Source organism: Salvia miltiorrhiza, chromosome 4 (assembly GCF_028751815.1).
Source record: "Salvia miltiorrhiza cultivar Shanhuang (shh) chromosome 4, IMPLAD_Smil_shh, whole genome shotgun sequence".
Taxonomy (NCBI): domain Eukaryota; kingdom Viridiplantae; phylum Streptophyta; class Magnoliopsida; order Lamiales; family Lamiaceae; genus Salvia; species Salvia miltiorrhiza.
Genome location: NC_080390.1, coordinates 1319800 through 1390252, shown reverse-complemented (window position 1 = coordinate 1390252; position 70453 = coordinate 1319800). Strand labels below are relative to the sequence as shown.

Sequence of the window (70453 nt, the reverse complement as noted above, 5' to 3'; positions counted from 1 at the left end):
AAGGGGGAAAAGAAGAAATTGGTGAAGGGAGGGAGGAAGATTGGGGCTGCGGTGGTGGAAGATTGGGGCTGCGGTGGTGGAAGATTGGGGCTGCGGTGGTAGCTGCCGCCTCTGGAGTGGCTCGCCGGATTCTGGAATGGCTTGTGGTGGTGGAATGGCTCGCCGGTGGTGGAATGGCTCGCCGGAAAAGTAAAGATTTTTTTTTATTTTTTTTTAATTCTTCAAATTATCAAAACGACGTCGTTTTGCTCACGTGGCTTGCCAGCGTGTAAAAAAAGCCACGCGGTTGTCCATGTCATCGTCGGTCAAACTTAAGAGTTGCCGGAATTTTCGCCGTGTGCAATTTGCAACAAAATTAAAAGGTGATGTATTCTGGAGCTAATTTTAAAGGTGATGTGCAATATGCAAATTTGAAAATAGTTCGTGTATTTTCCGGCTATTAACCCTTTTAATAATTAAAGCACTTGAAATATATAGTTCAATAAAACATAAATTTGAAAAGAAAGTGCAAATGTAATTTTGTTTGAAAACATAAATATATAGTTTTAATAATTCTAAGCATCATCATCATCATCATCGGCATCAGGCCCTGGAGGTGGCTGAGCATTATACATCCTCATAAACGCCTCCAATTGAGCCATGCGGTCCTCCATCTGTTGGCGTTGTGCTTGCTCTGCCGCCATGCGGTCCTCCATCTGTTGGCGTTGTGCTTGCTCTGCCGCCAATCGCTCCTCCAGCGTGGAGATCCGTGTCTCATAAAGCTGCTGAGACACCGCAGAACTGCCCGTGCTGCGGATAGACCCCCTACTAGCCTGACTCTGCCCGGCACTCCCGACGCCGTAGATCCGTGACCTATCAATTTGCACCACCTCCAAATACACCTCGTCTAGCCGCTCCTGTCGTCCTGTGGCAGCGGCCAGTCGATGAACCTCGGCCTAATACATACATAACAATGCATAATTGTTAGAAAATAAATACATTCACTAAATATTTGAATAAACTTAAACACTTACGTCAATTCTAGCATCTCTCTCCGACGTATAACTTCCGTCGGCGTACGTGTGGAGGCGGAGGAAGGTGGCATAGTTCGGTGCATCCTGGGGAGTACCAGGATCCAAGCTCTGTAGATGCATTTATATAAGATAAATAAGTTATATTAGTCAATATATTAATTTAATTTATATACGTAATTATTTGTTAATTACATACCATATACTGCTGCAGGATACGAGTCGACTGGGACCCGCCCACGTGCCTACTGATCCCTGTACCCTCCCCATCGGGCTCGGACATCCGGTTGGCACGTGCTCGATTTGAAACAGCCTCAACCTCGGGCTGATGCCAGTAATCCCGGAGTCCAGTCCAAAAATCGGGAGTCATCCAGACGGGCCTAGACATCTCTCTCCCTTGGCGGATACACTGCTTGAGATCTGTCTTGTAGTCGCTCATCATGTCGGAGTACCTTTTGCGGGCTTTTGTCTCCCACATTTTCCTCACGTCACGCTCATCATCGGGCTGCCACATAAACTCTTTCTGTTGAAAGAAAGAGAATTAATTTAATATAAAACATTTTAACAATTTAATATGATATATTTATATGTATTATAAATTTAATTGTACCTGTAATTCATCAAAAAATTTATCCTTCATCGCCGGGGGCGTCAACTTCCATGTGTACCCGCCTGGGTTTTCAAACATCTTAAATGTGCTCGTGCAAGCTTTGGACAGGCCAGTGGGCTCCAACAAAACACTGTGTACAAGTAATTTTGTCACTTAATCATGGTGTACGAGAAACAGTAATTTTAACTAAATACTTACCCAGTCGTAGGATGCCTCTGAAATACCGTCCTCCCATCAGGTGCCTTAACCTCTCTCTCTCTGATAGCGGCAGCTGTAGGGCCCCTAGGCCTTCTAGCCCGTGAACTACTAGAAGCCTGGGGAGTCTCGGGAGTCCCAGAAATATGCGTCCCAGACCCATCAGATGTATCTGCTGTAGCTTCTGGCGCATTAACGCCAGATCGCCCCTCAAATCCCAAGAAACCTCGAGAGGTAGACATGATGCCTGTTGCATACAATTAAATTAACAAATATATAGCGAAACATAACATTAACAGTAACTAACAAACATAACAAATTTGCAATCAAATTCAACGTCATCTGTGCATTTACATTTATTCATAAGCATCACTACTATCATCATCACTATCGTTAGATGTCAACGGGGAATCATCGTCTTCTGCTTCATCGTCATCTTCAATCTCAACGACTCCACCGAGGGGATGAAGGAGAAGTGGTTGTTCAATGCCTACACTTGTGTGAGTAGGCATAATAGTAACCACTTCTTCTTGAAATGGTTGATCTAATGTTGATGTAGATGCTGCAGTAGACACTTCAACCTTTGATCTTGCGTTGACTTTGCATGCTGACCACCAATTTTTCTTTGATTGGTTCGTACTGGGATAGGGACAGTAAAACACTTGAACTACTTGACTCGCCAAAACAAATGGATCATACTTCTTATATCTTCGTGTGTGGTTCAGTGAAACTAACTTGAAGTCTGTATCAATAGAAGTTCCCTGAGCCGACAAGTCAAACCATTCACAGTTGAACAAGACTGTCTGCTTAATTGGATACCCCGGATACTCCAGCACGCAAACCTCTTGCAGACGCCCATAAAAGTCTAGCACATCTCTATCACTACCATAGACCGAGCCTTTTATGCAAACGCCACTGTTCACAGTCGCACTCTCTCTATCATGATCAGTTGTGTGAAACCTGTAGCCATTCACGAAATAGCCGGAGTATGTTTCAATCTCCCTTAATGGTCCAGCTGCAAGCGACCTAATATAAGGGTTCAACTCGTCGTTACAAGGACGACAAACCTGTTTCACACAAATATCATTTAAGTTTGCTAGCCAATTTTAGAGTAAGTAAATGTATATTTAACATAAATTTATCGTCTCTTACGTAATGGTTAAACCACACAATAAACTCGTTGTGAAACGCGACTTCAAACTCTGCATCAGTCATGTAAGGATTTGCATATCGTTTTTCCTCCTTGAAGATCCTTGGATACAAAGAATCAAATAAATATGTTAACACCTATATATGATGAACACTTCTTATACGTAAATTGAACGAGAATACTCACTTGCTATATGTCTCTGCAACCTCTGCACAATTGCTCAAAATATACATGTGTGCAGCAAGCCATTCGCGCTCATCCATGTATCTCTTCGTCCCTCGGCCAAGTGAACGCCCAATAGGTTTGAATATGGCGAGACAAAGAGGATCATCATTTTCAGCAACGGGCATCTCAATATTGCGAGGCAAAGTTGTCCACTTTGTAGATATTTGATCTTCAAAGTAAAACGAAGAGAAGGTTGACATTTCTGCAAGTAAGTATGCATTGGCGATGGACGCCTCAACCTTGGCTTTGTTTTTTATATGATTTTTTAATGTCCTCAAATATCTTTCAAAAGGATACATCCACCGATATTGCACTGGACCAGCCAATCGTGCCTCATCTGCCAAATGAACTGGTAGGTGCTCCATTGAATCAAATAAACTAGGAGGGAAGATACGCTCAAGTTTGCAAAGAGTAACAGCTATCTTCTCACTCAGTATTCTCATGTCATATATGGCCACGTTGCGGGATGTTAATTCTCTGAAGAAGAAACTTAACTCTGTAATTGCCTCCCAAACATTCTTAGGAAGAAGTTCTTTAAATGCAACAGGCAGAAGGATTTGCATGAACACGTGACAGTCGTGACTTTTCATGTTGTGCATCTTCAGGGCGTTCATGTCAACGCATCTACTAATATTTGACACGTACCCATCGGGAAACTTAAGACTCTTGATCCATTGAAGTAAGATCTTCTTCTCTTCCCTGTCAAGCGTATAACATGCTTTCGGATACCCTCGAGTTCCATCCACTTTCTTCAACTCTTTCCGCTTGCAGAAGGTGTTCAATTCTTCTCTAGATTTTTCTGTATCTTTTGTCTTCCCCTTCACATTCAGGACAGTATTAAACACGTTATCAAACACATTTTTCTCAATGTGCATGACATCCAGATTATGTCGAATCAAAAGATGTCTCCAATAGGGTAGATCCCAAAATATGCTTTTCTTTTTCCACCCTACATCTTGATATTTGGCGAGTTGAGCATTCCTGCCATCGAAGTCTTCGGTAACCTTCACGAAGCCTAACCCCTCGATTTGATTCAAGATTTGTATTCCTGATCTTTGTTCTGGTGGACCAACATTGCATGTCTTATTCCTCAAGAATGAAGTTTTGTTTCTCCTAAACACATGGTTAGGAGGTAAGAACTTCCGATGATTATCAAACCACGATTGTTTTCCACTCATCGGCAAAGTGAATGCTTCTGTATTCTCCATGCAATGTGGACATGCCAATTTCCCAGCTGTACCCCACCCAGACAACATAGCGTACGCTGGAAAATCACTGATAGTCCATATCAGAGCTGCTCGCATCTGGAAATTTTGCTTCAACGATATGTCGTAAGTGTTCACACCAACCTCCCACAGAGATTTTAACTCGTGTATCAATGGCTGTAAGAATACGTCCAACTTCATCTTTGGGTTTGATGGGCCAGGCACGAGGACTGTGAGGAACATGAATTGTTCTTTCATGCACAACCACGGAGGCAGGTTATACGGCGTGACAATAACTGGCCAAGAAGAATATTGACGCCCTGATTGTGCAAATGGGGCAAAACCATCTGTAGAGAGGCCCAATCTCACATTTCTGATCTCATCGGCGAATCCAGGAAAGACTGAATTCAAATGTTTCCATGCCGGAGAGTCAGCCGGGTGGCGCATTATCCCATCGTCTGTGGAGGTCGCATGCCACTGCATATGTTCAGCAGTTGCAGGAGATGCAAACAATCTCTGCAATCGGGGCGTCAAGGGAAAATAGTGCATCTGTTTGGCGGGCACTTGTTTCTTTCTGCGACTCCCAGATGCACGCAAGCTGTCCTTATATCGTGATTGGTCACAGAACATACAACTATGTAGCTCACTAGTTTCCCCCCAATACAACATGCAGTTATTAACACAGCAATCGATCTTCTCTACTGGCAAACCCAAACCACGTAGATTTCTTTTCGTACTATAGAAGTCTTCTGGACAGTTGTTACCCTCTGGTAAAGCAACTTTCATCATCGAAGACATCTGATTGTAAGTCCTCTCTGACATGTGGCTTTCAGTCTTTATGCTCATGAATTGAGTCATCCAACTTAATTGTGTGTACGTGTCACATCCTGCGTACAATGGAGTATCCGATGCATCCAACATGTTATAAATTTGTTGAGCGTCATTATTGGGCGGCTGCTCCAGATTTGGAGGATCTTGATAATTACTAGGTCCAGCATGGTCATGCACCATCCTTTCATAGTTATTGTATAATCCATCATCCTCATTCATTATAGCATGTTCTCTCGGCATAGACAGCGGTGCTTCCCCGTGACAAACCCAAACTTTGTAATTCAGGACAAATCCACGCCTACTAACATGTTTTCTGACCGTAGGTACATCTAAATACGCTTGATTCTTGCACTTCTTACACGGGCACCTAATGTTACCTTGTCCATCTGTGTACGCCGTTTGATTGAACGCCCACTCAAGGAAAAACTCAAGCCCCGTTTCAAATGCGGTACGATCATTGTATCTCGCGTACATCCACGTACGATTATCACTCATTCTTGCAAATTCTAATTGAAAAAAACAAATAAAATATAATAAATTACTTGAAATCTAACAAAATTTCGACAGCATAACCCCACTATCCTAACTACCAAGTGCTCGACTCTACCAGCAACTATAGTGACCATAGTGGTCCTAATTTACTAAGCCTATACTAGGTCTACCCGGCCCCCCAATGTCGAAGCAATAATACAATACAAATAAAAGCAATAAAAATCATGGTAATTAAATTAAAAACAATCATTTGTAGGGAGAAGATCCTTAAGAAATAATCAATTTCTATCCCAAATGGAGAAGATCCTTAAGAAATTGATTAAATCTATCCCACAATATATATATATATATATATATATATATATATATATATATATAATATAACATTTCATAAACACATAGCACATAACATTTAATTTAACAAAATTATCCAACATATATAAATTATTCTAACAAACAATTCTTAAACTAATTGATTAAAATTAATATAATTTAAAATTAATCATGCTTCATAATTTAAAATTAAACTAACAACATATATTAAATAGATTAATATAATTTAAAATTAATCATGCTTCATATAATTTAGTTATAAACAAAATCAATTATAAATTAATTAACTATATATAACAAATAAATCTATTTAATTAATATATAATTAAATACATAAATAAATTCATAATTAAATAAATAAATAAATAAGAGAGCGTTCGGTGGTGGTTTCCGGTGGGTGTCGTGAAGAAGGCGGTGAAACGAGGTCGTCGAACTACAATAAATAATATAAGTGAAAATTATATAATTATATATATATAATTAAAATTAATGATATATATATATATATATATATATATAGATCTAGAGAGAGAGAGATACCTGCTAGGGTGGCGGCGGTCGGCGGCGGTGGCGAAGCAGCAGCAGGCAGGGGAGGGGGGGTGGATTTTCGTGTGTGTGTGCGGCGCAGAAACTGAAAAAAGAAGGAACCCGCTGCCCTATATTTAAACGGTTACCGACGGCAAATGCCGCCGCTAGCTAGCGGCGGCAACTTTGCCGCCGTTAATTCTATAAAATAAATTATTTAATGCGTATTTTAATATTAACGGCGGCGTCGCCGCCGCTAGCTAACGGCGGGGAATTTGCCGTCGGTAGATGGCCGGTAAATTCGAAAGTTCGGGTCGCCTGGACTGCCGCCGCCGTGCCGCCGTTAGCTACCGACGACAAAATAGCCGCCGGTAGTTTTCGCCGGTAAAAACGCGTTTTTTTGTAGTGTCATAAAAATCAACGATTTGACAGCTATCAGTCAAGAGTACATGTGACCGGTGGATGGCTAGATCATGTGTCCGCCTGGGCGGACACATGATTTCACCGGGCGGACACATAATTTGGGTGCTAGACCATGTGTCCGACCGGTGAAATTATGTGTCCGCCCGGGCAAACATATGATCTAGCCACTCACCGGTCATATGTACTCTTGACTGATAGCTATCAAATCGTTGACTTTTATGACTAATAGCTGTCAAATCGGTTTACAAATCGGTCAAATGTGTAAGACTTTCACAAAAAACCAAGCAAACCCATCAACATCAAAGGGTATAAAATAGGTATTTCACATAATTAGGGCATAAAATACTTAAGTTTATAAAGTAAGGCATTTTTCATATACAACATAAGGAATAGGGCATTTTTGCCTATTAACACTATTGATTTTATTTCTAATAGTAAATATATTTGTAACACTTATAATAATAAGTTATAATTATTAAGTTATTTTCAAAATTTGAGTGTCCCTCAAATTCAAGGCTCCTAGACCTTCGCTCAATCATTTTTATAAAAGGATCGACCTTAGGGACAATTCGAATCGTAATGACACTTTCTTTTAAATAAATTAAATTTTTTATAAAATCAAATGGCTTTTTGTTGCTGGTTGAATTGGATAAAATAAATAAATGGAGGCGAATGTTTTTTTTTTTAAAGATAAAATAAATAAAATTAAAGATCAAGAAGGAGTACAATGGGTACTCAAACCCGTACAGACTGTGAACACAACGAACAGACAACAATCGAAAGAGAGCTCAGAGTCACTTCGACAAACAACAATTAAAAGAATCCAACAACCAATCATCGGATGAGTAACAAAAACTATTGGAAAAAAGAAAACTTTCAACCATCTCCACTTACTAATGATGATACCATTCACCGTTTTATCAATATTCAAGACTTTCGTTATGGAAAACTCTTTCGTTCTTTTCTTTTCAAATCTTCTAACAAACATTTTGTCAAACGATATCACGCATCAGATTATCAGACTTGTTTCCGCCTTTCTCGATAGCCTCGTAGAATGGAGTACTAATCTTGTCTAATTTTATTAATCGAACGCCCCTTATATGACAGGTATTAAGCACTACTAGCTACTAAAAATTTAATTTAATCCGATAATTAAGCATAAAGAAAGATGGCCGCCAACAATAAATTCGAATAAATATGAAGAAGCATCTCTAATCCAATTTAGGGCTGTTCATAACCGACAAAATCAGACAACTGTTGAGCAAAAAAAATATTAGACCGTTACGCAAGAATGGTCCCATGATAAAGCTTGTCACTTTTGCAATGACAGCGCCTACTCCCTAATATTTGTTTCACAAAAATTCAAGATTTTCCAGTGTGGCCAATCGATTCTTGCTGCTAAATTATATATAATCATATTTACTCACACAACTTTATTTTTTTAAAATTATATTTTTATTATTGATGGCAAGCTGAAGGATTTCCACTCACTTGGGCTGACAGATCATCAAGCATGTGAAATTGTATATGAGTGGTGTGGTTTTTTTCTACTCTGTGTAGTGTGTTTTGCTTTTAAGCCCCCCTACCCCCCCCCCCCCCACCCCCCCTGCTTTTGTGGTTGTTGCCAACCATCTCATTCCTTTCTTTTTCTGGTTTTTGTACTTGTTTTTCTTCTCTTTGTTTGCTCAGTATCTTTTTTTTTTTGCTATCAGCTTTCTTCATTTCCATCATTAATCCATGGCTAGTGAGACTGTTGCTGTTTCCTCAGATCATCCTGCCCCTTCTGAGTCCGAGGTATGTATGTGTTTATGCTGTTTGTTCCTTCAGTTCTTGAAATTAATACACATGTTTAGGATTTTGTGTGTGTGTGTTAATCTTGATGCTGTTTTGTTAGTTGAAAAGACTGTATTTTTAGTTGGCTTACTTGGATTAGATTATTATTGAACAGAAATGGTTAGAACAGTTCAAATCAGCAGTGGAAACCAGAAATCATGTTTACCCCTTTTGCTGCTAAACCTACAAATACATCACTAAATTTACTTGTTTCTTTTGGTTATTGGTTGTCGAGCTGCCTTTTTTGCTTATTACATCATGTTTGCTATCCTTGAATTTATGTATATCTAGTTAATAATCATGGTTGAAGATTCATCACTCCTTTAGTCTTGGCCATGGTTGACCTAAACTAGGATTGTCAAAGCTGCAAGAATGGAACCTAAACTGCAAGAATTCAGAAACAATCATGATTCAAACACTGCAAGAATGAAACCTAAACTAGCAATCCTCAAAATTGATAGACTTGTTGGTTTTGTGGAGCCGTTTGAGCTTCCCTCCTTTGTTCTTTTTTCCAATTTGAATTTCAGTTGATGATTGTCTCTTGCCATAAAACAGATGCTTAGATTCTCATTCTTTTATGTGCAGGGATTTGAGAAAGAAGTGGTGAAGAAAATTGAAGCAGAAAATGATGCTTCTCACCCAGCAAAGGAAAGTGTGGAGAGTAAAATAACTGAGGAATCAACATGTGAAGCAGAAGCAAAGATAGAGGAGAAACAAATTGAGGGTCATGATGTAGCAGAAGAGCCAAAAACTGTGGCAGAGGAAAAGATTGAAGATAAGGCAGTTTCTGCTGAGGATGAGAAGGCGGCTCCCGAGTCGTCAGCTCAAGAAAAGGTCGATGATGACAAGACCGTTGAAGAGGAATCAACTCAAGAAAAGGCCGAGGACAAGAAGCCTGCTGAAGATAAGGCAGTTTCTGTTGAGGATGAGAAGGCGGCTCCCGAGTCATCAGCTCAAGAAAAGGTCGATGATGACAAGACCGTTGAAGAGGAATCAACTCAAGAAAAGGTCGAGGAAAAGAAGCCTGTTGAAGAGGACAAGAAAGTCGAGGATGTTCCAGTGGTAGAAGCACCTCCGGAGAAAGCAGAACCCGTGCCTGTTCTTGCTGAGAAGCAAGTGGAGGAGAAGTGTGCCGAGCTTAGTGAAGGGAAGTTGGAGGAACCAGCAAAAGTTGCTGATGTGCCGGAGTCCTTAGCTGCTGAGGTGGTTGTTGAGAACAAAGGCGAAGAAACGCCTGCCCAAGTGGTGGAAGAAGCTGCTCCTGCTGTGGAGGAGGCGGTTGAGCAAGTCGAGAAAGGGATTCCGGAATGTTCTGTTGACAAGGCTGAGGATGCCAAGTTGCCAAAGGAGGAAGAAACTAATCTCTCTGAAGCTCCTGCTGCTGCCCAAGTAGAAGAAAAGGAAGCTGTATCTGATCTGATTGATGAAGGGAATGTAAAAACAGAGGAGAAATCCACTGAGGCTGAGAAGATTGAACCAAAAAGTGATGATGTGGCTGAAGAGAAAAGTGTTGTAGCTGAAGAAAAGCCACAAGATGAAAAGGCATGCGAAGACGAGGCTACGCCCAAAGACATCAAATTGGAAGAGAAACCAGTTGATGAGACAGCAAAGGAGGAGGCTAAGTTGGAGGATGTTCCTAAAGAAGGCGTGGCGGTGAAGACTCAGAAGCAATCTCTTGTGAAGATTGTGAAGCAGTCGCTGGTGAAGGCGAGGAAAGCGATCATTGGGAAGTCGAACAACTCAAAGACGCCGGCTGCAGAGCAAAAGGATGGTGCCAAGGCTTGAATGAAGTGAAGATGGTGGTGATGTGGTTTGTTTCTTTGTGTGATAAGTTGCAGTTTGTGAAGGTTTGTGTCTGTGTATGTCTGGTGTTGGATTGCTTGGCTGCATGAGTTGTTGCAGTGTTAGATAATATATTCTACTAGTGTCATGCTAAATATATTATGCAGACACAACAAGGTTTTTTTTTCCCTTTTTCTTTTCTTTTTTTTGTTTTTCTGATATAATGTTTTATTCATTTGTTGGGTTTGTGTATTTATGCGATGCAATATTCAATTTATTGGTCCATGGGTGTAAATACATTTTATTTTAGTATTGACTGTTTTCAGTATTAAAGTTAGTGTTGTTCCATTTTTTTAAGTAAATCCTGCATTATGTTGTCCCAATTTATGACTTATACATTAATACTCCCTCCGTCCTCGTAAAAAATACTACTCCCTAATTTGTTATTTTAGTCCGTACTCATACATGTATTTAATCTATTTTTGATAAGTTTTCGTACTCCATTCACAACATATTCAATCACTTTATTTTCGTACTTTTTATAAGGACGGAGGGAGTAGTAGATTCTGTTGTACAAGAAGTTTTTCACCGGCAAAAAATTAAGAACTAGAAATGACTTTATGATGAATTTTTAAACGACGCGGCATCGGACTTGGATGATGTGGCATATCTAACAGCAGGGACTAGAAATGATGTTGCTTTGTTACATACTCTTTTTAAAATCTTACATTTCAATTCTTTTTTGTTTGGGTAAAATTATTTTTTATTAAGATATTTAGATTTAGATTTTCATGCCATTTATTTTGGGCCCTAAATGTTATGAGTTAATTGACATGTCATATAACTTATCCATGTAACCACAATGCATTGCCACACTATTTAAATTTTTTATCAGAATTTTTCATCGTGGAAAAATTCCAAAAAAACAAAATAAAATTTATTATGTATTTTGAAATAAAAATAAAAATTTATGGAAAAAACCAAAAATTGACAATTTATTATAATTCTAGATCAAATTTCCTCTATTTGAAACCAATGTTCATGTAATAAAAGAAGTGTTGTAATCCTCAAAAGTCTAAAATCATTACTCCCTTCATTTCAATATCATTGTCCCAAAATTTTTTAGCACAAAAATTAAGAAGAAAGTATAAATTGATTAAAAAAAAAAAAAAAGTGCTACGATCAATATTTTTAAAGGATAATGGAATAATAAAAATTGGTAAGTGAGACAATCATAGTTAAACGAAGGTTGTATTTTAATTTTTTTTCTACATAGACATTAACCACCTCCTACACGACTCACTCTTTTACTTTACATAAAGAACTGGCTTTAATATCTTCTTTTTTTTCCCTATTTTCTTTACAAAATAAGTGACATAATACTTTTTTGTTCCTTTAATGGAGAGATAAAGGGTTTTTAGGTCTTCTCTTTTTCTTCTTTTTTTTCTTCTCCTTAATAAATTGCAGTTTCAAAGCCAAAAGATGTAGCAACTGGATAATTAAAAGTAGCAAAATTACACCTTCAATATTTAAGAAAAAGAATTATTCTATAAGTATAAAAAAATACACCTTCAATTTAATGCAGTCTTTCACACTTTTCTCTCTCTCTCACCAAAAGATTTAACGCGGCCTTAATCGAGTATGATACTCCCTTTGTCCACTAAATAAAATCTCATTTGAGAATAAACACGAGTTTTAATAAAGTTGTTATAAATAAAATAAAGGTACAATTTGTAAGGATAATGTTAGTACAAAATAAAAAGAAAAAAAAGTACATTATTAATTAAAAATGTAATAAAATACACTTTAAGAAAAATAATCAAAAAATTTACATCGTTGGGGAATAATGAGAGAAGAACAACAAGAAAAAATCCATAGTTTTTTTTTTTTTTCTTATATTTCTAAAATGAAGCAAACAGTCACATTATCTCCAATACACCACACACGAAGATCAAAACAAACAACATTCGATGGTAAATTCAACAACATAAGTACTAAAAAAAACATATTTCTTCTCGAAGAAGTATATATGTAATTATAATTCGAAAACAGAAACTGTATCAACACAGCTAAAACATGTATCTAATCAGTAATCACCTTATTTACCAAGAGACCTACTCCTGGCACTGCTCAACCCTCACAAAACTCAATTCTGATTAATTAATATACAATACTGTCAGAGGGTTACAGATATACATACATATATATATATATGTGTGTGTGACTTTGTACTGAAAAAAATATTTCCAACCCTGTGCAATTTGTAGGTCATGTAGCTCATTCGACGACCACTACAAAACTCGGGTCATTTACCTAAGTTCATGTCCTACCAGGCGAGCAGAGGAAGACGTCGTCAACAGGGGAATGCCATTCGGCCAACACTTCCACGCCTCCTGCTAATCGCACCCTGAATTTATAACAAACTGTGAGCTACTTGAAAACAACATATAAGCTGTCTAGGGGCTTATAAGCGACTCTTGTAAAGTGTTTGACAAAATAAACTGATAAACAGCTTATAAGATGTAAGAACACGCTACAACAGTGTATAAGCTCCCCAAAAATAAGTTTCGCAAACCCCCAACTTATTTTGTTATAATCTTATTCTTATAAGCAATAATCATGTTACAAGAACAATACTACTATAGTTTGTTATTTCCATTATATATCCTTCCAATTTCATCTCTCTTTAATTTTCTCTCTCGAACTCAGATTTCCTCTCTCTCTCTCTCTAGTTTATAAGCTCAATTATCCAAACACTTTGACAACTTATAAGCTCTTTAGACATTACTTCTTCCGTCCCCCAAATAACTTCCTAGGAGGGAGGGGCACTGGTTTTAAGACGAAAAGGTGAAAAGGTGAAAAGTAAGGGTAAATGTGGTATTATTAGTGGTAGGGTATAGTCCACAAATAGAAAGGATCGTTTTTTTGGAGACGGGCCAAAAAGGAAAGTTAGGAAGTTATTTGGGGAACAGAGGGAGCACATCTTATAAGTTGTTGGAGCTTATAAGCTCTCTAAAATAAGTTTAGACAAACACCTTCTAAAGAGAGAAATTTAGTCGAGATATCTGTTGTGCTGACCTGGTTCTTTGTTAATGTCCGTAGTGGTGGCAGACAAATGAGCTGCAGAAGATCCCGCATCTGTGGCCCGTTCGTTATCTTGCACAGCAGCACATTGATCTACTACTTCTTTTGTAGGCTGCAATAGAAAGAACATTTGAATAAGACAGCAGAAAGACTTATTTACTTTCCTGAGGGGAAGTGAGATATGAATATAATTAGTGATTAGTTTAAGATCAGTTGAAGCAGAGTTCAACAGATGAAGTTCAATCATGTTAATGATTGGCGGAATTTTCAGGGACAAGTTTATCGACATGTGGTTTGTTTGATAACTCGAACGAACTAAAATGTCAAACAACTGTTATTCGCACATCTCATCAAATCACTTGGCTAACAGAAGAGAATTTTGCTCATCTCTAGTCCCTTATCTTCACCTTACAATTTACAGTCAATAAATCTATTCTTTTTTGTTTTTAGGCCACCAAAATAAGCAGACAATCTCCTATATCAATAAATCCGTTTCCACTACAAATTCATCCTTATTTCTCGATTTCCTTCAGGAAAATCGAGATGATAGTCCAGAAACGGCGAATCTTTCTGGTGTAGTAAATGATAACTTTCTCATGGCGAAACATTATTCTTTGCCTCTACAGAAGCCCTTTTGGAGGCATATCCAAAGCTGAATTTTTAGTAAGGTAAGGTTTCTATAAAAAAGCTAAGGAATGAAGATGATAATCAAAACAAGGTGAGACATGATCAAATACGAGAACAACACAGACTATGCTAGGGTCCGTACAAGTAAGCTTTTCAAAGCATGAAGCAGAGAAATTGGACAGAATGATACAAGTCATCCTTTTCCCAAACAAACTCAAAGTCGAGGGCTATGAATAAATTCACCAGCTATATCAAACTCAATGACAACCAAGAAGGATGTAATCTCATGAAACCCCATATACTAGTTGATTTCTGGTTAGGTATAAACTTTGACTCTATAAATTTGACCAAACACAATCGTGGAAAAGCAAAAAATACCAAACCAAAAGTGACATAACCAAAAGAAAGGAAGAGAAGCGTCACGAAGATCTTTCAGGTAGCATAAGCAATTTTAAAGTAATGAATGCAGATAAATGAATGATAGTTCTCTTTCTAAATCTAAATTAGTTTCTCATATCTTCCCAGAAAAATATGGCTGAATCCAAAAACTTCCTGGCTCATAATATAACAGAATGCATGAAAACAAACCTGATTGGATTTGTTGTGGACTGAGCTCCTAGCTTCCGCACTGCACATTGACTGTGAATTCGTGGTCGTCACTGGATCCCCGGACTTCATAATTTGAGATGTACTAAGAATTTCACTGTTACTTCCATTCCTCAAAGCACTTGATCCCATGGCAGAAGTTACAGGAGGGCGCGGAGCTAAAGGAACGAACGGTGGTTTTGTGACTGGATTGGGAAATGCTTGACCAGGATGCCCAAATACTGGATGGTTATGGCCAGGCATTCGCTGGAAATTGGCGAGCCCCAGCATTGGAGAAGAAAAGTGCGGTACTTGTAGGGGAGGAACGGGATACATAGGACAGCCAGAGGATCCACCATTCATGTCTGGCATACCCATCCCAAATGCCATACCCATACCCACTCCAATGCCCATTGGTTGGAAATGTGGAACATGAGCAGGATGCATGTGTTGCATTCCTGTCGGAAACATCATCGGAGGAGGCATACATAACCCTGAACTCATGGACATAATCTGCATAAAGAGCAACAAAATAAGAATTAAAATAAACGAAATTATCTTTTGAAAACATGGATTGGGGTAAAGCATCAAATCCTGTCATCTGAATCGGAATTGACACTCCTCTTAAAATGTCCTCAGGCAGGGGTTACGAGAGAGCGTGTGTTAAGAAGTTTATTCTTCTGAAAAAAGAAATAATGTAATGCTTGAAAGACTTCACCTTACCTGTACTTGTAGTTGGAGGGTCTTTAGATATTCAATGGCTTCGTCGAGCATTGAAGCTTTATCCACCTGACAGTAAAAAACAGAGCAATCAAAACCAAAAAAAGGAAATAACTACATGAAAAGGAAACTTCTTGTTGGAGTTCAAAAGCTCATGAAAACAAGAAGACCAAATGAAAGAAGGTCGTGTTGAGGGGTGGATTCAGTTTCTGTAAAAGCAAGACTTTCTAATAGAATAACCCTCGAAACGTGAACCAATATTATACTGAACGCCAGGAACTCAATCTAAACCGACTAAGTTGACCTTAAGAACTTAATGAATTATGGTTGGATTCATCACGAGCTAGAAATCTCAGATCTCGTTACCTTATTGCAATTTGGTATGAGTTCTTGTAAAGCACGCATCTTCTCATTGATCCTATCTCTCCGTCTCTGTTTACACATTATAAACGGAGATCAATCTATGCAAATAGAGAGATTGAATCCACAAAGACAGAAATTGTTGGCCAATGATTCTTGCTCACCCTTTCAGAAAGATTATGCACTTCTGCAGCTCGGCTTCTCTTAGATCCTCGTAGACAAGTTGCTTTCTTGGCATCAACAGATTCAGTTTCAACATCCTGTCCATTAAAAGAGTAAGATAAATCAATAACTAACAGAAACCGAACAATTAGCGTACTTTCTCATTACTTACATCACTCCGGCATTCGGACTCCTCAATATCACAGAATTTTCTTTTAGAATGTTGTGTTTGTTCGCAAGAAACTCTATCAGCACTGTTTCCAGATCCCACAGAAGAAGAAGCAACCATAGGCTCAACAATCCTCTCACCATCAGGGGCTCCTTTTGCTGAACTTTCGTTATTACTTAGAATCAGAGGCTTGTCGTTCTTGATGGAAGTTTCTTTGAATAAATTATCAGCTCTTTCCAGAGGTTCCTTAATCACTTGCTCTCTAGAACCTACCACGGGAAGCGTACAAGAACCATGGGAGTCGTTGTCTTTTGGCATGCTTTTAACTTGCTCGATGCGTATCGATTTGACTGGATTACTACAATTGGCTTTATCCTTAGTTTCAACCCTCTCCACAACTGATGATACTGACATAGGAATCCCATCAGAGTTTGAGAGGCTTCCTTTGGCAAGAGCAGCTGGTCTTGAGAAATGGGAGAAGTTCAGGAAAATTCGAACAATTAGCAGGTGGTGGAATACTACGCCTATCCATCACCGTACTAGCTGAGCCATTAACTGTATCTCTACTTTGACCTGGATTACCGAATACAGAATCCAGATGGTCACTCGAATTATCAGTGACACCAGATCCTAAGGCGTCTGATGTCTGGCGAAGCTGTTGAGGCAGCCATGAACCAAAAAGACGATCTTTAGAAGAAGATCTAGAAGGGACCTTCACATTACTAGCCCCACTCTGCGAATTATTAACGGCCTGTTCGCAACTACTTCTCTTGTCCGCTGATACAAAGCTATTCTGCATAGACGATCCATGAGCCGTGACACTAGATATATGAGGTAAGATCTCGGAAGCATAATCTTGCCCTAGAGCATCATCAATGGGATAACTTAACCACGGAGCGATCTCATCATCTTGACCTAAATCGATGTCCCCCTGAGGGTACCACTGGCACCATATCATTCATGATAGAATCAACTCCACCAAATTTCCCATACCTTGCAGCGGTAGCAGCATCACGAGCTTTAGACGTGTTCGACAATAAATTGTTAAGAGTAGGGCTTCTTGTAGCCCTACTGGACTGGCCTTGCATCACAACCTGGCCATTCTCCCAAACTAGTTCAACTAGTTCATTCCCAGGCCTAAACACAAGATCACCAAAAATAGCAATAAAACAAACAATAACACCAAAACCAATAAAAATGATCATATTCGATTAACTTAGAGCTGAGGAAGCCTTACCTAGATGAGATATCGGCCGGAGCCGGTTTCTGATGGCCAGATTCAAGTTTTCCTCTAGCCATTCTCAAAAACTCTGAAAGAGGCATTGTGGAAAAACAGAACTTTCTCTGAAACTCTAGCAGCTTAATGCTATTGAAAAAGGTCCATGGTTGAAAGAAATCCCACCAATATAAACTGTGTGAGCCAGAATTACATCAACAAAGCTTGAAATGACATCCAAACCAAAAACAATCAAAATTTCATGACACCATAACTCCATAAATGAGGAATCCACCTAAAACTACAAGACATTTTTCTGTTTCAAGATAGCTACAACTAAGAGTACGTAAATAGAAGGGAAAAAGGAACAAACAAACAAGTAGATATATTATATTAGTGTAAGCATGTCTTAATCAAGTTAAGTCTAAATCAGAGTAAAAATACTTTGGATTTCCAATCGCAACTCATTAGTTTAATACACTAGAGCAGAAACACTATATATGTATATATAAATGCCAAATTGAACTTGTTTAATTCAAAATTTGAATATTTTCCTCAATCCAAATTCAATCATTAGCAGAATAATAACCCACATGAAATTTTCTTTAAATTATTCAACAATCCCTTAACTTCACATACTAAATTAATTAACCTTCAAGAAAACAAAACCCACCTCCAAATAAAATCTGCCAGAAACTTTACATCCCCCAAAAGATACAATCTTTTCTCGGGATGTTTCCTAGTATCTATCTTCAAAGATTTCTACCTTTCTTTACCCTTTTCCCTTTGCCTGTTTGGTGCATTATTTACTCCTTTTCTCAACGTGAGCTATGATGGCTTTTCTTGAATCCACCAAAAGATTTTGCTAATCCAATGCTTACCACAATTAATCTTGGTTAAAAGCTCAATCTTTCACCAGCCAGCTATTTGGTTTGAGCTTCGAGGTTTCAAAACTAGGAGTATAATACATTACCAATTTACCATATATGTGGAGAGAGAGAGAGAGAGAGAGAGAGCGCAGAAATATAGGGGCTCCTAGAAGTCGGCGCAAGGGGTGCTAATTTAGTGGTGGCGGAGCAGAAAAGCAAGAAAAATTAGAGGCAGTTTCGTTTATATATGCAGAGATTAGCTTCCCCACAAAATTCCCAATAGCTTTAGACCTTAGAAGAAGTTTTTAATAAGAGAATATTACGTGCCAAAATAAAAATATGTCAATATTATTACAACAACTCAAAAAGAAAAATATGTCGAGATTATTGAGACGAAGAGAATACTAAATTAGGAAATGGATTAAAATAAAAATATATGCGTATTAAATTGTGGGGGTGATGTATTATTTTCTTTGTATTAAAAGAATGGAAAGAAATGGCTTTTTGAGCTTTTCAATATTGTTGTTTAATACTTTATCGGTCCCTCAAATAATTTCATATTTTTTTTCTTTTTGAGTCATTTCTCAAATAACTTTTCTTTCTATTTTAGAATTATCCCATCACTTACTCTATTTACTTTTACTTTTCATTTTTTCAACATTCACAATATTAATTATAATACATTTTCACCATTTTTAACACAAATTAATACTCCCTCCGTCCCCAAAATAAGTTCCTCTTTGGGGACGGCACGGGTTTTAAGGAAAATGGTAAAGTGTATTGATAATGGAGAAAAATACTCCCTCCGTCCCGCTTCAAATGTCTCCTTTCTTTTGGGCACGGAGATTAAGAAATGTGTAAAAAGTAGATAAAGTGGGTATAAAGTAGATAAAGTGGGTTGGTGGAAATTATTTAAATATTAGGTATAGAGTGAGAGTGTTTTGCCAAAAAGGGAATGGGTCATTTGGAGTGGGACAGCCCAAAATGGCAAATGGGACATTTAGAGTGGGACGGAGGGAGTATGTTATAATTAGTATTGGGAGTGGTGAAAAGGTGAAAAAGTGTTATAATTAGTATTGGGAGTGGTGAAAAAGTGAAAAGTAAGAATAAATAAAGTATTATTAGTGGTGTGGTAGTTGTCCAAAAATAGAAAGAAAGAAAGAGGAACTTATTTGGGGAACGTCCCAAAATGGAAAAAGATGAACTTATTTCAGGGACGGATGGAGTATAATATTTTTCACTACTTAACTTTTTCTTTTAACTCTACTTTTAAGAATCTTGATTTTTTATTTAATATTTACCACAAACTTCTGTACCGTTTTAGATTTTCAGTTACAATTATTTTCCTTCATTCTTTTATGAGAGGACCCTCATATTTTGTTGAATTGTGTGCTTTGTGGACCCTTACATGTGCATATTTGAATTTACTTTTTTGTATCAATATTATCCCTATAAATTGTATCTTTATTTTAGTTACAATAATTTTAATAATTTTATTAAAATTTATGATCTTTTTGTAGGCATGGTGTTAAGTTTGGGAGAAAATAGAATTATTGTATGCGAACCATATCTAAGTATATTCTTGATGTTTTAGTCACTTTAAAAATGGTTGTATAACCAATGATTTTTTATTTATTTTTAGGTGAAATAAGAAATGAATATAATAAGAATCAAAATGAACAATATTAAAGCTAAAAATGAAGTTTCGACTTTCAGATCATTACATTATGAGAAACAATAACAAACTTAATTAACGCACATAAGCTGCTCTATTCATTTCACAACGAGCATGGCAAAATTCAACAACCAAGGACCTCTCAGCAAACTCCAATGTACCCCACAACTCATCCGGCAACGAATCCGTCCAATTGTGTTCATTGTGAAGCACATGCACCGCCAACAGAAAGTCTGTACACACAATTACTGGCCCTGGAGAAGCATCAAAATAAAAATCAATACCGAGTATAATCGCATGTAGTTCCCCCATAAGCACAGCAGTCGTGAAGCCAATTTTTCGGCTATATGCAGCCACCACATCACCTAAATTTATTCGTCATTCTCCATTCTCTAAGTATATATCATTTTCCATAGAACGATACTAGCCGTGAGAATTGTGGAAATTATACATTTGGTGCAGGAAATTAATTTCTACAGCTAGCTAGATCAATGCGCGCATATTCTTGTGATCGTATTTGAGATATTATTAGTGATGACGATGAGATATCTACGTACCATCAAAAACTTGTCTCCAAAGTGGTAAATATATACAGAATGCAGACACGAAGTGACGAAACCTCGTCACACCATCCCCACAAATAAAAGTAAGATCGAAAAGCGAAAATAAATAAAAACAAAGTGATGCGATGCGGTATATATATGTAGGGAAGAAGAAGACGAGAGATGAGAGTGGGTGGGTCCCAGAGATCAAAAATAATCTGATGCTTTTTATCACGTGGAGGTTTCCTCCAATGAGATAGTGATACCTTGGCTGGTGCAATGTGCCGCGAAAATGGCGGTGAGTGGTGATCTCATGATTCTCATCTAATACACCAAGGGGGTCCCGCCCCCGCCCCCGCACGAACTTGAGAGAAGCAAACAGACCAAATCAGGTGAACTTCACGTGCTCTGCATGTATGGACGTGACCCTTTCATTTCTTCCTTTTCTAGGAGTAATTACTACTCCCTCTGTCCCACCGAACTTGAGTCGTATTCCTTTTCGAACTGTCCCACCGAGCTTCAGTCATTTCTTTTTTTGGCAAAAATTAGGCAACTAATTGCACCCCTTATTTTTCCTTAATCACTCTCATTTTACTTTCCATCTCCCACTTTATCATTTTATTAACTTTTTTCTCCTACTTTATCACTTTTATACTACACACTTAAAACACTAATCTACAACTTCTTAATTCTCGTGCCCAAAAAGAAATGTCCCAAGCTCGGCGGGACGAAGGGAGTATATTTTAGTCTTTTCCTTTTATTCTTATTTCACCAAACATATGGAGAGAAGAGTGTGAGCTTCATAGCATCTCCGATGTCTTTAGCTTCGGCACTTCGACAACGTCGTCTTCAACGACACGAGTTGAGTTCACCGTGGTTGGAAGAGTGTTTGGGGAGAAGATATTCGAGGTTTGTGAAAAAGGCGTGAACCCCATCATCGGGGAAGAACTAGGAACACTAGAGCTTTGAGCAATATTTTTTATATATAGTTGTTGAATTGGCCTTCTATTTTTTGAAGTAAATGTAAGAGAAGAAAATGAAAAAGTGAGAGAATAAGAGAGAATTGTTGAGTTGGATGCAAAAAATGAATTAGGAAAGTGATACTAGATTACTAGTAGAGACTTAAAGGAATAAATAAAATTAACGAAAAGAGCTGTTTGCTCAAACGATCGAATTTTAAAATAAAACATAAAACATATATATATAAAGAAAGGCATAACCGATCAAATTTTTGAATTTTCATTTTATTTATTTATTTTTAAAAGGGGCGCCCTTCGTCCTCAAAGAATCGGCACACTCCATCGTCCCGTATCGAGCCGAACAATTTTTTTAAATAATTCGTGAAATAATTTTTTTGATATTATTTAAATATAATAGTATCAGAGTATATATCTTAAAATAGAAAGATTATACATACGTATAATTTTCGAACAAAACTAATAAAAAGATCACACTTATTATACGCAATGGGAGTACAAATGCAATGATATGGGAGGATGCATAAGATAATGTTAAAATTATTGAAAAGTGAGGCCCCATCATTTTATTAGTGGCCTCTCTATACCCTTGTTTATTACAACCATTCATCAATACTTGCCTCCCTGCACATGATCAAACAACATGCATCTGACACTTTCATATTCATCTCCAAAATCCTAAATATAAAATTCTATTACTGAAATTAGCACTGTCAAAATTTGAATTTGAGATTTTAGAATATAATTGATTTTTATCAGTTTGATAATAAAAGTTTTTGCACAAAAATTCACACAAAAATCAATAATTTGTTAATTTTACCCATTATTATGTCCGACATTAATCAAGTCTTGCAATGACAGACCTAAAAAAAAAAAAAAAAAAAAACTCTTGCAGTGACAACTGTATAGTGTGAAGAGTAAAGTGCTCTCTGAATTTATGATACACAATTATATATGAAAATATTCAATACTGATAATGCAATAAATTAAATTAAAATAAAATAAAATAGGATAGTGGCCGACCTTCACTGCACTACTAACACCCAGCATGCTTATTATTAACTGCTCCATTAAAAAATTAATACAAAAGCGGCTATGGATATGTTTTTGCATAATTATTTTGTAAATGATCATGCTAAATTCTATTTTTCAATATTTTTTATATTATTATTTTTAATAAATATATAATAAAAAATAAAAAACTGTAGTAATATTTTCTCATATTTTTTTATTAATTATTTTCTAATGAAAATTTTACTATCAAAATAAACGCGCGAAGAAAGAAATGAGAAAAGGTTTTCCTTCTGTAATCTCATATTGTAGCAGCTAGCAACAATAGTACACTCACTGCAATAAAATGTTCTAATAGTGATCTAACTTTTGAAGTATATTTATAAATGTTGATCACTAAATAATATTGTGACATCGTAAAGTGTTACAAAACTAAAACAGTTTAGGGACATGATGTTAAAGTGCAATTGTTTTTGTGATAATATATTTATAATTAGTTCTTGAAAAAAAATGTTTAATGATTAAAATAATATGATAAATTTTGGATTAATAGTGTTTTATTTCTCGAATTTTCAGCGTTTTCCATAAAATGTCTTGAACTTTCATTTTTTCCTTAAAAACCCTGAACTTTCAATTTTTTCGATAAAATATCCCATAATACAAAATTCAATGATGAAAAGATGATTAAAAAATCCCGAACTTTCAGCGTTTTCCAACAATGGTGATTTCCAATATGATTTTTCAACAATAGTGGTCCCCAAAATATTTCTTTCGGCGAGATAATTCATCTTTTTTTCATCGAAATTTGTACAGTGTGACATTTTATGGAAAAAACTGAGAGTTTAGGGTTTTTTAGGAGAAAATAAAAGTTCAGGACATTTTGTAGAAAACTTTGAAAGTTTGAGTGTGTCAAAGAGAGAGGTAGAATATCTGTGAGTAACAAAAATATTTTGTGATATACAACTTTAAATATAGGAAATTTAGTTATATGAATATATGTCACCGTATTTCTTATATTTTTAAATGTAACAAAATTTACTTTCATTTTTATATAATAAAATTATATAAATACTTTTGTGGTTGCAATTAAATTTTGTTATTTAAAGAGGTACGTAACAAATTTTATGATATATCCTCTTAAGATCATTGAAATTATATCATTACTAGATAATTTTTTTTAGGGGACTAGATAATTTTAATATAGTGACTACTATTCCAAATAATAAGGTATTCCAAAAAATGACAATCACTAATGCTAATCAAACTCCCGAAAGAGTATTTCTTTTTTCTTTATTCATCAGCTTCAAAAGTTTCAGTGTTGGAAGAGTAGAAGCAAACTAAAGGTGAAAAAATTCAGTAGATGATCTAGAGAATGTTTAGTCAAGCTTATTTTCGAGAGCTTATAAATTTCAATAATTTATAAGACGTTTTACGAGACTATAAAATTTAATGTCTCAAAAGCTTACAAGTAATAACATAATTTGTACAGTTACATTTAAGAACTAGAGAGAAGTGATCCCAATTGAAGAGAAAAAACTAAAAAGGTGTATTATATTGAAATAACAAATTACAATAGAATTATTTTTGTAAATTAATTATCATTTACTCTAAAATTGTAAAAAAAAACAAGTTGAAATTATAAATTTCTAAACAGCTTATAAGTTGTTTATGAACAATTATTTTTGCCAAATACTCCCTTCGTCCAACGAAGCATGACACATTTTCCTTTTTGGTCTGTCTCACGAAGCATGACACTTTTCTAAAAATGACAAAAAAAATTATCATTTATTCACTTTTTCACTTTTTCACCTACCACACTTAACACACAAAATACTAATTTCTTAATTCTCGTGCCGAAAAAACTGTGTCATGCTTTATTGGACGGAGGGAGTACTTTTTAAAAATTTATATATTTTTTTAAACTATAGGTTGAGCTTCCAATTGAATGTGGACATCCATAAATTGTCAAGGCCATGATTGTTGAATAATGATGATAAGGTTACAGAGGCCATGCATGTTTTTTGTTCAGCTCTATCAATTCATGCACGTATACAAACAAAGAAAAAGAAAGTTTTGGCTACACCTATATATATTCTCAATCATAATGTAGCATATTATCTTATCTACAACGAATACATTTCCAGCCTTCCATCTGTCTGCTTCACCTCCAGAAAAATTTCTGTCAATTTTTTTAATTTCTTGATTAGTATTCATATCTATAAGCTGCCAAGTCATGATCTCAAACTCAATCTTGAAATAATTTGACAGATATCACTACAAGAAAACGCAGCTCTAACGACCGAATTTTCAGTCGTTAAAATCCCGAACACGGTCGTTAATCGTGTTAACGATCGTTTTCGGTGGTCGTTGTTTGCTTCGTCGTTCCGGGTTCCATCGATTGCTTTTTTGCGTCTGAAAAATATGAAAAGGTAGCACCAAAAAATATTAAAATTAATGTATTATTAATAATTATTTTAATAATAATTTGTATTAGGTATATCATCTCTCACGTAATATATAGAATCACACTAATTTATATAATATTTTTGATGTTTTTGATTATAATGTTTTTTACTAAACAAAATATTAGAAGGTCATATATGTACTTTAATTAACCGTACCAAACGAGCATGGATAACCACATTAATTTATTGTCAATATTGTGCATATGTGTTACATTTATTTGTTCGGTCTTATTGTTTCTTATTCATGGATTTAGACGAATAAAGTATAAATTATAGATAATTTTAATATATTTTATCTTATATAATATTTTATTATATATTTATTATATAATATAATACATGTCAAAACATGTCATAGTTTATCCTGTCCCACATCTTGGATTACAATTTATACTACAAATTGCTAATGGAAACTTCTAGATCCTCATTTTATCCAACACGTGTGTTTTGAAAACTGCTTATTGAAGGGGATTGGAGAAATTTATGTGGTTAGTGTTGGGCCAGCCCAGTCATTTAGCCTGCTACTTGTTGGCCCAATCCACATAATCTACATATTTGGGCTTATTCATTGCTTTATTTTTCCCTAACTTAAAATTAGGACAGTAAACGAGCCGAGTCGAGCCAAATAATATATTGCTCAAGATTCGTTTAGCTAATTAAGCTGCTTGTTTTGATTATCGATCGAAACTTTAATCGAGTCGAATATAGTACCGAGCCTAATCAAACTTTTTAAATTTAAAATTTTATTTATTTTCCTAATACATAAGTTATTTTATTCATAAAAATATAATATATTTATTATTTTCTTGTACTAGTGTTAATTAAATACTTAATCTAAATATTACTAATTATAGTATAAAATATAAGACGTTTAATTAATAATTTTATGTTTTTAAGATAAATCACTTAACGAGTTTGCTCACGAGCTAATGAGTCGAGTATTGTCATGCTGAAGCTTGACTCGTTTATCTAAACGAATTGTTTATTAAATTACCGATCGAATTTTTATTGAGCCGAACATCGAATACCTCACGAGTAGCTTGTTTTATCGAGTCGAACGTCGAATACCTCACGAGTGGCTTGACTGATGACTCAATTACAGCCCTACTTAAAATACTTGTAATTTTTTTTTTCTGAATTAAAAATACTTGTAAATTAATTTCAACCTTTCATAATCCGTTGCGTCTCTCCCGCTCTCGCCACCGTGCTGCAACGAGCACCGCCGTCTCCAGCCCACATCTTTCAGCCGCGATTATCCCCTTTTCTCTTAAATCTCCACATTATGATACAGCAACAAATTTCCTCCTTTCCAGGTTCAAGGATTTTGGTGTGTGTGTATTTGGATTTCTCAAATTGTTGAATGCTTGTGTTTATGCCTATCTGTTTTTGGGGAATTTATAGAAAATTGGCCTAATATGAAACTTTATCTCTGTTTTATCCCAATGCTTCCTAAACTAGAAACTTTTCTACACATTTTTTGAGAGGGAAACTTTTCTACAATTCTGAGAAGAATCCAGTTTAGCCCTATTTCATATAGCCTCATATAAGAAATTCAGAAATTTATGTATATGTTTATTGCTATTCAAGTATACTACACGAAGGCAAACTGAGAGTTCCATGTATTAGAAAATAATGCCAACCTTTCTATTTGCTGTAGGTGGCCAAACTTTGCCATTCATTGATGCATTATCATTTCAGTAGAAACAATCTAAGGTTTAATGTGGAAAAGTTGTGATTGGCATTAAAGTTATCTTACATGTTTGTATTTCGTTGTAAGTAGCACTTCACAAGTGATCTGAGATTGGGAGCAAGTGCGGTTCATTGTCCGAGTAGACCCTGCTTACATTAAGGGGACGTTTACTTTGATGATATGATAGATTGATAAAACATAAGATTGAGTATTTGAAGGATAAGATGGTCAAACAAGTTCATAATTAATCAATTCTTTATAGTAAATAGTAGATCAACTTGGATTATTTTCGTCTATCCATGTGCTCCACTATGTGTTCATGAGCTCACCCCATGTTCCAAAATAAGTAATGTTTTAGAACTGCCAGTTTTCCTTATGATGTCTTTTATGTAATGTATTCTTGAATGAGAGTATGAGATGTTTATGTAAACCTTCTTTCACAATTTTTGTTTTACTATTTGTATCTTTTCTGCATTCATTTTTTCAAAAAGAAATTTAGCGACATTGAATGGTCTTGTCAATTCAAATAAGAATAGCACATGGAATTAAGTTTTGATGTTTGTAATTTAGATTTGTGCTTGCAATTCATATATTTTTACAACTCCATATCTTTACAATATTTTCATCCTATATTCACTTAGTGTTGTTTGGATATATTTGACAGGATGTAGATCCCTTTGAAGTGTAAAAGGTTGTGTTTTGAAGTTTAAATTAACAATTTGAAAGCTGCTATGGTTTGTGCCCTACCCTCTATATCGTGTTGTACGATTTCTTCCTTGACCATTGAAAAAAGACAAAGCTTACAAAGTTCACCAAAGTCCTCTTTGGGAACTTTGGAAACACAGCTATTGCATAAGTTTAACTCCGTATCTGAGCTCAAAATAGTGCATTCTCTTCTCATCAAATCCGGCACACCTCTCTCAGAACTCCCACTATCCCGTGTAGCCTCAGTTTGTGCTCTTACTCCCAGTTTTCTCTATGCTCAACGAATTTTTCAGCAAGTTGGCCAGCCGGAAATCGTAACCTGGAATTGTTGCTTAAGAGACTTTGCTGAGAGTGATACCCCGTTCAATGCCATCTTGTTGTTTCATCAGTTGCAAAGGCACAATGTATGCCCCGACAGTTTTACTTGCTCCTTTGTTCTCAAGGCATGTGTGAAGTTGATGGATCTTTCTCATGGGAGAATAATTCATGCTCTCGTTGTGAAACTAGATCTTCTAGTTAACCTAGTTCTTCAAAATGTGATACTGCATCTGTATGCATCTTGTGGGGAGATGAGTGATGCAATTCTACTATTTGACAAGATGTCACAGCGTGATATTGTTACTTGGAATACGATGATCACACAGCTAGTGAAGAAGGGTGATATTGATTCAGCATACAAAATGTTCTCGGAGATGCCTGATAGGAATTTGAGGTCGTGGACAGCTATGATTGCAGGTTTTGTTCGTTGTCGGAAACCTAAGAAAGCGATTGATATCTTCAAAGAGATGGAGCAAGTGGGCTTAAAACCTAATGAGGCCACTGTAGTGGCTGTTTTGTCAGCCTGTGCAGATCTGGGCGCTCTCGATCTTGGGAGCAGGCTTCATGATTATTCAAACAAGAGCGGGTTTAAGGCGAATGTCCTAATCTGTAACACACTGATTGATATGTATATCAAATGTGGATGTCTAGAAGCTGCAAAGGATGTTTTCGAGGGAATGAAGAAACGAACAGTTGTCTCGTGGTCAGCCATGATTCAAGGGCTAGCACTCCACGGAAATGCTGATGAAGCTTTTGGCCTTTTCTTCAGAATGACTCAAGCAGGAGTGAATCCCAACGGCGTCACCTTCATCGGTCTTTTGAATGCTTGTAGTCATATGGGATTGGTAAACAAAGGACGAGCATTCTTTGCGAGGATGACTAATGATTTTGCCATCACTCCGGGTATCGAACACTATGGTTGCATGGTTGATCTATTGAGTCGAGCCGGGCTGCTACATGAGGCCCACGAGTTCATCAAAGAGATGCCTATAAAACCGAATGCAGCTATATGGGGCGCCCTTCTTGGCGGGTGCAAAGTTCACAAGAACGTCGAGATGGCTGAAGTAGCAACGAGGCACCTGCACGAGCTTGACCCCCACAACGACGGCTACTACGTTGTGCTTGCAAACACATACTCGGAAGCTAAGAAATGGGAAGACGCAGCGAGGGTGAGAAAGTTGATGAGGGAGCGGGGGCTGAAGAAGACGTATGGTTGTAGTTCGATCACAGTCGATGGCTTGGTTCACGAGTTTGTGGCTGGTGACGAGTCCCACTCGCAATCGGAGGAGATATTCGAGAAATGGAAGCAATTGCTAGTACCTCTGAGGCTGAAAGGTTATGTGCCAAATACCTCAGTTGTTCTACTCGACATGGAGGAAGATGAGAAGGAGAAGTATCTGTTTCGTCACAGTGAGAAACTAGCAGTGGTGTTCGGTCTTATAAACTTGGCTCCGCGTGAAACAGTTAGAATATTCAAGAATCTTCGAGTGTGTGAAGATTGTCATGCTGCGTTTAAGCTGTTGTCTGAGATTGTGAAGCGAGAAATACTTGTGCGTGATCGCAGTAGATTTCATTGTTTTAAAGATGGCTCTTGCTCTTGCAAGGACTATTGGTAGTTAGTCGCCCTTGAGTTGTAGTATATTCAAACTAGTGTGTGTCACGTGCGATGCGCGGAGAATATTGTATGTGTTGTAAATTTAATATTTTATTAATAAAAGTAAAGATTTTTTAATTTATTTTTTTATTGAATAATACTAATAAAATATGAAAATTTTAAAAAGGGTAAATATCATGAAAACTCTTAAAGTATACCCATTTTATTAAAAATACCCTAAAACTTTCAAAATGTTCTCTAAACCCTTAAACTATCAGGTTTTTATCAAATATATCCCGTATTTATTTTTTGGTCATCAAAAAGTGATGTGGCTCGCCGGATGGCACAATATAATTTATATTCTATTTTTTAAAAATGCAATGGCAAAAACGACGTCGTTTCATGCAATATCATTAAAAAAATTCACTCTGAAATTTAAAATTCACTCCTATCGTGTTTGAAATTCACGCTAATAACCTAGGATTAGGGATAAACACGATAGAATATGGTACGAAACGAAGTCGTTTTTTCCATTTCATTTAAAAAAAAATAGAATATAAATTGCATTGTGGCATCCGGCGAGCCACATCATGTTTCTGGTAACCGAAAAATAAATAAGGGATATATTTGATAAAAACCTGATAGTTTGAGGGTTTAGAAAATATTTCCAAAGTTTCAGGGTAGTTTTGATAAAGTGGAGATAGTTAAGGGATTTTCATGATATTTACCCTTTTAAAAATATATATACATTGTGTATATGTTTTTTTTAGCTTTATATTTAAAATTAGCAAATTTTCCCTTAGTGAGAATTATGCAATTGGATCAAACTCGCGCCTGCGCTGGGCCCGGCCTACCCGGCCCTTACCCTCTTTTTCCCCTTTCCATAGGACTAAATATAATTTTTTGTTATTTAAAATGTCATTTGCATGTATTAAAATTATCATTTGGTTGTATCTGGTTGTATCGTAAGTATCATTTGTTTTTGTATAATTTACGAATTATCATTTCATTTAAGAGAAATATCATTTTTTGTTATTAAAAGTATCTTTTAATGTATCATTTATTGTCATACAATATTTACCAAAGAAAATTTTACATTTTTCATTCATTATTTTCACTTCAAGGAGAAATGGTATTATCATACTAAAAATGAAGGGATAATTTATCTCTTCTTGGAGTGAAAAGAAGGAATGAGAAATGATAAAACAAAAAAAAAATGTAGAAAATTAGGGGGGAAAAATAGAAATTTAAAGGGAGAAATTTGTATTATCCCTCATTTTTCCATGATAAATTTATCAATAAAAGAGAACACACCTTCAAAGTATATTTGTTTTAAAGATAAATCATCATTTCGATTTTCGAACTACAACGGTAGGTGAAAATCTCAAACAAACTACAACGGTAAAATAGATTCCAAACTACATAACATAGGGTAAGAATCAAAGAACAAAACATGATGGATAAAATCTTCATTATTTCAATAAAATTAAGACCAATTATAGTCATCGTTAATATCTTCTAGTAACTTAAAAACATTTCTAACATATCATGAAGACCAAGTAACAAGAACAATTTGAATACATGTGTTGATAACTTTTCCTATAAAACACTAGAAAAGTTGCCTATGAAATCTTGTAGCATCAACGAAGGCTATTCCAGTTTGCCACTTTTACCTTGTTCAGTTTTCAAGAACCTCAGAAACCAATAAGCAGAAGATTTGAGATGCCGGGTTAGATCATTTCTGTAGTCCACGTAAACGAGACCAAAACGCTTAGTGTAGCCCAGATGCCACTCGAAGTTGTCCAGCAACGACCATGCAAAGTAGCCGCGAACATCTACTCCATCCCTGTCCATTATATTCTCTATATTATGCGATGGCGTACAAACTAATTAGCCGATACCAGCTCGTCACTTTACATCTTGCGAATGCAACTAAACGTGGCTTAGAAAGTATGAAATGCAATTGAACACAAGTTTAGATCCGGCAAGGATCAAAACAACACACTTTTTGTGTTCTTGGTAAAAACTAATTATGATTGTCACTAATCACTATGTTGGAGGTGATAGGACGAGAATTTAAGGGGGGGTGTTTACTTTTCATGATTGATAAGATATATGATTGAATATTTTTATCCTCGTTACTAGGATTTCTCCAATCCTACCCTTTCAACGGGATATGAATCAAGCAAAATTACTCGGATCATAGAAATTATCAGAGGTCTTAGGATATCACAAAGTTTCAATCCATCTAAGTAAATAATGGATTAGCCTATACTATTTTTATCTATCTAGGCTAATCCTCGAAAGTAAAACGCTCCGTAGAAGCAATATGCATGTCGTTCACAGTTACAGATATTACCAACCAAATAAGGAAAGATGGGAAATGTATTTACATACTCAATTGCTTGATGAACTGCTGCCAGGTAACCCTTGTAATAGGAAACTCGTAACGTATCATCTAGCATCGCATCCAGTGGAGACATGGAATCCTCTTCATCGTCCATGCCTGTGCATAAAGAGGTAAAACTTTGGATAGGCTCAGTAGTCACTTACATGGTAACGAGATGACAAGAAAATTTTGATGATCGATACATAGGCATAGGCTCTTCATGATTATAGAAGTAACCAAATACAAGGAATAAATCAATTATCAGTACCATTTTCTGTTATGTAGATCGCTGGATTTTGGTATCTTGAAGAAATGTAATTGAGCGTTTTCCATAAACCCCAAGGAACCATGTAAAGCCAGGACGATGCTGCCTACATGTGAAAACAGAAGACTACTGTCAATAGTAATACACGCTTGGGACATATGATCGATGAAAATACGTTAAGATAAATAACTGATCCCACCTTTTTGCCAATCATCTCTCCACCTTCCCATTCAGCTACAAATATAACATAATAAAGCACTGAGCTAGAATGATGAGATCTTAACTATAAGATGAATTCTTCAAGTACTCTAGGTTTGAAATTTATAGTAAAAGAAAAGGGTTAACCATAGTTTGTGAACCCAACTTTCAGCGTTTTTCAAAAAATGTCCTCAACTAACGTTTTCACTTCAAAGCCCCTGAACTTTGGAAAAAGTTTAATTTAATACCACCTTGTAGGATCCGGCAACAAAATGATGAGTCACCTCGCTGAACTCTTAGATGGATTCTTAGGGATTAGGGTCTTTTCTGCAATTTTATATTAAATCGTGCAGATTTAGGCGAGGTGATTCTGTAAGGCTGGACATAAATAAAACTTTTCCAAAGTTGAGGGTTTTGAAGTGAAAACATGAGTTAGAGACATTTTTTGGAAAATGTTGAAAGCTGGGGATACAAACTATGATTAACCTAAAAGAAAACTATATCTATTGTTTTACCAATTCTTTCAGCCTCCTGGACTCTATAGAAATCATTCTCTTCGATGCCGTTTGTTGCATGACAAACAAACCTACTTGTGTAGTGGTTTAAACCAATAAAGTCTACTGAGTTCTTGAGCAACTCTTTATCCCTCTCGGAAAATTTTGGCAGGCGATCTCCAAGCTTTTCGCGCATTGATTGAGGATAGTCTCCAAAATAGATTGGATCCAAGTACCTACACATGAGAGATATTAGGTATATAAGCAGGCGATCTTCATTTGCAGCCTGCAGGTGTGTTTACATATGTGGATTAAATCATGAAAGTGGATAATTATAAGGGCCCTAACAAAGAAGGAAATTGGGTGCTTTACATCTACGAAATGTGATAACAAACAACTCATAACACTGAACCAAATATTACGAGGGTGTTTGGCTAAGCTTATTTGTTAAGGTGTTCGGACAATTGAGCTTAGACAGAGAAAATTGAAGTGAGATGAAATTGGAAAGGTATATGTTGGAAATATCAAAACATAGTAGGGTTATTTTTGTAAAAAATAATTGTTGCTTGTAAGATTATGAAAAAATACGTTGGGCTTGAGGAACTTATTTTTTAGAAAGCTTATATATACTATTTAGGAGCTTATTTTGTCAAACACTTTTCAAGAGCTTCCAAAAAAACCCTCTAAATATTTGATAACCTTCACGAGCATAGCACATGCCATTTACCTAGTTGATAGAAAAAAGCCAAGGAAATTACCAGCCCAACTGAAAATCAAGTCGCCTGGCTGCAGCATCTATATCTTCTACTCTATCTGACAAAGCTTGTGACCATTCGCAGTCCACGACCAGGCCAATTTGCCCTCCTTGCTCGTTCTGTCAAGAAAACTCAACGTTATCCGCATGCCTAATGAGCCTTGAGCAAAACAAAAAACAAGGAAAAAAAAGAAAAGACAAGTATACCTTGTATTTCTTATTATAGATGGAAACAGCTTCTGCATGAGCTAGGAGTTGGTAGTGAGCAGCTAAGTATGGTTCCGTTGAAGGATGTTCCCGTCTTCCGGGGGCATAAAATCCAGTACAATAGCCATTCACAGCAGTTTGGAGAGGCTCATTGATTGTTATCCAATTCTTAACTCTATCCCCAAAACTAGAAAAACAAGTTTCTGCATAGATGGCAAAGTAATTTCTGGATTTCACCATACAAGAAACCAAAATTAGAAATTACTTGAGATTTATCTATGTCACATATAGATCATATTCCTCTCTTTATCCCAAGGACATCATGATCTACCTCACCCCAATTTTTTAATTTTTTCTGGGTTATTTTTAAATTATAGCCCAAACTTAAAATTATTACAAATATAGACTATTTTTGTTGTTTACTTAATAGCCCAATTCACAATTTCCAAGGAACTTAAGATAGTTTGCATTGGTTGTTTGTAGGCATATCTGGTTATGACTCATGTTTCTCATGCTATATTTGTTAAGTTCAAGCTAAAAAGTCACCATGGAGTCAAAGTTCGGGATATAATTTAAGAATAACCCTTTTTTCCCCAAAACTAATTACTCATTATATTTTTCCCTCCACATGTTTATAGCAATGCCAAAGAGCAAATGGTAGAAACATGAGGTTTTGAATACCCATAAAAGTAATGATTCTCCTTAACCCACAAAAAATGCAAAGCTTTGGAGCCTTTGATGTCGTTCATTAAAATTTAATTTCACAAAACCTCTATAATCCAAACTACACAACCACAAAAGAAAAAAAAAAAAAAAAAAACCAGGAGCAAATGTTCCTCATCCCAGAAAGGTCAACTTAAACCCAAATATGTGGCACTATCCAGAGACAACGGTGCTGATTGACATCAGATTATTTATATGAATTTTGTGCCTTAAAATTTGACCAAAATCAGACAAAATGAAGGCAATAGAGTAAACAGAAGATACTTACACAATCTGTTCATTTAACCAACCTCCCTTTGACTCTAGAAGATTTAAGGGAAGATCCCAATGGTACAGTGTAACATACGGCTCAATATCTGAAAGCAAGTTACGGTTAGCAGAATTGCATACCAAAACAGATGGCTTGAGTTAGAAACATGGAACTATACCTTTGTCTAGAAGTGCATTGATAACATTGTTGTAGTGCCTTATTCCTTCGAGATTGATTTTGGTCCCCATACCATCTGCAGATGTGGTGTAAGCCATTAGAGCATTACATCAATCCGTATCATTATGCATCGTGCGACCAATTTCATAGAGAAATCCAGTAATGGAAGCATCAAATCTATCTGACTTGAACAACAATACATACTTTTTTCAATAAATATTCATTTTCATTCCTGTAATTTATATTTCCAGAGCCCAAGAAAGGGTAACAAGCTACATTACTACTTTTTATTTCATCATGGCAAACCATGTATATGCAGCTGATATTTTTCCAGTGATATAACTCTAGCATAAATAACAAGTAACGGGTTAGTTAACTCTAGTCATTCACGTTCACTACTTCCTGGAAACCCCTAGAGCAGAAGGACTTCACTTCATATACAGATGAAGAATTTTACAAGACAACTATTCACTTTACCAGGAAAAATACGACTCCATGATATGGAAAATCGGTAAGCTCTAAATCCCAATTTGGCTATCAGCTCAATGTCTTCCTGCAGAAACCAGAAGAACCACAAGGGAATTGATTTATGAAAAATTCCAGAATCAAGATTGCTTGACTTGCAATCACAATCAGACTGGAGTGGATATGCTCTAAATATCTGAATTTAAAAGTTTAAGAAAGATTTGCAGCTAAGTAGTTTTAATAACAAAATTTCATTGTGGATTAATTTCAGTCCATCATAATGATTGAGAAAATAGCTCTTACGATCACTTAAACTTTTGAAGTGAAAAAGTATCCAAACAAGTTCAAAGATTTGCTATTATATTTTGAAACCTTTTGCCCCAGATTCCTTCAATCTAAATGCCTCCGACGCTTTCAAATCACAGTTATCTTTCATAGGCAAAATATAAGGTAGAAGAAGACACCTTGTAACGATGATACTGGTCCACAGAAACATCTGCATTGCTACCATCGCAAATATTTCCTAGAAAATCCACTTATAAGTCAACAAGAATCTATCTTTGAAACATATATATAATAGTACTAACCAGGAGCACGCGAAAATGCATCCCATATACTAGGACCCCTGCCACCCTCATTCCACGCACCTTCGACCTGCACATTTCTCTCAGGGCGTTAGTGGCATATCAAACTCAGCTCGATTTAGTATTAACCAATGCTAGAAAGTTTTACTTTCAGCCAACTTGACCCTAAACTAGAGGGTGTTTGGCTAAGCTTATAAGCTGTTGAGAAGTATTGGCAAAAGCCGTGAAAATAAGCTCCAATATCTTATAAGCTCTCCATAAAATAAGTTCCTAAACCCCAACTTATTTTTTTTCGTAATCTTACAAGCAAAAACAATCAATTTACAAAAACAACTCTACTATGGTTTGTTATTTCTAGCGTATACTACTCTTTCAATTTCATCTTCCTTCACTTTTCTAAACCTAACTAGGATTTTCTCACTCTACCTCACAATTCTCTCTTGAGACATCTCATCTTATGAGTTGTTGGAGCTTACAAACTCTCCAAAATAAACTTAGTCAAACCCCCTAAATGATCCTGCTCGATTAAAAAACACAAACACGCACGCACAAAATCCAAATGTAATGGTTTAGCTCATACACTTCCCCTAAGAAAAAAAGGTACACAATTACACAACTTTCCAAGAATATTCAAGATTATCTGCCATACCATGTAAAAGCTCCTAGTGCACAAGACCATCAAAAGTAATCAACTTTGAATAAAGAACCCAACACGCACACACACACACAAGCAATCTCTTCATATAATCTAACAAGTAATACTCGAATATTGCAAAGATTTTTACCGAAAACAATGAAAGGGTAGGTAAGATGGCAAAGTAGGACCTGAAAAGCGGAGGTGGCAACGCCAAAGGTGAAGTTGGGAGGGAAATGGAGTCGGCTAAGGGGCTGTTTGGACGCAAAGATGGAGCTCCATTCTTCCTCCATCTTCCTCTTCTTTTCCAATCCCTCAACTACGCTTCCGCCCTTCATTGATCTCCGTTTATTGGGCTTCTCTTTCTCTTACTCTCTCTCTGCAAATTTGGGATCCTCAAACTCGGTGAAAGCGTAGTTGAAGTACTGCTTCATCACTTTGATTTATGGGAGCTTTGGCAGAAGATTTTTTACACCAGTAAAATATTTCGTTGTCCTTGTTGATGAATTGTCTATTTTGATTTAATTTGGTTCATTTATTTGGAGAAAGAGACTTCGAATTCCAATACTGCTTTGCTTTGCTTTGGTGTAGTTTTCCACCATTTCACTTCAATTCTTGTAACAAATTTTGATCATGCAATCAAATTTAGTTCAAGAATTGGGCTTGCACCAAAATTTATTACTCAGGGGTGTTGATAATTTGATTTATAACGAATTTATTCTAGTTGGACGGAAAAAGTAATTTTTATGATTTAACCTGGTTTGTCTTCATTTTTTTCTTTTAAAAAATTACTAATTTTTACCTCGAAAAAGAAATAAAAAGCCACACTTGCATTGCATGAGACCGATCTCATGTATGAGACTGAATTAGGAGCGGGCTGAGGATGAACTGGGAGTGGCGGGTTGGTAGTCGAGTCGATTCGTTGGGCACATGTTATTTAAAAAATAAACGCCTCAATCAGAGTTTAAGGGCTCAAACACACTTGCATGAGACTGGTCTTATGTATGCGATCAGGTCGAGCGTGAGTTGGGCGTGAGTGGGGTAGTCGGTTCAGATCGATGGGCACATGTTATTTAAAAACTAAACACATTTATGGGGATCGAACCCATAATCTCTTATTCACTATGCCACAAAAGTCTTTATTGTCTCTTAATAAATTTTATTTATAAAGTCTTATTTGATTATATGAAAAATCTCTCAGTCTTGTTTGTTATTTTATAATTTTATGACAGTGTTTTGTTTCATCGTTAATTTTGTCCGTCGTAGTTCAACTTTTTTTTTTTGTAGTGTCTATAACCAACAATATTTTCGAGTTATATATGAATCACAGGGGTTAAATAATAGGTGTAACTATTTTTTCAATTTTTTATATTAATGAACATATTTTATTTTTTATTATCTCATTTTGGATATTTTAAAATTTCACTCCTACAATATTTCTTAGTACTTGAGATACCCTTAAGAGCATCCACTATGGGGGGGGTAGTTGTCTATGTGGAGGGGAGAGAACCATAGTGGGAGGTGGAAATTGGGGTAGCAGAGAACGAGAAGGTAGCAAATTTGCTACCTTGGTAGCAGCAGCAGGCGGGCCCCACGAGCAGCTGCAGCAGACGCGCGGAGGGAGTTCAAACGCGGCCCAGCGCGCACAGCTGGAGCGCGTGCATTGCACGCGCCCGCTGTGCGCCTGGGTATGACAACAGACGCGCTGGCCCACCTCTTTTCCCCCCTTTCGGCAGTTTTGGTTTGTTTTTTTTTTTTTTTTTGTGGTATATATATATGTTGTGGTAAAAGTAATAATGATAGTGGGGTCCATGAATAGTTGAAAAGGAGGTAGTGCTATAGTGGAGAAAATATAGGGTAGAGGTAGTTGTTGAGGTGGCACACATGTGGCACCACTATGGGGTAGCACCACAGTGGATGGCCTAAATAGATTGCACACAAATTGAACAGCTACAAATTAATGATGTATTCCTATACAGGAAGCAGAACATTGGCATATAGTAGGTTGGTTAGTTTAGGCATATGTGTATACTTTGTGGGTAATATATTGAGTTTAAGTAGTAGAAATTAGAAAAACAATTCGATCTAAGAAGTTGACTTAATCCCAAATAATGTTCATTTCCATGATTAACTAGAAAACTAGGCATGAATGTTTGTTAACTAATTAGTTAATTATCATACAAAATAGTTCAATTTGGTTATAAAATTTTGATAATCGATCATATGTTCATCCGTCTTTTTTTATTGTTCCATTTCAGTTTCTTGTTAACCAATAACCAATATATAGAAAATTTATCATATAAAATAAAAGAATGTATATCTCGATTATGTAACAAGCTAGTCTTTAATGCCGTAACAATATATATTTGCCTATTTCAAAAGTCAATATACGATCGAGGAAAGGGTAGGACATATAAGTGAGAATAAACTCAAATATGTGCTCAAGTGATGACTAATTCAAATATATACGCACGTAAAGGTAAAGGAAGATATCAAACTCACATGTATACACAGATAATAAAGGATTATTAACGTCTAAATACATCAATTTTGGGTATAGTTTGATTTTACACATAAAATTTTAAAGAATAAAAAAATATATAAACTTTAATGTTGTATTAAATTTACCGCTAATTTATTTTTTTTCCCAAATTATCAAGTCAGGACATCTATGTATACTCGTCGAATGCTTTGAAAAACGACATCGTATAGAACGTCTCTAGACGAAGTCATTTTTTAAAACGTCTGATGAATACACATCGACATTCTGATTTGTCACATCAACTTTAATTTGACGGGCAAAACTTGAATTTATGGTCAAATTGTTAATCATTAAAGTTCATACTCCCTCCCTCCGTCCCAATTAACTTGATCAATATTCATTTTTAGACCGTCCCAACTAAATTGTTCAATTTCCTTATATAAGCAAGAAAACATCTTGATCTTATCACGTCAATAAGCTGATCAACTTAACTAGAACGTAACGGAAGGAGTACATATTTTTTACTTCTTCCAAAGTTCGTGCATAAAATCAGACTACCCCTAAATTTTTTTTTGGTGTATTTAACTTCCTCCAATAACCCAATAATAAACATGGGTTTAGGATCTCATGTTGAAAAAACGTGACATGATGATATGAATATCTCCACATTAAAACCTAGTTACCAAAAACTCTAACACAATCATGACTCCCAAATCTTGCCTATTAATTCCAAAGAAATCCCCTTAAACACACACGTACACATATATATACACATCAAGAGCATATATATGATGATCACAATCATATCTGCAGCAAGAGAGAGATCGAGATGACTCGGAAGAAGGTGAAGCTGGCGTTCATCATCAACGACTCGGCGCGGAAGGCGACGTTCAAGAAGCGGAAGAAGGGGCTGCTGAAGAAGGTGAGCGAGCTGAGCACGCTGTGCGGGATCGAGTCGTGCGCCATCGTGTACAGCCCGTACGAGTCGGGCCCGGAGGTGTGGCCCGACGCGGGCGGGGCGGGGCGCGTGGTGGCGCAGTTCAAGCGCATGCCGGAGATGGAGCAGAGCAAGAAGATGGTGAACCAGGAGTCGTTCATCCGGCAGCGCGTGGCCAAGGCGGCGGAGCAGCTGAAGAAGCTGCACAAGGACAACCGGGAGAAGGAGGTGACGCACCTCATGTACCACTGCCTCGCCGGCAAGGGCCTCCACGGCCTCCCCCTCCCCGACCTCAACGACATGGCGTGGCTGCTCGATCACAACTTGAAGGAGATTTACAAGAGGATTGAAGGGATCAAGAAGCAGCAGCAGCGTAGCTTGGACGCCGGAGGCGGCGGGGAGGGACAGCAGCAGCAGCAGTGGGTGGGGGAGCAGCCGCAGCAGCAGATGGGGGGTGGGTTTGGGGAGGAGATGATTGTGCCGTTTAGCGATGGGAGCAGTCATGCAGCTGCAATGTGGTCTAATCTCTTCTTCCCTTGAGAGCTTCTTTTTTTAATTTTATCTTAATATTTTTGGTGGTTTAGTATGTAGCTGAAGGCTCCAAATTAAACTGCAAGATTTATATATGATTTCATTTTATTGTCATGATATGATTCGGGGGAGGTATCAAGCTCAACAATGGAAAGAATAAAACAAAGATGACAATTATGAGTTGATTAAATGGTTTGGGAATGAGTGGGGTAGCTACTAGCTAGTATCATACACATGATCAGTGGCGGATCTAGGAATTTAGTTCGAGGGGATGAACTTTTACGGGGGTTCGGAGGAGATAGCTCTCGGATTTTTTTTTTTTGCGGGGCATTTCGTATATTTTAGGCACTTTTTGTTAAAAGACAAGCATAATAGTAATAATAACGAACAACATTTTCATAAATTATATAATTTCAATACATTACAAACTAATTTCAATACATTACAAAAAAAAAAAAAAAAATGGACATGCATTCCGTATATTTTAAATATTTTTTATTAAAAGACAAGCATAATAGTAATAATAACGAACAACATTTTCATAAATTATAATTTTAAATAACATAATTAATCTTAAATTAATATATGAGGGAATATAGCAAGCTAATCAACTTTTGTAAAATAAGATTCTTTATATTTAGGTTTTATAATGATGAGAATATACGGGTAAAAACATAAAGTGTTATATATGTGGACCGTACTGCTATAAATGAAAGTGGAAATGATATTATGAACGAATCAAAATTACATATATCAATAAAATAATAAATTTATATTTGGAAGCTTGTCAATTATCATAATAAATATAATGCATATGTACAACTAATTACTATATTCTAACAAATATGATTAAATAAACATAAAATAAGAAGAATGTCATAAGTATACTTCAAATTTTAAAATAAAATACTTATTAAGAACAAAGAAAATATTAAAATAGAATACTTAATAAGGAAAGGAGGAAGTATTATTTAATGCTCTAAAAATATTATTTTGATTTTTTTACTTATATGTTGTTTATTTGTTTTGTGCCACCATGGGGGAGTGACGAGGGTCTAGGTGGGAGCAGATTGCTTATGGGCTTATATATGATGCTAAAGATTGTACGCCAAATTCATATAGGTAAGTTTAATCCCTAATTTATTCATTGTAAACATAAAAAATAATTATGATTATACTATTTATTTTAAAATTTTAATAAATTTATTCAAATTATTTTGAAAGAAAAATACTATGTACTATCCGAATTTTTCTTTGACCAATCCAAAAGGAAAAGAATTCCATATATAAATCAAAAAACTATATGTACATATAATATTTCATATTAGAGTATATCGTTCAATTATGTAGACAAAGTTTTTTTTGTGGTATTTTCTGATGCACGAGTGTCGTCATGAGTCCCGAGACATGATGCATATTATTTATGACAATTTCCTTATTCACACACGTAAAGAAGATCAATAAAATATGTTGTCATCCTTAGTGTATATTAAGCTGAGATATGAATTAATATATAAAATATGAAGATCAACAAGGGAATTTTATGTACAACTAAAGTTCTCATATAGGTCAAAAATCTATTTTAGTAAGGAAATTATATTTCTTAATTAGGCTACAAGAGAATATCTCGGACTTGAAGACTATATAAAAAGACTCATTTTCGTGCATAAAGACTGAGGGAGTTCTTGTTGAGTTTAATTAATTAATATTGCACAATTTAATGTCGAGTGTCTTTTGTTCATGTTAGGTGTCCTCATAGATGTGCTACCAGTGGTACTGTTTATGGAACAAGTTTCTATTGTGAGGTAAACACAATTGAATTTTCATTGTAAGAGTTGTAGACTCTTATTTATTTATTAAAGGGTTTGGTGGTGAGTGTGAGTACTCACGTCCAAATAATGTGTGGTGCGTGTGTTAATTACTAGCTAAGATTTCGTCGTGGATGGAGGTTTTGGTAATTTCATAGGCAAAATACGATGGAGCTTTATTGTGTAAATCCTTTTATATTGTTTTGCACTCGTTGTCGTGCTCTTCTCACCAAATGTTCTACGGATTAGTCAATCTTTCATTTTCAAATGCAATAAAAAATATATTGCGTTAAATAAGAGAGATGAGAGAGAACAAAATATTTTATTTTGAAACTTGTATATCTTTCTTATTTTAATTAAATCAATTATTTGCATATTATCAGATTAAAACTCTTTATTACCAAAGTGCATGTTTTTTAGAAAAATAAAAAATAAAAATTTTAAAAAATAAAAGAAAATAAATAATGAAAATTCTACTCCATTTATAAAAAAAATTCCATGTCTAGGTTCGAGATTTTAAAGTTAAGAGAGAAATTCTATCATTTATTAAAAATATAAACCTAAATACTATAAATCAATGCTAGAGTAATTAGATATTGAGGATCGGATTGCAGAAATATATATACGAACAAATAAAATTCTACGAAATTTCACATAAGAAAGAGAATCAATATTTTCATAAATTAATTGAAAAAAAGATCTCTAATTTTAATTTTAGGAAAAATAAAATTAAGAGAAATCTTGAAGATCTTGGCTTTCTTGATTATTGGAGAGTGAATTAAGGAAAAGCAAACTTGAAGAATAAATAATGATCATGATCAACTTCAACTTTATTACACTGATCGGAAACTAACTATGATGAAGCCAAAAACATTGCATGCTTAGTTACCCAAACTAAAGCATTGGTTTTATTGCCATTCACAAATCAAACTACGAGGTAACTAAATAAAATAAAATAAAATGAAATGAAAGAAATTACAATTGAATGTATGAAAGCAAATAAATGATGCTAGTTATTAGCTTCCCATTTGTTGGTGGTGAGAGTGATGTAAGCAGAAGCCTTCTTGTCGATGCCGGGCTCCGCCACCCACCGCCCTCTGTCTTCGTCGCTCGGATACACTTTGTAAGCCTTCACGTAGTCGTCGCCGCCGCCGTCGCCGCCTCTCGACCTCTTGCTTCTGAACAGACCAAATAGAGAGAAACCAGAATGTTTCTTCTGCTGCTTGTTGCCTGCCATTATATGTATATACTTCTTTTTTGTTTTTCTCTCTTTGTTAGAGAGAATAAGAAGAAGAAGAAGAAGAAGAAGAAGAAGAAGATGAGAGAGAAAGTGTTTGTTGTTGTGTTGTGTTGTGTTGTGTTTGATACTTTGATGAATGGTGTGTGGTATTTATAGTAGGTTAGTAGGGAATCTAGACAACTTCACAGCCGCTGATTTTATCTATGGGTTCTCGTTATTCACGCAGTGATTCATTTTCTTTTTAACATAGGCTTAAATAATTAACCATTATAGATACGCCATCTGTTCCATGAAGCATGACCAAGTTCTTTTCGACACAGATTTCAAGAAATTGGTATTTTGTACGTTAAGTGTGGTGGGTGTAAAAGTGAAAAAATAAATAAAGGGAAAAACTTTTGTCATATAAGGAAAAATTGTTGCAACCAATAAATTGACGTTTTTGACATTTTTTAAAGTTTATATTAAAAATCAAATTGGTCTAAAATTGGTGTATTCATGTGTCAAGAACCCTTAAAAATATAACAATTTGTATGCAGAATCTTTTATGGTGTGCAAAATCAGAATTTGGTCAAATTTTAATAACATACTAGCTATTATCTCATTCAGTTATAATGTCAAAATGTGTTATTTGATCGGATAATAGAACCTTAATTGTATCACAAAATTTGATTTGCCTAATATATTCCTATTATATATTTAAATCAAGTGCAATAATATTGTAATATGTCACATTACATTTATCTATTTTATTACTATTATAAAAATGTGCATTTTTACAATATAAAATAATCTTGATCATTTCAATAATATCTTTACTTATTTTAATTTTTAAAGGTAGTTTTATAAGTTTTAAATATATATATATGTTGGTGACCAAATGTGGTGAGAATGAAGGATGATTGCATAAATCAGTATATATGTTGCATAAGCTGCTTGTAATGACTGCTTGTAAGGACCTCAGGCAACACACGCACACAATGATAACAATATTTTAGTTATAAAAGAAAAGCTAGAAAAGCATATTTACACGAGATGGAGAAGGTTATAGGTGAAGATTTCGACCAAAAGAATATGTAATTTGAACCAATGGTTCTAATTAAAGTTACCTAAAACATCCTTAGCGAGGGATGTTGGTGTCTTCTTTTTTTTTTTTTTTTTTAGGGGTGGGGGTGGGGTGGGGGGGAGGGGGTCTTCACGACAGTTTTTGGTCTTTTTCCCAAACATTATTTTCCACTAGTTCTATAAAATCATTGACCCCTTTTTCTTCGAAATTTCTCTTGATTCACATAAATTGATTCGGTGTAATGGGATGGGATGAAATTTCACTAAAGAAACTGCGTATTCCATTACATATTGAGGGAAAATTCCCTACTAAAATGTCATTTCATCAAAAAGCAAAAGTGCATTCAAACAACTAAAGTGCCTTCCAATTTTATTTTTCTTCCCAATTCCCATTAATCAACACCAACAACGTACCACAAAATTTACACTATTTCACACATCTTCTTCAACTAAATAATGTTATCGGCATTATTCGATAATTACTAAATACAGAAAGAAAATTATATACGAATCAAGGTGGGTTGAGCAATTAAGTGTACAACTTTACCTTGATTTGTAATTACAACAAGATTTCTAAAACATTCCAATCACAATATACTACTAAGATAGGGGATAGTGTAATTAGTAAAGAAAAAGGTAAATACATTGTTTTATTTCATCGTAATTAACATGTATTCAACATCCATCCAATTATTATTATAATATTTTCGTCCACGAAAATTGTAGTGTGGTTTTGGAGGCATAAATTTTAATAAATAATTGAGAGTGCGTAAAAAAAATCCACTAAAATTAAGCGGAGAAAGTAATTCACAAAAAATGATATATTAAATGTTTATTTTTTTTATAAATATATCAAATGTGAATGAGATGTAAAATAAAATGAGAGTACAGTTTTTTTTTTTTAATAATGTAACTAATTCGGTGTCGCTATTCAAAATACGCACCGGATAAACCCTAAACATTTTGGATAAAGTGCAAAATAGTCGAGAATTAATGTTCATTATTTTAATTAGGAATCGTGTACCAATTGTGGAGCTTTAATTTGCACTAGAAAGACTAGGAGAGTTAGGTATAATCAACCTAGCTAATCTGCATAACTATGGTTATTATTATAAAAATAGCTCGAACTTTAAACACATAGTGAATTTTTAGCCCGAATTTATAAATATTACAAATATAATCTGAATGTAAATTGTCTTTTTAACTTATAACCCGAGTCAAAATTTCAATTATTTGAGGGTCTGATTTGACAATTAAAATAAATACATCATACTTTGTACATCGACTCCCAAACATTGTCGTTTTAATAATAAAGGAATTACAATCTCAACAACAATATTTCTGGGGAAGAACTGGCAAGAAAGAATCGAGAGCTGAAACGTTTCTTTCGATATAGTAAAATCCGAGTTTCTTTATGAAAGGATGAAACGTTTCTTTCGACATAGTAAAATACGAGTTTCTTTATGAAACGATGTCGTTTGGGAGTTGATGTGGAGATAAAAAATAATATGATGTAATTTAATTTAATTGCCAAGACAGCTTCTGGCGAGACACGTCACCCTCAAGTTGCTAGAATTTTGACTCGGGTTATAAACTGAATAAGTACTGAGATTAGTTCAGGCTATATTTGTAATATGTATAAACTCGGGTTGAAAAATCATCATGGATTTGAAGTTCGGGCTATGTTTTAATAATAACTCTATACATATAAAGCAGTATTTTTATGTCTAATTGACAATTATCAATGTGTTTACACAGTAATATTTAGCATTTCCTTATTAGCATAATTAATTTTAACATGGAAATCCAAGTAGTTAGGTAACTGAAATTCATAACAATCTGAAAGCTAAGTTTATCTGGAAGCATATGTAAAGAATTAATCTTTTATCCGAGTGACTTGACTGAAACATTGAATATGGTAATTTATTATTGGAAGAATAAATACAACTGTTGTAGCATTTGGGAGGCTTAGTGGTCACAACACTCAAATGATACAATCTGTCACTACTCTAAATTAATCTAACCAAATAAGGCAAATACTAATGATAATATTTTCGAAAAAAATCAATAATAGAACATAAAAAAAAAAATTGTAATGCATAGGCATAAAAGTATTATGAAAATTATAGTATTTCAATACTAAACACAAAGGCAAACAATATTATATAGCTACCACATTTAATTTGTTTACTTCTCAAGACAACATATGTTAATAATCTCTACTCGTAAGGGTGCGTTTACTTTGATTGTAAAATTTTCATTGGAAAATGATGAATAACATATGTTTACTAAAGATGAAAAGATGAGAAAATGAGTTGTTCGAAGAAAATATTTTACCCCGTCCGAAGAAAATTTTCCATCGCAGTAAACATGTGAAAATAATAAAAAATTGGTAAAGAAAAATTATATTAATTTTTATCCACTTTTCCATCAAAGTAAACACACCTAAGTAAAAGATTCAATATTTGACATCCTTATGTAGTAAAATGGTTAGCACAAAGTAGCAAGAAAAGTTCATCAAACATACATATGTTAATTAATTAAGCATTCATTAATTTTCAGATATGGGAATATCACAAAGAAATCCTTACTAAGAATCAAAGAATTAAGAAAATGAAAAGCCATGAAAAGGAAAAGGGTCAAAAGAAGCTTTCGATATGGTCTCTTTTGAATGATTGAATTGATATATTGCCAAACTTTTTGTGTTTGAAAGCTAAGGGCTAACTTCATTTCAACTTCCAAAATTGCCTGCAAGCTGTCTAGCTTTTGGGATTCTTACAAAAAAAAAAAAAAAAAAAAAAAACTAAAACAAAAGCAATGAACCAAAGATATTTACAATTATGTTGGGTCCCATCCAATTTGTACTTAGCAACTACGGAATTCATGCTTCAATTTGCTTTTCAGAATATTATTAGTAGTGAGTATTTGCTGTCTTTGCTTTAATTCTAATTAATCTACTAGTTTTGGAAGATTATTTTAATTAAAAGGTTTAATAATGTAATAAACTATATATGGCGGGCGCCGTGAGCTTGTATGTTAGGCTGTCTAAGATTTCGCGTGATCGAATTAGATTTTTTTTTTGAATTAGTTTATGTCCCACAAATTCTTGACGGCTCTACACGATGAATAATTTCTACTAGTCATCATAAAAATATATATTGAAAGATGCTAAATTTTTTCATTGAAATTAGCCTGGCCTACTCAGTTAATTGTTGTAGTTTACATCTAAGTAAATGATTCGATCTCATCTTAGTTATATCCACTTCACAGGGTTGAAACGAGGACATAAATTTAAAATAAAAATGGAGAATTATTCTCAACGTTTGGATATAAAAATATATATTGAATGTGTCACTTAGGTTCGAATCATATAGGAAATGGTTTTTTTATTAATTTTTTCAAGTGCAGTTAACTGCACAATAAACGTAGTAACTCTATGCTGCTAGTAATTAACCCTATAGGGAGGCACTAAAATAAAACATAAAAAATCAATTTCTAATGTGGATTCACTATTTTATTCAATGAATTCATGGTTCTGTGTTCAAGTCCCATAAAGAGCGAAAATTTTAATTTTCAAAAGACATTTATCCAGCGAATTCTGACGCATTCTACATAAAATTAAAATATTTACACAACAATTTCCAAAAGAATGAATCGTTAGATTATGGGTATATCAATGGTGTAAATTTGTTCCTAGTTTATACTCTAAAAGTGGTTTCCAAGGTTGTAAACCACTCTTAAAGTATAAATTAGGAACAAATTTACATCATTGATATGCTCACCATCTGAATTTATTGTGTAAATGTTTGAATTTCAAAAATTAAAATTAAAATTCCGACGGACTTCACCCGACGCCGTAATTTCAATATTAATGTTACTATATGTTATATATCTTATGTGAGCAAGTCTCAGCATTTAGCACTCGTTGGCGTAATCTTTTTTATTTTATGCATTCATTTTATTCTAATACTTAATGAATTGTTATCGAGATCATTAATTTTATAAATTACATAGAAATCAAAGTCCAATTTGTTAATATTCCCTTTAACTTTAAAGAATTAATAAAAAGAACATATCAGACTTTAATTTTTATGCAAATTATTAAATTAATGATTTCAATAACAATTTATGAAGTATTAAAATAAAAATAAATGTATAAAACAATAAATAATAATGCTAATGAAGATTACATGTGAACGGTGTTCACATAAGATATGTAATGTAATATTTCTACGACAAGAATTATTATACTTAATAAACATACATATGTTGTTGGTTCTCTTAATTTAGCTACACACAAAAACAACTCGGACAAGACTATCATATCAATTTTGTACAAAAATACCAACCTAACCAAAAAAAAAAGTAAACCTTACTTAGACTGGAAAGAATCGAAGTGTTGCAACAAAAATACAGTAATCAAAATAAACATTTATAGGCCCAACACAAGCTAATGGAGATTGTTAAGAATAAATATAATGCTTCCCATGTGGTAATTTCTATTTTATTTGGAAGCTCCATTGCTTCAAGAAGTTGCCTCGAAACTACGAGCATGTTCGAGAAAAAGACTGAAATTTGGAAAGCATTCTAAAAGAGTGATGCTAAAACGGCCATATTATGAATTGCTACAATCCAATTAATTCAAAGAATTCGACTCATCTAATTTTAGTTTAATTAAATATTCTGATTTTATACCATTATACATTGTGAACGAATCGAATTTTATAAATTCACAATGTTATTCCTTTTATTCCGTCTCACTTGATATGCATTCTTTTTCGAATTGTTCCATTCAACTTGACCTAATTCATTTATGGTAAAATTAAGAACCGCTAATTTACACAAACAATTATTTCAAAACACTTTATACATAATAGATACTTGCTTTTAAATAATTAGATTAAAAAGAATTAAGTCAAATGAGATAAAATTGAGGGAGTCAATTTATGTAGTTTTCAATTTCTAATGTAATAATTTATGTAGTTTTCACCTTATACAGTCCCTTATTGTTTGGGGGTGACTCTATACAGGGGTGGCTCAGCAGAAAGCTCTGAAGAGCTCTCTGTTGGAGATCCCTTAATGATATATGATGGTGAAAATTAATGAAAATTTGTGATTTTCTTAGTTTTATTTTTTCCTAGTTATTTTTCTCGTGCGAACATACTTTAATTGATTTATTATGATTTTGAACAAATATTGATTTCCAATTTTATTTACTTTTGGTTGACATAATGTAAAGGTTTCTTGAAATTTGAAATAACTTATTTTATGCTGATAGTTTAATCAAGTATTTTTTTGTGTTTTAACGTACAATATTATACACATGATAAATATGAAAACAATAAATCTATACAACCAAATTTTGGCCACCAATAAACTAGTATAAAAAAATATTTTAATTTATCTTTTCAAACAAAAATAGAATTTAATTATTTTACTGTATTGTCTACATTGTACCTATTTTTTTGTAACTTTTTACATTTTTATTTTTATTTTATTTATAAAAAAACTATAATGTGAACAATACAATAAAATAATTAAATCTCTTCTTTATTTTAAAAAATAAATTACAAAAATCCAAATTTTCTTATTTAACTAACTTGTGAGTGTTTTAAAAAAAAAATCAAATATTTTACAGGTCACAATAATTTCAGAAGAGATGAACTATTCGAATCAGTGATTCGGTGAAGTGACAAAATTGAGATGAGCCTTAATTTTGTCGACAAAATATGTAGTGAAATTTTGTTTAGCGTGACTATTCCCACATGAAAGAGGGAAGTCATCAAACCTGACTGATAAGACTCAGCAGGATTCAAAGGGTACATAACATAGGAAGCGTGGCATAGACAAAGCATCAAACAACCTACAATATAAACTACACAGCCCTTAGCCTTTTTTCTTAAAAACAGCTCATGACTACCGGGCATCGTTCGAGGTTCTCCAACGTTCAAGCGGATTCTGCGAAACCCAGTCGGAGATTTCCGTAGTCGAACACGGTGTGATATGGACGCATGAACACATCCCCAAGAATCCTGCATCGTCATTTAGTAGAGTTCATTCAGCACTGCATGCTACCATTTTTGCATTCTAAAATGCACTCTCTTTGATATCAAAGTTTTCATGAAAAGATAAAACATTTCACTGGTCCTCACTTTTTTTTAATCTCATGTTTACCACACCAAAATAATATTATCCGCAATTGGAGTAAAAATGAGGAAAAAGACATGTCCCTAGAAAATTTTCCATCATGACCAAAAAAAATTTATCATGTGAAAGAAGAGAAAAAAATTAGAAATAATGGTTTTCAACCATTTTCCATCGAAGAGAACACACTCCAAGAAGATTTAGCACGTACCAAAGAGGTCCTCGAGGAGGTGGAACGTCCAAAGCCATGAATCCGCTCATGCAAATAGCAGTAGGGCCTTCTTCAACTTTCAGTATATACTGCAAACAAAAATCCAATATTCTTTAGTTGCTATCTTTGTAAGAGTGATGGTTTTAATTTATGGAAAACTAGTGTTTCACACTATGTGATGCGTGGGATGTGTGTATGTTAACATTATTTACTTGTACAATAAATTCATTGCAATCAGTAGAATATACATATTGTGTTCGTATATAATAAAATTATTAATAAATTATAAATAATTGAAGAATAAAAATGAAAAGATACAAACATCGAATTATATCATAAAATTTGATAACATCTCTTATACGTGAACAATATATATATAGTAGTACATCTTTAGTATTACTCCTCCATCACATTACAAATGTCCCACTTTCCATAATGGGATGTTCCATTATAAATGTTTCATTCATTTTTTCGCAATATATTATCTCCCTATACCCAATATTTAAATAATTTCCACCAACCTATTTTATCTACTTTCTACACATTTCTTAATCTTCGTGCTTAAAAGTAATGAGATATTTGTAATGGAACGGAGCTGGAGTATTATATTTGCATATGTTATATGTACGATATGTGTGAAAATTTTGCTAAAAACTTAAATTTGTAAACAATAAATAACCAATGAGTTGCACACAAACAATTTAGGAAAGGAAGTAGTATTACCAATTCATAACTCGATAAATTATAAAACTATAGCTTATTAGATTATTTAATGATATATAATGTTATAAAATGACCAACAAAACAGTAATAAAATTGTTATTGCATATAACTATAGAGAAAACTATATATTATATAATAAACTTTTGAATTTATAAATGTTTGTTCATTTTAAATATTAATATATTAATTATCACTATAACATAAATAGCAAAAACATTAATGTATTATAATCAACTAAAATTGATTGGAAAATGGTAATGAAAAAATGGCATTATTGTAAATTTTGTCAATGTTTGGCTTTCATATATCTAATAGCTGCAACTGCAACATACTCCCTCCGTCCCATTTATAATGACACACTTTCATTTTTGGGCTGTCCCATTATTCATGGCACGTTTTTTTTTATGAAAAAATAAGGAGTGGATTAAGCATTAAAATACTCCCTAATTACCCTTTAAATAAATCATAACTCTATTCTTTCTCTCTCTCTCTCCTCCGCCGCGTGCCTGCCTTCTCTCTTCAAACACCACCGCCCGTCGCCTCCACCGCCACCCTTAAAACACACGTTTCCTTTTTGTTTGGTTTCTGCCATGGAGAGAGGGAGAGAGGGAAGGGAGAGAGAGGACGGGGGGGACGGAGAGGAGCCGACGAGGCGGCGCTCGCCGGCACCGGCGCACTGCCGTGTACTGGTGAGGCAGAGAGAGAGGGAGAGTGTGTGACTGTGTGTGTTTTAATTAAAATAACACTACACATCTAATTCCCTTAATTCTACTCTTCTTAATCTCCGTGCCGAACAGTAAAATCCCATTATAAATGGGACGGATGGAGTATATTTTTGAGGTTTAAGTAATAGCTGCAATATATATTTTTGAAATGTGCAAACCTGTTCAGGAGTGAGATCATAAGGCTTTCCACCGATGGTGAAGGTGATGTTAGGCATGTGTTTTAAGGAATTGCAGTCGATGACGGATTGACCTCCTGGACTTGGTATCATCTCACAAAGCTACCAAATAGAGAAGATGATGTTTAAGAATATCAGCCCTCACTTCCAGGAAGAAAATTTAAATACGTACAGCATTTTAGATTTATTACCTGATTCACATATTCGAACACTTTATCCTTGACTCCTTCGTTTTTTAGCTGGCTTTTCATCCAGACAACAGCCATCTCACAAACAGTGCACAGTGCATCCTCACCAACTGATTCGGTGCTCTCCTTTCCGACCACCATTTCAATATTAGAGCTGCAATGAATCAGTTCGTAGCCACTTGGTTAGATATGTCAAAACTGTTTTCATCCTCCAGATGACTCATGTTGTTTCTGTAATTGATGGACACAATGAAAATTCTTCGAAGATACAACATGCATAGAATATTGCATGGCCCAAAACAGCTGTTGTGAGAAAAACTATGAAGGAAATTGGGAGATTAGTATCAAAAGCATTAGGATCAAGTTTCATGTATAGTATATAGGCTTCCAGATTATTACATCATGATGGACTACAGTTGAGTCTGTAAGTGCATCAAATAGGTTGAACACTAAAATAAATAGTTGGACTTGGACCAAGAAGTTGATGTATACAAACCTCACAGACTGAGCTCCGTTTGAAAAGCACAACCCAATCTGGGAACAAATTGCATCAGGTTGCACCTGCAGAGGTACACTTAGCTTTTAGATTTCGGGCCAAAAAACATTGTAGAGAGACAGAGAGGAGAGAGGAAACAAAGGAAGACGTACTCCAGAGACTAGGAGTTCCCATATCATCTCTCCATATTCAGAAACAATTGTTTTACATTCCGCGCTCACAACTCCTTCTCCACCAATGGCGTGGTTGATTTGAGTTATAACAGCCTGCAATTGTAGGACATTAACAGATCCTTATAAGGACTATTGAAAGAGCGGAATACACCAGAAAGCTAAATCGAATTCCAGCTATGAACTGAGAATATAGTGATGAAAAAGCACATACAGTTGGACCAGTACACAAGGATGTCCCCGAGTCCACAATAGCAGCACAACCACCATCACATAAACCTGTTGCAACATTTGACAAGAGATTTTAATAACCTTCTGCACTACTAATTCAACAGTGATGCAGAACTTACCAGTTGACAGGTTGCCGACAAGGAAGTCGCCCATTTCAAACTGGTAAAGAAAAGATTTGAACAAGCAGGTGAGAAAGAAAAAATTAAGTAAATTCACTATACTGAGAATAATGGATGCTACCATAGTTTTAGTATAAACTGAATATCTTCATATACCTGCCAGTACCCCTTTTCTGTTACAGGAACATAACTGTGATTTCCTTTGTAATGATTTGGATCAACTCCACCAAAGATTATCTCACCTCCCACTTCAGCTTCAGGGTCACTGCTAAGCCAGAAAGAAAATAGCTGCTCCTCAACAAGACCTTGATTTACCATATTGTACCTGTTATGATGCAACAACACAAATTAGTTTGCCACCAACACTACAACAGAAACAACAGAAAAATTTGATATAGAGAGGACATATACCAGACCGGCACTGCATCACCAACAGAAATTTCCTGGAAACCAAGCCCAAGAATACCATCAAATTTGGCCACGACAAAGGTAAGACTTCCTTCTTTTGTAGCCTCGATGAAAACCTGTAAGGGATGATCATGAAGTTAGATCACGATTGGATAGGGAAACAATGTTTTACCAAATGTCAAACAAGAAGAAGAAAACCAACTTGATCCTTGACGACAACATCACCAACTTGAACATTGTCTTGGCTAAAAAATCCAGCGATTGACCCAGAGCCATACGCAATTGAGCAAGATTTTCCTGAATCACAGAAACATGTTAAAAAACATCAGTAACAAACTAAAACATTGACTACTAGATTAGTTTAATCAAGAACTTCAAAGCAGAGAATGATTGCAAAAATGAAAAGGGAAAAAAAGAACCAAACAATGGCTTACCATTTGCAGTGTATGTACTGGACTTGCTGGATTTGTATCTACTATGGAAATAGCAAGCAATCTGCACATATAGTTTGCCTTAGTAACAGTGTGAGAGTAAATCAGCTGAAAAGTATATTTAACCTTTTAAATTACTCACAGAGAAATAACATTTCGAGGATGGAACCCATAGATTGGAACTGCCAGTGTCAAACACAACAGTAAAATTCTGAGGTGGTGAGCCAATACCGATCTCTCCAAAGTATTGAGCATCCAAGTAATTCTTCAGATACACCGCATCTCCATCTGCACTACCTAGTTTGATCTGTCTGTCATTGACATCTATCCCAAGCTTTCCCTCCAATTTAGCTTCTACAGCAGCCTTAATCCTAGCCAGATCCAAAGGCCTCCTTTTCAGGCTAACTCTTCTCAGAGCATCAGAAGAAGGAAGGAGGGAACATACAACGGCCCACAGACAGAATACGGTTAGCAGATAGCCGAGCTTCATGTTTCAAGATTGCCTGTACGAGCAAAATAAAGACATGAGATGATGACGGTCTCCTATAAGATACCGTAATAATAACTGCAGGAATCACTAAACAATTGTATGAAGGGATCGACCCATGTGGAGAAAGCAATCATACACAGTCAAGAAAGGTATGTGTATACCACAGACATAAAAAGAAAAAGCATTTAACAGAGAAACTTAGTCACATATAGGGTATCCATGATTCATCATGCACAGTTAGAAACTCATGTTTAATAACAAAAGTGAGAATGAACATAAGAATAAACAAGGTCCCACAATCCTCTCACTGTGTAACACATGTACAAGGTCAAATCTACTGCCACCTACCTGATCAGCAGGATTTCTAATCACAGATGCATCATTTTCCTAAAATCACACACGCATGTGTACAGAGAAGGAGAAAATTTCCATTTAGAAAGCTCCTTAAGTGGTTTTGAACGCGATCCATCTATTTTATGCTATTTTATTTTATTTTTTTGAATTATCTCATGCTATTTTATTAATTCAATTGTTTTCATCTAAAGACGGTAAAAGGGAAATATATAATCCCGTTGAAATTTCTCTCAAAATTTCATCAATAGAGCCTCTAGTACTGCAAAACAACCAGATAATATGCAAAAACATAACAAAAAAGTTGATTCAGACTCAACGCCTCTTCTTTGATTATATTTTTTTCTTCGAGAAAACGGGAACCACGGAAGAATGACTAGTAAACACGAATTCAAGCCTTATGCAACATACAACGACTAAAACCTACATCTCAGGAATCGTTTGCGCGCACAGAGGCAGAGTATTGAGGAAAAAAGTCAAAGTAGATACCGATCTGAAACGCACAATCTAGTGAGAGCTAAATCAACAATCCACAACAGTCATACCTTCAAACCACAGCTCTCGTATAGCAAATAGGATCAGTACGACAGAAACCTAAAACTACAAGCAATCATCAACAAAAAATAAGAAAAAAAAAATCGGAAAAGAAACATCGCTGTTTGCAAGCTCGAGCTCAACTCAACCAGTGTAAAAGCAAACAGAACAAAGTAAAGGCTGCTTGTGATAGAATAACATAGATAGATGATTGAGAAGTTTTCACGAAATGGATGATCGGGAAGGAAGAAGATTGGATTTCAAACCTTGTTAATCCAGAGCTTCAAGAGCAGATGAAGTGATGAAAGTCTTTCAAGTTATATAGAAGCTTGTAGACTTTGTGCAGTCCAACATAAATGGAGAGAGAGAGAGAGAGAGAGAAAGAGAGAGTTAGCTGAATATTTAATGGAGTAGATATTTTCTTAGCTAAAGTAGATACTGCTTTTTGTTTTTTAAATCGTGCAAGTGTTTGATCGCGGATTATATTGTTACACGTGGCTCTATCCGAATGGCTGCGTTAATAGTTTTCTTACTGCCATATTTTCTCACCCCTCTCAACTTTTTCCATAAAAATTTCTATTAGTACTAGTTATTTTTTCAATTCATTTCAAAAAATTACTAATAACTTTGACTCATAAAAAATTATTTAATATGAATATTAAATTGAAAATTATAATAAAATCTCTTAAGGAAATGTGAATTTTAGAACGCGTGTCATCTCCCAAATATTCTGCTTTCATTTTCCAATCCCTATAATTTTTTTTTTTATTTTTTTTTTAAATTTGTTACAACCCGAAAAGGAAGGAAAAAACCCACTCACACTCTAGCTCCTAGGGTGACTCGAACCCCCGACCTATTGGTTGGAGGGGAGGCGTCTTACCAACAGACTGCGGTTCATCGTCAAAATCCCAATCCCTATAATTTTAGTGTTGCTCGTAGAATATCAGCATGTTAAAAAGCTTATAAGCTCATGGAGCTTATAAGATATAGTTTATTAGTAGCTTATAAGTTGTCAAAATATTTGGGTAATTTAGTTTATAAGTGAAAGAGAGATTTTTTTATTAGTGAGAGAATTTTTTTTGTTAGAGAAAAACGAAGAAAAATGAGATTACAATGATATATAATGAAAATAAAAAATTATAATTGAATTATTTTTATAAAATGAGTGTTGCTTATAAGATAATGAGAAAATAAGTTGGGGTAGAGAAACTTATTTTTGGGGAGCTTATAAGCTCTTTAAGAGCTTATTTTGTCTAATAATTTGAAGAAGCTTATAAGTTGTTTTAAAGAGCTTATAAGCTCAGCCAAACACCCTCTAAATTAATACTTACATAAGCTGGACATAGGGTTTTTTTTTTTTTTGGTATTTCAATTTCTAGAAATGAGTTGGTGTGTTTGTGAGTTATATTTACCCATAATTTAAATTATGTAGCTTCGTTTCGTAGGCATGTCAAGTATAGTTACAAGATCATTACTCCATGTTTTTACCTGATCAAAGAGATAAGTCACTCAACCACAGAGGAGAGTTAAAATCATCATTATGTCTATGAATATTGTATACTTCCTTCGTCCCAACTTTTAGTATCCAATTTTATTTTATTTTTTATCGTCCCACATTTTGATATTTATTTATATTTTAGTAAAAGTAGATGGAACCCTTTGTTCCATTTTAATTATTTTAATACTCACATAAAAAGTGATATATTTATTCCACACATCCAATCATTTTATTAAAATTCGTATTACTCTCTAATGGAGTATTAAAAATTGGGACGGAGGGAGTGCTTGCTGACACGAGAGTAAAACATAGAAGAGAAATTATTTTCGTACAAGAGAGAAAATATAATTAATTATTATTGAAAAATGCCAAAGTGGTCGTGCCCCACAATTGAGGAAAGAACGAAGCCAGTCGACATAACCAAGCCAATCTTTAAACTTTAAAGTACTAGTTTTACAATCTTCACGAAAATACCCATAACTTCCTCCTTAAATAAGATTTTCTTGATTTTTTGTTGTTGCTGAAAATTAGATTGGATTAACTTTGCAACCATGTATGGCTCACCCTTGGATGTTTCCCAATCAAAGCTGGTTTGAAGTTGAGTTGTATGCAGGAGCATATTTTTATATTGTATTATTATATAGACAACATATATCTTCAAATTAAAATATTTAAAATAAATATTACTTTCTTCGTCCCATTGATAATCGCTCATTATTGGTCGACACGATTATTAAAAAGAAGAGTGATTCATCGATAAAAGTGATACAAAATGGTTGAGCCCAAAACTTTTTGCGAGAGAAGGTGTTTTCGTTTTTTGTATTAGGCCATTATGAATGAGACAGATGAAAAAAGAAAGTGAGTCATTATCAATAGAACGGTGAGAATAATTTAGTATATTATAGTATCAAATAATAGTATGTTGGACGGAGAAAATAGACCTACTAGGGAGCGTTCGGTCTGAAGGATGAGATGGGATAAGATTAGATTAATCTTATGATATCTTGTTTGGTTGGGCGGATCCGATCCGGTATTCAATCTCGAGATATTGCCACGTAGGATTAGTCTTGGATTATGAGTATTGGCTTACCCCCTATGACTAAATTAATATCGGACCAACTCAATCTCGAATAATCTCGGGCCAATTTAATCTCGCCAGCCGAACGTCCCCTATGTAGTATTTTTAAGGGAAAAAAATGTAAGAAACTATGTGGAGTTATATTTCAAAATAGACACTATACATTCTTATAGAATAAATGAAAATGAAAAAAGTGATACACTGTGGTGAAACAAAAAAATACTAATATTTTCGTAATTTTAGAGTAGTTTAAAATTTTTAAAAATGTAAAATATATCATAAAGCTAAAGAAAATAATATTTAGCGTAATTTAAAATTAAAAAAAATGTAAAATATATCACTAGGCTAAAGAAAATACTAATATTTTCGTAAATTTTAGCGTAATTAAAATTTTAAAAAATGTAAAATATATCACTAGGCTACACTAGCACGTAAGTTTGGACTTTAGTGAGATTTAAGGTGTATTTCTAAATTAGGTAGGGCCTACCTTTCTCAATCTATTAGGAAAGGGATTTTACTCGAAATTACCTAGAACTTTCCTCCTGTCTACAGAAGTTGACATGTGGACATGTGGGGGTGACGAAGATACCTACTTTTAATTTTTTCTTCTCCCAATATATTCGTATTCATATTTAAATTATTAGGCTCATTTCTTTTGAGCATTAGATTAAAAAAAAGAGTAAAATTGCGAAGTAGTCAAAATAAAGCATAAAACATAATTTATGGTCACACATTGAAAAACATACTCCCTCCGTCCACGAATCAACTTCATGTTTGCCTCTAAAATTTTGTCCACCAATTAACTTCCTACTCTGCTTTTTGGACATATATACTCTCCCTTACTTTTTAAATTACCACACTTTACCAATTGGACCCACCACATTTTACCATTACTTGTCTAATTAATCCAATTTTAAAGTTAATTAAATGGAGTAGGATATTTCGAATTTTTCAGTTTATTTATTTATTTTCTGAATTTTCAATTTATTTATTTTCTGAAAAATTTATTTCCAGTTTATTTATTTATTTTCTGAATTTTCAAGTTTATTTATTTATTTATTTTTGAATTTTCAGTTTATTTATTTCCAGTTTATTTATTTATTTGTTTATTTCCAGTTTATTTATTTATTTATTTATGAATTTTCAGTTTATTTATTTATTTATTTATTTTCTGAATATTAAGTTTATTTATTTATTTATTTTCTGAATATTCAGTTTATTTATTTATTTATTTTCTGAATTTCAAGTTTATTTATTTATTTATTTTTGAATTTTCAGTTTAATTATTTTCCAGTTTATTTATTTATTTATTTATTTTCTGAATATTAAGTTTATTTATTTATTTATTTTCTGAATATTCAGTTTATTTATTTATTTATTTTCTGAATTTCAAGTTTATTTATTTATTTATTTTTGAATTTTCAGTTTATTTATTTTTCAGTTTATTTATTTATTTTCTGAATATTCAGTTTATTTATTTATTTATTATCTGAATTTCAAGTTTATTTATTTATTTATTTTTGAATTTTCAGTTTATTTATTTTTCAGTTTATTTATTTATTTTCTGAATTTTCAGTTTATATATTTATTTGTTTTCGAATTTTCAGTTTATTTATTTTCTGAAAAATTTATTTCCAGTTTATTTAGTTATTTATTTTCTGAATTTTCAGTTTATTTATTTATTTATTTTCTGAATTTCAAGTTTATTTACTTATTTATTTTTCAATTTTCAGTTTATTTATTTCCAGTTTATTTATTTATTTCCTGTTTATTTATTTATTTTCTGAATTTTGAGTTTATTTATTTATTTATTTATTTTCTGAATATTCAGTTTATTTATTTTCTGAATATTCAGTTTATTTATTTTCTGAATTTCAAGTTTATTTATTTATTTATTTTTGAATTTCAGTTTATTTATTTTTCAGTTTATTTATTTATTTTCTGAATTTTCAGTTTATATATTTATTTATTTTCGAATTTTCAATTTATTTATTTTCTGAAAAATTTATTTCCAATTTATTTATTTTCCAGTTTATATATGTATTTATTTATTTATTTTCTGAATTTTTAGTTTATTTATTTATTTATTTTCAGAATTTCAAGTTTATTTATTTATTTTTGAATTTTCAATTTATTTATTTCCAGTTTATTTATTTATTTTCTGAATTTCAAGTTTATTTATTTATTTATTTTGAATTTTCTGTTTATTTATTTATTTATTTTCTGAATTTCAAGTTTATTTATTTATTTTTGAATTTTCAGTTTATTTATTTCCAGTTTATTTATTTATTTTCTGAATTTCAAGTTTATTTATTTTTTTTTTTAATTTTCAGTTTATTCATTTCCAATTTATTTATTTATTTATTTCCAGTTTATTTATTTATTTTCTGAATTTCAAGTTTATTTATTTATTTATTTTTGAATTTTCAGTTTATTTACTTATTTATTTATTTATTTCCAGTTTATTTATTTTCTGAAAATTTTATTTCCAATTTATTTATTTTCCAGTTTATTTATGTATTTATTTATTTATTTTCTGAATTTTCAGTTTATTATTTTTATTTTTTTTTGAATTTCAAGTTTATTTATTTATTGAATCGGCACTTTTGTTTAATGTTTTCTCATTTAAATGCTTTCATTTAATTCACCTAATAAAATAATGTCAAATAGTTAGTGCAAGATTAGTAAAAGTAACCACAATACATTAACACTACCCTTTTAGTCTTTTACACCATCTTTACACCACCTTTTTCAGCTTTCTTAAAACCCGTGCCGAACACCAAATAGGAAGACGATTCATGGACGGAGGGAGTAAAATTTAGCAATTTTTTTATTGATTTGAGCGTTTTTACCCTTAATGAGGCGGACCGGGTAGGATCAGGCACGCGGGTCGCGTGTTATGTCGGGTTAGGCACTTATGACACTATTAGTGCCATGGCCCATAAGTGCCAAGATTTTACTTTGGTTTTATTTTGAATTTCCGTTGGCACTTATGGCACTCCAAAATAAAACTAAGTAAAATAGTCATTTTGGCACTTATGGCACTATTTAGTGCCATAAGTGCCAACGAAAATTCAAAATAAAACTAAGTAAAATGGTCATTTTTGCACTTATGGCACTAATAGTGCCAGTGCCATAAGTGTCATATGTGGAACACAAATATAGAAACAACAACATCATTTAAACCCTAAATGGAACATCTAAACCCTAAGGGCCCGTTTGGTTTTCAGTATTGGATTAATCATGATATAAATTATCCTGATAATTTAGGCTCAGTTTGATAGGCTAGGTTACGTTAGTTTGTTAATTAGTCTGGCATTTACTCGGTGTTTGATAGCTTAGGCAAATAATCAATTTGGCCCGCAGCAGCCCGAAGGCCCGCAGTAATTCGGCGGTTTCATCTCGTTCAATAATCCAGCGGAGGGTGCCCGTTAACTTTAATCTGCTGCTACAGTGCAAGTTTAAAAAATTCAAATTTCATTATTGCCCTTCCAAAATCGATTAAAAAAAATTGGGAACAGCAAATCATCCAATTTCTTCGTCATTGTCATGGAGAAGGGCTCCGAACATCTGGTACGAATTTAATTCCACCGATGCTATCTATATTTCTTCTTCCATTCTTTCTTCTATGAGTTTCGATTCCGACAATGCATGCTTTAATTTTTTGCAAATTTCAATTTCCTTGTCTGGTGTTAGAAATTATGTTTCGCCGATGATTTCATTGTGCTTGTTACGGATTAAAAAAAATGGATCTTGGACAAGAACCATGCTGACAAGTTGTTTTGGTGCTCGCATACAAGATCCTGGTGATTACGACTGTGGCGGGCGCCCTAGACTACGGCGGCGATCAAGAGCTTGAGATCGAACAAGATCGAGATGACGGCTCTTCAAGATTACTTCATCGAGGATAGAGAAACGGAGAGCAGCAAAACTTTGCAGTCGGCAACAACCACCTCAAGTTGACAGACTTTTGTTAGTTTGTTATTGCTGCATTATTTTCTTTGCTAGTTTTGTTTGTTGTGTTTGTGATGAACAAGAATAATCTTGCTGTGTTTGTGTATTCACATTTTGTGGTATTTTGGAGCTAATAGAATGATGATTTTGTTTTGTTTTGTTTTTTAGAGGGAATATGCAATGATGGAATATGACTTTATATTGGTTCAACTTGTGATCATAACATGATAGAACTTTTATCTTTCACTCCATTGTTTGTTGACAATGAAATGGATTTTGCTCTCATATTTCCATCTTCTCAGACGACGAAATTGAAATGCAGAAGTGAGGGGTACGCTGGGCATTTAGAATAAGTTTCAAGGACAAGCTTGTAATTTCAATGATGAAACCTGCGAATAGACTTGACTACCGAACACTTGAAAATATTAATCTAGCATTCAAACCAACCTATCAAACACAAGAAAATGCTATTAGTCATGCCTTACCAACAATGGGCCCTCTAGTTTAAAACAACCAAATCAAGCCCAATCCAACCAATGCTACCAAACTAGGCCCTCTAGTGTGGATTGGTCATGATTTCTAATCTCATATGGGTGTTTGATATCATTGGTAATTAATCCCAAAAAGTGTTTGGTATCCATTGGAATAGATTGGATTAACATATCAAATACCTAAATTATCCTCACATATTTTACCAAAAGACATTCGTGTCCTCAAATCTGAAAATAAGATGGAGGCATTGGTATCCTCACAGCATCCTTTGGCGTGAAAAGGGTATCAATTTTCAATTTTAACATCTCGGTATTAAATTTATCCCATGGGGAGGGTGGTATAATTAGTGTGGGTTAATCCCACAAAATAAGCTAGGGTCTTGGGATAAACCTGGAGTTGACCATATTAGTAGCACATAATATCAAACACTACATAAATCCATATTAATTTAACTTATCCTGCTTTAAAACCCATATCAAACGGGCCCTAAATGGATAATCTAAACCATAAATGGAACATCTAAAACCCAAATGGATAATCTAAACCCTAAATGAAATATCTAAACCCTAAGGGAAAGTGTGCACTTATGGCACTAATAGTGTCAAAAGTGCCATACGTGCAGCACAAATACAGATCAGATCAGATCTGCCGATGGCTGAAATCGAAGGAGGCGGAGATCAGATCTGCCGATAAAGGAGGCGGCGCAACGATCAGATCAGATCCGCCGTCGCCGCCTCATCAGATCAGATCCACCGCCGCTTCATCAGATCAGATCCGCCGCCACCGATTTCAGAGGATCGGATCTCCTCCACCGCCGCCGCCTCATCCTCTACTCCGACGAATTCTGCCCAAGCGGCGCGCTGGAGAGAGAGAAAGAGGGAGATGAGAAAGTGAGAGGAGAAAGCGGCAGCCGCTGGAGAAAGAGAGAGAGAGAGGGAGGATCTCCTCCACCGCCGCCGCCTCATCCTCTACTCCGATGAATTCTGCCCAAGCGGCACGCTGGAAAGAGAGAGAGTGAGATGAGAAAGAGAGAGGAGAGAGCGGCAGCCTCTGCCCGCTGGAGAGAGAGAGAGGGAGATGAGAAAAAGAGAGGAGAGAGAGAGAAGGGTAGAATAGTCATGACATACAAAAAATGGCCAAAATTTATGTTTTTTCAAATGGTGGACAAAATTTGATGTTGTATGTTGAATAGGGCCATCCGGCCCTATTGTTTCTTAAAAAAATGTACTTTTTAGTAGGAAAGTGGTAGAAAAGTGGTGTGGAATATATTTTTTTTACTCAAAATTGGAAAACGAGCCTATTAGGAATATCCCAATAAGAAAAACGAACCTATTAGAGTGGAACGGTGGGAATACCAATGTAATAATTAACATATAAAAGGAAAAATTAGGTCTCCTAAGCATGGCCCATGTGGTTCAAATGTTCAACTCTAATCGCAGTAAACAAATCAATCTTTCTAGACCACGAGAAATTAATGGACACGTTACGTTGTTATCTATTTATAATGTAGCCGATATGTTTAATGGATTATCCTAGTAATATCCTTTATTACTCTATTTTTTTAAAAGTTATCTTCTGTGCAATACGTTGCACAATACAATAAGATCTGTTCGCGACTCGAATTCGGAATATGCGCTTGATCCGACTCAAAACGTATCTGCAATTAAAGAAAATAAACTATTTTTTTTATCGTGATTTTTTCGATCTATTCAAAAGTATCATTTAAATATATTAAAAGTGTTATTTAAATTTGTTAAAAGTATTATTTGTAATTTATTATTTATTTTCATAAAAGCGAATGACATTACAAATGATACATTTTCACTATTGAAAATGATACATTTAGACAAACGAAAATGCTACTTTTACTAATAATAAATGACAATTTTATTTAATATAAATGATATTTTGTCAATGTATTTCTTATAAATGACATTACAAGCAACACTTTTAATAACGAAAAAATGACACTTTTAATTTATACAAATGATATTTCATAGTATTTTTTTTTAAAATCGAATGATACTATTTATAAAAATAAATGGTATATTATAAGTGACACTTTTAATAATAGAAATGCATGCAAATGCTATTTTTGCAAATGATATTTTATATAAAAATAAATGATATATTACAAATGACATTTTTTTTTAGGGTCTACAAATGACACTTTGAATACACACAAATAACCTATTTAGGGTGATGCAACCATATTTTCTTATTCCTAGACTTATAACTTTTTACTTTCTAGTTTTTAGAGCATAAATAGATTTCTACAGGATTGAAGATTCAAATTTGTTAAGCTGAATTTCTGAATTTTATTTAATTTATTCCTTCAATTGCTGTTTTTTTTTTTCCTTTCAATTCCTAAATGGTGAGATTCTTAAGTGGTAAGATTCAAGTTTGTTACGTATGTATACAAAAATAAGTATACATTTTTTAAGTGGTGCAATTTGTAATCGAGAATCTACTTATTTATCAAAAGAAACTCATTAACACAATCTCATCAAAAGAAAGATAAATGCTAATCTGATCACAAATCATGAATCTTCTATACTTTACACAAGTATAGACAAATTTAAGCTTCATTACCACTTAAGAATCTTCGTGTACCCCGTGTATTTTGTTCCATGATTTCCTAAAAGCCGATCCGATTGGGAACACATTTATAAATATTACTCTCTCCGTCCCACTTTAATTGACACTTTTGAGTTGGACACGAAGATTAAGAATAAAAGGTTAAGAGTGTAAGTAGGTAAGGTCCACTTATTTTATGTGAGTAGAAAAAGTAGGGACCACATACTATTTTAGGAAAGTGTCAATTGAAGTGGGACAAACAGAAAAGACAAGTATATCAATTGAAGTGGGATGGAGGAAGTATAAAACAAAAGAGTTATTCACCCATCTTTAAATAAGTATCATATGGCACAAAATTACACATATCAAGTAAGATTATAATTTTACATGCATACCCTTAATTATATTTCCAAACTTCAATATTTCATTTAATTATAATATTAAGACATGCGTAGAATTGGAAGTTTAGCTCAATTTTACTCTGTGTATTCGTTGTGGAATTTGATGGATTTCTATGGATTTTAAAAGTCTGGGTGTATTCGTTCAAGACTTTTAAAAGTCTACAGAAATCTGGGTGTATTCGTTCAAAACTTTTAAAAGTCCATATAAATCTGGGTGTATTCGTTCAAGACTTTTTAAAATCCATACAAATCTAGGTGTATTCGTTATTCCATTGACTTAAAATCCGGAATGACTTTCATGGATTTCATCCAAAAAATACACACGACGAAATCCGGCCAAGAACCACGAGAATTGAAATCCATGAAATTTTAAGCGAACGCTGAGCTCCAGTGCCCGCGGCCAAGAAGCCAGCGAGCGCTGAGACTACTGGAAACAATCCATACGATCCCAGCCTGATGGTGTTTATAGATTATAGAGACTACTGGAAACATAAAGTTCAATTCTTAGAAGCACAATATCCAACATTTCTGTATGCCATGCCTATGTCCCCAACAAGAGTTTTCTTTGAGGTTTGATCAAACTTTACATATTGTTAGACTATTGAGGTTTCTATTATATATTATTATATATTGCGACTGAAACTACAAGTGCTAAGCAGGAAACATGCTTAGCATCAAAAGATGCAATGCCGTTTGACTTTTTTACATACTGTTACATGGCTCTTTACATATTGTTAGATGAATTAAATCATAATTAATGAATTAAATTCCAGCGCTCGCTGGAATATCTTCTTGGAGACAAACGAAACTCAGCCAGACAATTAACGCAGAGCTTATTATGGTCAGCCAGTACCACACTTCCAGCGCTCGCTGGAACTCAGCGGTCGCTGGGTTTCCAGCGGGTGCTGGGACTCCGCGGGTGCTGGGTCTCTTCTAGCGGGCGCTGGTTTCATGGAATTCAATTCCAAAATTATCCCGTAAAATCTTCGAAAATCAATGAAAATCGGGGTGAAATCCAACCACGAATTCTTTGAAAATCGTCTGGAATCTATGTGAATTCCATGGAATTTAAATTCCATGGACTTTTTAAAGTCTGTGGAAATCCACAACGAATACCCCCCTAAAATTTCACAATATGACACTTAAAATGGGCCAAAAAATTTTCTACATTATGACATTTATTTAAAGATGAAGGGAGTACATGATATCATCACCTCTACGTCGCGAAAGAAATTGTAATTGACAAACTTGAAATAAAATGTACTATATAAATATGTAATTCTTTCAGGTTAACCGAATAACCAATTTTTTAAAAATTTATATTATAATATATATTTTTAATTATAATTTCTAGTTTATTACTCTCTTCGTCCATCAAAGATATGTCATAATTTTCTTTTTCATCCGTTCACAAAAAATATGTCACATTCATTTTTAGTAGTAGGGTCTACACCATTCCACTTAATTTTAAAGTGAGACCATTACTCCACTATCAATTTCAATTACATTTTATTAAAATCCGTATCGAAAGTAAAGTGGCATATTAATTTTAATTACATTTTATTAAAATTCGTGTCGAAAGTAAAGTGACATATTGGAAGGAGGGAGTATTATTGTAATTGTAATTGATAAATGATAAGGAGATCCCTAGCTAAATGACTAAAAATCCCTAATTCTCCTAAATCCTAAATTCCTAATCGCTGCTCCTGAGTCACGCACGCGAACTCTTCTCTCTCTCTCTTGCCGCCGCCGTGTCCCGCAACATCCCAGCAGTTGCCGTCATCGTCCGCAGCACTAGAACAGAGCGCCCTCCAGCCGCACCAGTAGCTGCCGCGCCTCCAGCTGTCGCCGCCCGCCAGCAGTCGTCGCCGCACGACAAGCTCTCTCTCCCTCTCTGTCTCTGTGCGTGTCAGTGTGTGTAAGCCAAATGCAGTTTCAATTTGTATAGGTTCTCAACTTTGACATCCGACTGATTTTATTTGTTATTCACTTGTGATGGTATTTCATGGAATAAGTTCTCAATTTTGGTGTTTCTTTAATTTTTAACAGCAGAATCAGTTCTGTAGGATACTTATTTTATTCATGTAGCTTGAATTGAGGAGCTTAGGATGCTTTTTAAGTGAATGGTTTAACTAAATTGCTGTCGATTTGTATTTTAGTATGAACGCTAGTATTTCCTTGTTCAAAAATTACGCCTGCGTGACAGCAGGGTTTAGGATTTCGGAGACCCCGTCACCGCCGGCTTCCCTTCTCGCCAAGATCCATCGTTCTACTCTGAACTCGACGAACATTCAGAATCTATAGCTAGCTATGAAATTGCATCTTTTCTTTGAATGTGTTCAAAATTTAGAACGATCACTACCACTTAGTATGATAGTGTGCTTGTAGAAATAGTATAACGCTTTAATTAAATGTGACAATCAACATTACCAATTTTTGTTGTGTATAATTGTAGATTGTTAGAGCTTCTTCTACTTGAATGTTTCTTTCTTATTACTACAACTTTTATCGAGACGAGTTCAAGATGTGATTGCTTCTGGACTTGAGTTCTTTTGATATATTAACATTGATACCCATCGAGATTAAGCTAGAGATTGTTAAGTTCATGAAAAGAATTTCTTTTGACCGCCATTGTCGACCAACCACACAGGTATTCAATTGGAAGGCAAAGCAATTGAAGCAGAATAGACAATGGCTCTAAGGCGTATGCTTGGATTCTCTGATGGAGAATTGATGCGGTCGGATGCAAAACCATGTTCGCGGCTGATGAGGCACACTGCTGGCATTTGTTCAGTCGGAGGAGCATTGGGCTTTTGGACGCTCTGCCGCTTGTATTATGGTTTGTCTTTATACTAATCCCATTGCTTAGAATATCTTGTTATTAAACCTTTCCTTTCTATTTGACGGGGATGGATGGCCATTCATTATTATTTTGGCATAATGCTTGGTTCATCAGTTCCGTGCCAAGGCAGGGAGAAAGTTTACCAATTATATTATTTTGTTCTTCTTCATTCTTTTCTGCCATTTTATTCATAAAGTGAACTAATTATTAAGCCCAACATGAATATCAATTCCATGATTGGTTTAAATTGCCAACTTATTTCTTTTCTTAAATATCGAATCAAACAACCTCTGGAGAATGGTGAGAGCTTTTCTGTTGTTGGTAACCCACTTGCTTAACTTTAAACAAAGGCTTGCTTGTACTTGTATAACACATACATGATTAAAGGGATATAAATCCCGCTAGGTGTATCGAGTAGTTCTGGGAATGTAACTTTTTTCTGAATAGTACTCATCTTTTCATGTTCAAGACACTCAGAGGCACGTGATCTGTATATAGGATTAATTTTGCAAAGTCCTAAAATGTGTGATTATGATGCATGCATATTGCCTTTTTCTGCATTACAACATGCCTGCTCCTGCATGCTTAGATCCTTTAGGTTGATGAGATGATCAGTGTGTCCCCATTCTCGTAGGGGGCGTTTACTAAGATGGATTGGAACTATGAGATATCCCAAGGCCATTCATATTCTATCATTTGAGCTAATATAAAAAATCAATCATATATTAGATCAATCATGAAAAGTAAACGCCCCCTTAGTCAAAGTAAAATTATGCTTCGGACTTCCCCATAGTTGAGCAATCCATTTACAATGTCTGGAAAATAAGAGATCAAGGAACTCCTATTGCAAGTTTGATTGAGTTTACTAAGAAATTGCTTGATTTGCATTGTTCAAGGCTCCATCATGGTCTTCATCGCAATCATTTTCGAATGTGTTGATTTATCTTGTTTTGATGGCAATGCAGGTCCTAGAATAACAGTTCCTCGAACTCTTAGGTGGGCTGCTTGTGGTGCTGTCTCCATGAGTGCAACCACAGCTTTGTTAGTTCGTCTACTCAGCCCTGAATGTGAACCCCAAAACATAGCTGCTTACGACCAGAAAAGATGACGTTGGTGGTACGTTGCTACTTCTTTGGTGTCTACTATATATGTGGTAGTGGAAGCTTCTTTGAAGAAACTTGTCGTAGCTAGAAAAATGGATGCGATGCAATATATAAATCTGGGTGCCAGAAAAACAAGAATCTGGGATTTGATCAACTCATGGTACTCTTTGCTTTCACTGGTTCTTCCATTTAACTTCATAAATATGATTTTTAGTTTAAATAATGATTTTTAATTGCTTTAACCCCCACCCCCAAGTAAATGATTATAATATCAGAAGAGCCATCGAATGCTAACTGTTGCATTGGAATTTCTTGTTAAATATCATCTATTTGTTTATGTTGGAGAATTAGCTTTCCAAGTTCTGGTTTTTCGAAATTTATGCGCTGATGCATAGAAGGAAGCAAAAGTTTTGAGCAATCCATTTCTTCATTTTTAGGTGAGAGGATCCAAATGCACCGAACTTTTTTGTTTTAACTTTAAGAGGGTGTGTATCTAAGCTTATTTTAAAGAGTTTACAAGCTCCAACA

The 70453-nt window shown here is 34.5% G+C and overlaps 9 protein-coding genes and 1 long non-coding RNA gene across 15 annotated transcripts in view; 6 read left to right on the top strand and 4 right to left on the bottom strand.

Moving 5' to 3' along the window:
* The window catches only part of LOC131021106 (uncharacterized), a 602-nt gene extending 577 nt beyond the window's left edge, over positions 1-25 (top strand). The window contains exon 1 of the mRNA XM_057950196.1: positions 1-25. This exon is cut by the window's left edge and continues 577 nt beyond it. Within this exon, the coding sequence (XP_057806179.1) occupies positions 1-25 (25 nt within the window).
* A 2146-nt stretch (positions 26-2171) lies between these two features.
* LOC131022090 (uncharacterized) lies at positions 2172-5945 on the bottom strand. Its single transcript, XM_057951483.1, has 3 exons — positions 3152-5945; positions 2968-3067; positions 2172-2882 (listed from the first exon to the last, which is right to left on the bottom strand). Exons 1-3 carry the CDS (start codon positions 5719-5721, stop codon positions 2172-2174), a joined length of 3381 nt encoding a protein of 1126 aa, XP_057807466.1. The 5' UTR covers positions 5722-5945.
* Positions 5946-8267: 2322 nt separating this feature from the next.
* Positions 8268-10947, top strand: LOC131022089 (uncharacterized). Of its 2 annotated transcripts, none has more exons than XM_057951481.1 (3): positions 8268-8533; positions 8712-8793; positions 9418-10947. In XM_057951481.1, exons 2-3 carry the CDS (start codon positions 8737-8739, stop codon positions 10615-10617), a joined length of 1257 nt encoding a protein of 418 aa, XP_057807464.1. In that variant the 5' UTR covers positions 8268-8533; positions 8712-8736; the 3' UTR covers positions 10618-10947. The 2 variants fall into 2 exon arrangements, with proteins under 2 accessions (XP_057807464.1, XP_057807463.1); XM_057951480.1 differs by having other exon boundaries at positions 8379-8522.
* Positions 10948-12622: 1675 nt separating this feature from the next.
* Positions 12623-18679, bottom strand: LOC131022088 (transcription factor PIF3). The gene is given in 11 exon segments (XM_057951479.1): positions 12623-13021; positions 13693-13810; positions 14914-15423; positions 15634-15699; positions 15997-16062; positions 16155-16250; positions 16325-16810; positions 16812-17252; positions 17254-17458; positions 17559-17732; positions 18211-18679. Coding segments are annotated over 10 exon segments (2085 nt in total). The 5' UTR covers positions 17645-17732; positions 18211-18679; the 3' UTR covers positions 12623-13010.
* A 7541-nt stretch (positions 18680-26220) lies between these two features.
* LOC131022086 (pentatricopeptide repeat-containing protein At5g66520-like) lies at positions 26221-29525 on the top strand. 2 transcript variants are annotated; one of them, XM_057951477.1, is made up of 2 exons: positions 26221-26389; positions 27431-29525. In XM_057951477.1, the coding sequence occupies exon 2, from the start codon at positions 27498-27500 to the stop codon at positions 29403-29405; it is 1908 nt and encodes a 635-aa protein (XP_057807460.1). In that variant the 5' UTR covers positions 26221-26389; positions 27431-27497; the 3' UTR covers positions 29406-29525. The 2 variants fall into 2 exon arrangements, with proteins under 2 accessions (XP_057807460.1, XP_057807461.1); XM_057951478.1 differs by having other exon boundaries at positions 26221-26403.
* A 1315-nt stretch (positions 29526-30840) lies between these two features.
* Positions 30841-37203, bottom strand: LOC131022085 (beta-glucosidase 42). The gene is made up of 13 exons (XM_057951476.1): positions 36715-37203; positions 35893-35959; positions 35770-35828; positions 35318-35393; positions 34842-34916; positions 34682-34769; positions 33691-33916; positions 33488-33603; positions 32751-32965; positions 32237-32271; positions 32041-32143; positions 31781-31889; positions 30841-31229 (listed from the first exon to the last, which is right to left on the bottom strand). Exons 1-13 carry the CDS (start codon positions 36859-36861, stop codon positions 31034-31036), a joined length of 1512 nt encoding a protein of 503 aa, XP_057807459.1. The 5' UTR covers positions 36862-37203; the 3' UTR covers positions 30841-31033.
* A 2555-nt stretch (positions 37204-39758) lies between these two features.
* LOC131022084 (agamous-like MADS-box protein AGL80) lies at positions 39759-40584 on the top strand. The gene has a single exon (XM_057951475.1). It carries the CDS (start codon positions 39835-39837, stop codon positions 40480-40482), a length of 648 nt encoding a protein of 215 aa, XP_057807458.1. The 5' UTR covers positions 39759-39834; the 3' UTR covers positions 40483-40584.
* A 9713-nt stretch (positions 40585-50297) lies between these two features.
* On the bottom strand, positions 50298-56410 carry LOC131022083 (aspartic proteinase-like). 2 transcript variants are annotated; one of them, XM_057951472.1, is made up of 14 exons: positions 56247-56410; positions 54748-55108; positions 54609-54669; positions 54377-54471; positions 54178-54290; positions 53923-54091; positions 53767-53806; positions 53631-53695; positions 53399-53512; positions 53247-53311; positions 52754-52904; positions 52545-52664; positions 50939-51027; positions 50298-50615 (listed from the first exon to the last, which is right to left on the bottom strand). In XM_057951472.1, the coding sequence occupies exons 2-14, from the start codon at positions 55093-55095 to the stop codon at positions 50531-50533; spliced, it is 1515 nt and encodes a 504-aa protein (XP_057807455.1). In that variant the 5' UTR covers positions 55096-55108; positions 56247-56410; the 3' UTR covers positions 50298-50530. The 2 variants fall into 2 exon arrangements, with proteins under 2 accessions (XP_057807455.1, XP_057807456.1); XM_057951473.1 differs by having other exon boundaries at positions 55992-56336.
* Positions 56411-61830: 5420 nt separating this feature from the next.
* On the top strand, positions 61831-62663 carry LOC131022082 (uncharacterized). The gene is made up of 2 exons (XR_009101140.1): positions 61831-62129; positions 62357-62663. It is a non-coding gene; the product is annotated as an uncharacterized LOC131022082 (long non-coding RNA).
* Positions 62664-67646: 4983 nt separating this feature from the next.
* LOC131022081 (uncharacterized) overlaps positions 67647-70453 on the top strand; it is a 3923-nt gene continuing 1116 nt past the window's right edge. The window contains exons 1-3 of one of the 3 annotated variants that reach the window (XM_057951471.1): positions 67647-67928; positions 68631-68819; positions 69788-70453. The exon at positions 69788-70453 is cut by the window's right edge and continues 1116 nt beyond it. In XM_057951471.1, coding sequence (XP_057807454.1) covers positions 68672-68819; positions 69788-69930 — 291 coding nt within the window. In that variant the 5' untranslated portion in view covers positions 67647-67928; positions 68631-68671 and the 3' untranslated portion in view covers positions 69931-70453. The remainder of the gene's footprint in view (positions 67929-68630; positions 68820-69787) is intronic. The other 2 variants (XM_057951469.1, XM_057951468.1) reach the window with 2 other exon arrangements.

Excerpts from the sequence above, each read along its gene's own strand:
- LOC131022090 (XM_057951483.1), bottom strand. The coding sequence starts at position 5,721 with ATGAGTGATAATCGTACGTGGATGTACGCGAGATACAATGATCGTACC. Across the intron at positions 3,068-3,151 it reads GTTGCAGAGACATATAGCAA|GATCTTCAAGGAGGAAAAAC; the intron begins GTGAGTATTCTC and ends TTTGTATCCAAG. Across the intron at positions 2,883-2,967 it reads TTGTGTGGTTTAACCATTAC|GTTTGTCGTCCTTGTAACGA; the intron begins GTAAGAGACGAT and ends TGTGTGAAACAG.
- LOC131022089 (XM_057951481.1), top strand. The coding sequence starts at position 8,737 with ATGGCTAGTGAGACTGTTGCTGTTTCCTCAGATCATCCTGCCCCTTCT. Across the intron at positions 8,794-9,417 it reads CTGCCCCTTCTGAGTCCGAG|GGATTTGAGAAAGAAGTGGT; the intron begins GTATGTATGTGT and ends TTTTATGTGCAG.
- LOC131022086 (XM_057951477.1), top strand. The coding sequence starts at position 27,498 with ATGGTTTGTGCCCTACCCTCTATATCGTGTTGTACGATTTCTTCCTTG.
- LOC131022085 (XM_057951476.1), bottom strand. The coding sequence starts at position 36,861 with ATGAAGGGCGGAAGCGTAGTTGAGGGATTGGAAAAGAAGAGGAAGATG. Across the intron at positions 35,960-36,714 it reads TTGCCACCTCCGCTTTTCAG|GTCGAAGGTGCGTGGAATGA; the intron begins GTCCTACTTTGC and ends AGAAATGTGCAG. Across the intron at positions 31,230-31,780 it reads GCAGTTCATCAAGCAATTGA|GGATGGAGTAGATGTTCGCG; the intron begins GTATGTAAATAC and ends TATAATGGACAG.
- LOC131022084 (XM_057951475.1), top strand. The coding sequence starts at position 39,835 with ATGACTCGGAAGAAGGTGAAGCTGGCGTTCATCATCAACGACTCGGCG.
- LOC131022083 (XM_057951472.1), bottom strand. The coding sequence starts at position 55,095 with ATGAAGCTCGGCTATCTGCTAACCGTATTCTGTCTGTGGGCCGTTGTA. Across the intron at positions 51,028-52,544 it reads ATGATCTCACTCCTGAACAG|TATATACTGAAAGTTGAAGA; the intron begins GTTTGCACATTT and ends TTTTGTTTGCAG. Across the intron at positions 50,616-50,938 it reads CCTCCTCGAGGACCTCTTTG|GATTCTTGGGGATGTGTTCA; the intron begins GTACGTGCTAAA and ends ATGACGATGCAG.